Below are 72,089 nucleotides of genomic sequence, written 5' to 3'. Positions count from 1 at the left end.
TCTCCTATTGAACACACATGTAATTTTTTATTTAAAGCATCCTTATCATTGACCACAAACATGACAATCATGAAGAGTTAATCCCACTTCGTCGACCTCTAAACATCGGAGAAAAATTAAGCAGGCATAATAATTGATCTCAATTAATAAATCCTAACCAACTTACCAATTAAAACATAAAACTAGAAAGAAATTAAATTAAGAAACCCTAAAAATCCTAAAATTCTATAAAGAAGTTGGAGCTTCTCTCTCTAGGACCACATAAATTATAATAAAAACCTAAAATAAGACTACTTCTACTCTACTTGCTTGATCTCCCTTAAATTCTTGCTTCAAATGCTTTAGAAATGAATTGGATTGGACCAAAATTGGATCTGAAATTACGATCTACGTGTTAACTTAAGTAAGTCACATGTTGCGAGTCGTGCGTACGCACAAGCCATGCATAGGTACGAATTGGAGGAGATGCGTACGCACAACTGTCAGATTTTCAAAAACTCAATTTTTTCATTAATTTTCCATTTTTCCATGCTTTCTCTTTACTTCTTCAAGCTATTCTTGCCTTCTAACCCTTAAATCACTCAAACAAACATATCAAGACATCGAATGGACTAAAAGTGAATTAAATTTGACAATTTAAGGCATAAAAAGCATGTTTTTAATAATTAAGCATAATTATGAAAAAATTCACACAAACATGCAATTTTAATAAATAAAATGCAAGGTAAGTTAATAAAATCCACTCTTTTCAAGCAAAAAATACTCATAAAATATGAATTTATCAATTCTTCCATACTTAAACAATAGTATGTCCTCATGCTAAACATCAAGAAAGACAAGATCAAGGAATGACATACTTATTAAAAGTAAATTATCTATATATATTCTATTTATTTCTATCTATCTATCTACTTGTTTCTATTTATATCTACTTGATCAAAATAAATCTATTTTCAAGAGAACATATATACATAAAGGGCTCAAACAATATAGCAATGAATGCAATCCCATGATTCAATTTGGGTTCTAAAAAAAGAATATGACAATTTACAAAATAATAGATCACAATAGGTAGAAACATAGAATTGAGCAATCAAATTCCTCACCAAATATGTATACTCTCTAATCACTCAAATGTATACGATTGATTCACTCAATGTTCTTCTAATCTTGTTAATTTTTATCTTGTTGTACCTTTTAATTTATTTAATTGTTCTGTATTTTATTTTGTAATTATATTATTATTTTTTTTGTTTTACTTTATTAATAGTTATTGTACAATAGGATTTTATTAGTGTTTTTGTATGATTAGGTTGTTGAGTATTTTGTATTCATACTTTACTTTTATATTTTTTTTGGGTTGTGAATAATATTTTTATAATAATATTATATTTATTAATCAATTAATTTAGATTTATAAATTTATTTTTTTAGTAATGAAAAATATTATAAAAAAATATTATTATTAGTGGAAGTTGGATTACAAAATAATTCATTAACCTTTTCTAATAAAAAAAACTTTTTTTACATTTAAGATAAAAAAATTTATAGACAATGACTAAAAATTTTAAATTATTTGTCGAATAAAAAAGATAAAGTTAGACTCGCATACTTACAAACAGGTCCTTATCAATTAACAAATCATGATGATTTTTCACAAACTGCTTTTGGATATTCCGTTTGAAGATTTTATCCTAGTTGATCTGATGATTATGGCAATTGATTCAAGTATAGTATATCGAAAGATACTTCTTTTTTTATCTGTGTTGTTATATTATGAAACATGAGATTAAAAGTGGTGATAATTTTGTAGCTAACGTATTTTTAAATTGAAAAAAAAAGAGAAGCTACAAACTCATGTTAAACGTCATAATAGCACTCATATCAAGTTTGGAAAGCATGTGAAACACTTATGAAGCCATTCGAGAAAATTAGAAGAAATTATCGTATTCACTTTACGACAACAATTAATTATACTATATTTCTCTTGCAACAAGAATTGACCTTTCGTAGTAACGATGTATTAGATAGTTTCAGTTAATCAAAAGAATTCTTTGGAACTTCTAAATTTTTTTACACAACATAATAAAGAGATTGACCGTACTTTCAAAAACTCTGATAAAAATTTTAAACTAGTGGCGCTCTCAATTTAAAAGTACATTGTAAAAGCTACTGTAAGTGAAACAACAAAAGCTATTGTCTAGGATCTTGGGATGAAATGTTTGCTGTTTTGATTGATGAAACCCGCGATATTTCTATCCTTAAATAAATGACAAAGAAGGGCATGTTGGAGAGCATTTTCTTGGCCTTGTTTATGTTTATAACACTGGATTAAGTATCATTTCCGTCTCTAATGTCTTGGGTTAAAATCAAAATTGTCCTCGACTTTTTTTTATTAATATCATCTTCAACGTTAGAAATCGTTTTAAAATCATCCTTTTTACATTATATGACAATTTTGCCCCTCACCATCGCTCTCACGAACATCGCCGGCTACTCCATCCTCTCAGGCCTTTGGGGCCATTTTTCCAAAGCTACTCTCCCTCACACTCCACTGCTGCATCATCTTCTTCCTCCTTTCTTCCCTACCAATATCCCTCCTCTGACTCAACATCTCCGCCATCCTCCTCTCCCTCCACCAGCACCTTGGCATCGCCACCATGGCACGCACCTACCTCCTCTTCTCCCTCCACTTCTCCCTCCACCCAATTCGCATTTACCTTCGCGCACAGGGCATCACACACTCTCTCACACAAGCCTTTCTTGCTGGCACCCTCCTCCATCTACCCTTCAACTACATCCCCTTCACGCACCTCCGCCTTGGCATTGCCAGTGTCGTCACTTCCGCAACCGCCTCCAACCCTTCTATCCTTCTCTCCCTTGTCAGACGCATCTGGATCACCAGCCTCTACTGCCGCATGTGGTCCCCACAATGACTACCTCGCCGGTTCTAAAACCTTCCTCTGCCTCGCCGCTCTTAGCTACCTCCGCACCTTGAGTGGTGGTGGTACAAGATAATATTCTTCCTCTGTGAGATCCTCATAGATTATTTATCTAATACGTGTTTCTAGCATTTGGTTTGAGTTGTTGCAATTAGTGAGCGAGTGAGAGAGGAGGAAGATTATGGACTAGGATAGTGCTTTGTGCAGGGACGGTCAAGTGGGGAGAGAGAGAATCTTATAATTAATATTTTATGTGAAAAGGATAATTTTAAACGTTGAAAATAATATAATAAAGAAAAAATTAGAGACAATTTTGATTTTGATTCAAGATATTAGGGATGAAAAGTGTACTTAGCTCTTTCTAATACTAGTGGTTTATATCTATTAGCATTGTAGTCACTATTGAAATCAAGAGTCCCTTAGCAAGGATATAATGGGCAATTAACATGCAAAAAAATTTTAATAGCTTAAAAGTTTAATCTTAAAAAAAAAATCTTATGCTTTTTTATTATTGTTTTGCCCACCAACTTCGATTAGTTCTAGTCAATGTTACGAAAAATAAATTAAAATTACTTTACATTTCAACTTATTAACTATTTTGTGCTATATTATTAGAATTTTATGAAAATACAAAAATATGATTCGTGAAAGTCACACTATAAAATTATATTTAAATTAATTTTTGTGTTTTTTCTATAATTAATATTTTTGAATATGTTAAAGAAGATGAGAATAACTAAAATAAATAGCCGAAATATATAATGTATTGAAAATAATATTTAATGAATTATTAATGAATTATTTCAAGCATTACAAAAAAAAAACAATTATTAAAATATTATAAATGCTATAGTATGTCTACTGCAATCTTTAGTATGATGTGTGTTGGCCCTTGATACCTTCTGTCCTGGGAATTTAAAAAAAAAGGATATCCATTAAAATTGATAATATTAGGGCATACCTCTACTAAAATTGTTATTAAGTTTGAAGTGAAGTAAATTTTTCTCAAATTTACAATTTTTATCATCCTAGTTTTTTAAATTTAAAATATATTATATTAGTATTTAAAATTTAACTTTAGATATTATATTAGTCTTTAAATTTTTTTAGCATTGAATCAATGAACGAAGTGTTGAACTAGTTCTGACTTATTATTCTAGATGCATAGCTAAATGACGTCATTTTATTTTGGTGCTTAAATAAGGCCAAACAAAAAAATAAAGATGAGTTTATATGGTGTATGAATTATTTTATCTCACCTCATTCTTTAAAATAATCTGATTTTGTCTTATTTAAATATTAAAACAAACAAATATCATTTAGTCTCAAAGGCAAATTTAGAGAGACCAACATGAATCACAGTCCCCTAAAATTTCAAAACTTAAAATATATTTAATAATATCTAAGACCTTTAATAATATACCTTCTAGTTCAATAATTAAATAAAAATATTTTATACTTCAAAACATGAGTTTAAATCCCATTTTATGTATTTTAAATTTATTTTCATTCTTTTGTTCTTTTAATTTTCTTTTGTAAATTTTTTATCTATTATTATATAAAAATACTTTAGTTTTTATAATAATTTCTAATTGAATGTAATAAAAAAAAATATATACATAAAGTAAATTAGATTAAATTTTATTTTTTATGATATTAAAATTAAAATATATTAATTTTTTTTTATAATTTTTTTGTAATATTTTTATTTATTATTATATAACAATATTTTAGTTTTTATAATAATTCTTAATTAAATGTAATAAAAAATATATACATACAAACAAATTAGATTAAATTTTATTTTTTATGATATTAAAATTAAAATATATTAAATGAATTATTTATTAATATAAATATATCTTATATATTATATTTATTAATTTATTTAAATACATATATTAAAAGTATTAGAAAAACAAATTTATATTATTTATGTTATACCTTTTATAATAGAGATAAAAATTAGAATTTCATGAAAAACTTTCAATTTAAACAGCAAAGAAGTCCGTTCTGATTTGCAACGTGTCGCACACCCATTGGTGCAGATGACAAACACAGGGTGCTACCATATAAAACGACAGCTCCCGCTGCGTATTATTCCCAACACCCAAACAGAAAACAGTCACTCTCGAAAGACGAAACATAGCAGCTGCGAAGCTGAGATCGTAGAAGAAACAGAAAGAAGCCTCAGATGGCGAAAACGACGTCGTTACTCCTTTGCTCTCTTCTCCTCTTTGGAACCCTAGCTCTAATCCAGGTTTCATCTCCCTCGATTTTCTATTACTTTCCTTTTTTCTTCGGATTTCTATTACTTTATTGGATCGTGGAATTGCTGAGTAATTGAGCTTTATATTCTAGATCGAACTTCATTTCAATTTTCTATGTGAACAAAGAAGTCACTATTATAAAACTATTTTAATTGGAAAATCAGTCCAAAAATAAAACGAAATGATAGAAATTAGAATCAGAAATAGTTTACCTTGCAATTATTTAGCTCAGGATTCGATTTTTCAAATCAGTAAATTTAATTTTATGATCAATGTCTGGGTTACAGGCGAAGAAGGATTTGAAAGAAGTCACACACAAGGTTTACTTTGATGTTGAGATTGACGGAGAGCCTGCAGGTTTTTTATTTTTTATTTTTGTTTTTGTTTTTGTTATATATGAAATTCTAAGGTAGCTTAAGAAACGATTCTCTTATTTATTATGATTTGAATAAAAAAGTATGATCATAAATCTTGTATTGTAATCTTCTCTGTTCTTTTCCTTTGATGCTACGATTCAAAGTCAAATAGTCAAATTAGGTGCAAGATGAAATTATCTTTTTGTCTGTGAATAATATGTTTTGGATTTCTGCCTACCATAGTTTTTACAACTCAAATTGAGTAATGCTCTTCCGGCTTTCACAATCATCACTTCACATGTTCATATTAATCAAATATCAAACTAAGTGGTTAAAATAACAGGGAAATTGTTGGATGAATACGTTTGGCATTTTGTTGATGTAGTGAATGTGTGTCGAAGTGCATCTTGACTTATTTGACTAATTAATGTATACATCTATAGCAATAATCAGAATCCTCAATCTATATTTCAAGGGACTTTTTATATGTAGATTGCAGTCATATAAGAAGTGTAATTGATAGATGCGGTTTGTGTTTCCCTGACTTTGGGTATCAACGTTTGACATATTGATGCTTTGATCATTGACTTCCCAGGTCGAATTGTAATGGGCCTTTTCGGAAAGACAGTTCCTAAGACAGCAGGTTTGGTCATTGAATTCTTCATCTTTTAATTTCGGTGTTTATCATCTTTAAAGTTAGCTGAAACTATGTTTTGAAATTTTTTTATTTGCAGAAAACTTTCGAGCTCTTTGCACAGGTGCGCTGTTTTTGCTGCTGTTGTGCATAGTTATTTAATCTCAGAATCAGAGAACCCGCTCTTTGTAATTCTTCTTGCATTGATTTGAAGAAATGATTGAGTAAAAAATTTAATATTTATGTTTAAATATATTAGGTGAGAAGGGAACTGGAAAAAGTGGAAAGCCTCTTCATTTCAAAGGTAGCTCATTCCACAGGATCATACCTAGCTTTATGATCCAGGGAGGTGACTTTACACATGGGAATGGAATGGGTGGAGAATCAATTTATGGAGAGAAGTTTGCTGACGAGAACTTTAAGCTAAAGCACACTGGACCAGGTTAAATCCTTTATCCTTTTCTTCCCTTTTATTATTTTCATGCTTTTTGATGACCAAAATTCATATGTGAATGTATAATGCAGTTAACATGTTTTGTTACTATCCTTGTGAACAGGACTTTTATCAATGGCAAACGCTGGTCCTGATACCAATGGTTCACAGTTCTTCATTACTACTGTTACAACTAGCTGGTAATTAATATCTAGCATCTATATTAAGAACTTATTATAGATGAAAACAGATAACTACTGCTTGCGGTCTGTTTTCCCTTAATTTTTTTAGTACATGTTCAATGGCATGAAATCACAAATTTTTTTGTGCCATAAACTAATGCGAATGGATGCTTTCCACCAATGACTAGTACACTTGTTTGAGCTATGCTGGGCCCACCTTGTCAATCAATGATGGAAATCTACACTCAATCCATTCAAGTGGATTTTTCAATGATCGATTCCCTTCTATGGTTATTCTATGATACACTCCTGCGTCAAAAAATATAGGTCACTTTTCACCAAAAAAATAAAATAAAATAAAACACACACACACACACACACACACACACACACACACACGTATTAAGAAATCACCAACTTCAAGTATATTTGAAGTGCTTAGACTGAACTACCTTGTATTTTCTCACCTTAAATTAAAAGCTTAGTGCGCACTTATTAGGAGCAGTTTAACTATGAATATAGTATAAGGGGAAGAAAGTTATTAACATCCTTGAACCATTCAAATGACTTATGTTGCTGGACAAAATTTTGGATTAAGAAATGACTTATATCATTTGACAAAGGGAGTATGAATGAGTTTCTTGTTTGTTTCATTAGTAATGCATGCTTCATTGCCATAAGACTGTAAGAAACAATACTAAATAACACATTGATCTATTTGATAGGTTGGATGGAAAGCATGTTGTTTTCGGAAAGGTGCTTTCTGGAATGGATGTTGTATACAAGATTGAAGCTGAAGGAAAACAAAGTGGCACTCCCAAGAGCAAGGTCACAATTGCTGACAGTGGTGAACTACCTCTATAAACAGCACTTCCAACACTTCTCAGTTCCCAAACCAGTGTTTTTTTATGGTAGTGTTCCTGTTTTCGTTTGCATTGTATACTGGACTTGTTATCTTTCCTAAGCATGTACTTAATTGTTAACTGTATCTTTTGTTATATTCAGTAGGACCAATCCTTTAATGCGAAGTATGTTGAGGTAAAAAATTAAATTAGGACCGCATAAATTTATGCTTTTGTACTATCACTGAATGGTTTTTTCTTATTTTGGCATCATCAATGAAGGACAAAAGATGGGAATGAATACTATCACTCTTATTTTAATAATGTTAAGTGTTTTTTTATATAAATTCATATAAATATACAATGTAAAAAAATTATGTATGGTTATATGTGGAGTGACATTATAAAAAAAGAACTGTGATAATATCATTTTTCTGGAATGATAATAGATAAATATAATGAGGAAATCGGTGTTTGTTTCTGGTTGCTGAGTTTTAGATCCTGCAGTTGTTCTAACAGATATAAATTCAGCTCAAAATTACTTCCTTCTTTTCATGTAGTATTCGGTGATATTCATATTCAATGCTTGGTTTGATAATTTCCCTTGAATTTGCACTTCACCTGCCACATACTGTCCAAATTTCTGTGTTGTTGAGTGACTTTTAAATGGTCGCGACCATTTTCTCCATTGATCTTTCTATTGTTATTTTTTGTCTTAAACATCATAACAGGGTCAAAAAGCCAAAATCAAGTTAGAGATATTAGTAAAGGTTTGAGCTCTGTTTATTTATATTTTCCCAAATGGCGGGTGTTAAACCCATTGAATTCGAAGGATGCTTGTCAAATGAAATGAAGAATCTCTGCTGATGTTAATTAAAGGGTTGTAATCCATAACTTTGCTCTAATACTTCATCTAGAACTTGTCAACTTTATTTTAAGGCACTCCTAGTCCTAAAGGGGGCTTCTTTTTCTAAGAAAATCAAATAAAGATTTATTTAAGTCAAATAAAATCGAAGAGGGAGCTTCATTTGTAGTTAGTGTAGAAACACAAAAAACATGGTAGGACAAAACGTTTGTTTGCAAATGTGCATATATAAAATTTTAGGTAAAAATTCACATGTAGTTGTCCTTATGCGAAGTTGATAGTCGAAAATCATTAGATAACAATTTAGTCAAATCTATCAAATTATTTAACGGTTCTTAATTATCAGCTTCATATGAAAACAACTGTACTTAAGTCTTCACCTTAATTTTCCATCTCTGAATTCACTGTGTGAGGACATGGTTTATTTGTTTTGCCCCAGTTAAATTTTGGTGCTGCCAATTTCGTCCTTGTCACAATTAAACAAACTCAACCCATTCTCCTCTGTTCTCATGCCCCTAAATCCTCATTGCCATACACCTTTGCCGTCGTCTCCATGCCCCTCTCCTTGCCACCACCACCTCCCTATTTCCCAAGACCACTAGTCCCCAGTTCTGGCACTCATGTCATTTCACTCTCCTTCCTACATCGATTTTGCTTTGTTGGTCATGCCTCAATCCTAGGGTTTTAATTTCTATCGCTCCTTTTCTTTAATGTGTTTTATGCTGGTTCAGTACTGGCAAATGTATGGATTTAATCTATGCATTTCTATTATGGTGGATGGTTTTGTTTATCTCAATGATAGTTGGTGGTAGCAATTGTTGGTTTGAGTTGATGGTAGTAATTGCCTCAATGGAGGTTTTTTTTATTTTAAAAATTTAGATCTTCTAAAATAAAATTAAAAAAATATTGGTAACGTAATAACGAGAAAAATTAATCACTATTGAATATATAACTCCTATTCCACTATCTTAATTTAAAAGTAATTAATCCCTCACCTTACATTTTATGGACTCTCTCACTTTAGAGGAGTCTAATAATTTTTTTTAATACTAAAATCTTAAAAATTGTTTTTCAAAGCCGAATAAACAAATCAATCTAAACAGCAATAATTTAAATCAGATTATATACTTCAAATCAAATTGACTTTTCTTTCAAAACCTCAATTTGATAAAAGCTGCACACCAAACACCCCTACCTAAGTGCAATGAACTTTTGTGACCAAATAAAAAAAAAAAGAAAAACGATGACATTGCATTTGATCTTAATGCAACAACCATAGCACAACTGTTCTAGAAACATGAGCATTAAACATTATCTTTGCATATTAATATGTACAGCAGTGATAGCATCTGAGGTCATTAGCCTACTCTGGGAATGTAATTCTGGCTCAACTTAGAATTTTAGAGCTACATGTCCTGCTTCATCATATAACACTAAACATGCCAAGAATCTCTATGCCCTCACAAACTATGGGACACCTAATAATAATAATGTACATGTCAATGCACATCTATAATTTACTTAATTTTTGTTTGCCAGTGTACTTACCTAATATTGGTACAAAGTAAAAGTTGACGATAAGCCTCTGGTTAAAAGCTTTAAAGCTTATGCAACCATGCTGAAAATTAATTGCTATCGCTATCACTGTCAGTGTCCAGAAAGCTAAACTCTCTCCAACCATTAAGTTTAATCAACAAAGTTCCACGGTTCTCTTCACACCATTCCATTCTCTCGTTGTGTAAAAGGTTTACAACCTGCATTAAGCAAAATTGATGAGGAAAAACTACATAGAAAGAGTTCCTGTCCCCCCAAAGAGACAATTTCTTTTCTTTATTGATGAACATAACTTTAGGTGGGTTTGGAATCAATCAGCCTACTAGGGGTAGAACATGCCTCCAGGCACAGTGGTTTTTGTCCCTCCAAATAGACAAAATAATCATTTGTTTCAAGGTTAAATTGAAAATCATAACTTGGGTATACAAGTTTAAGGGCACATTTGTTTAAGGTTACTTTGATGAAAGTGAGGTTTTTATCTTAAAAAAAATTACATAAGCTAATCATTTCATCTTTTATTTAAAAAAATATAAAAGGCTTTTAGATTCTTAGTATAAGATGAGATGAATTGCTCCCATGAAAAATGATTTTGTTAAAAATTACTCCTCCGTCCAAATAAGCTTAAACAAACACACCCAAAATGTTTCTCACAAGCTGCAACTGAGATGGTAAATTTAATCCGACATGTACCACTTTCTTTAAGATTGGATAGAAAAAGATGGACAAACATACTGATTGTTTCAGCTTCGACTTTCCAACACCATGCGATCCACACCCCGTGATAACCCTTAGTGTTTGTACAGCTTAACAAATAATAATTGAAAAAAGCATCAGGTAAAGAAAACAAATGCAATGCAAATGCAAATATAATTCAATAGAACATGCCATTTTAGTCCTTGGAAAATGCTTACATGGAACGTATGATCCAAACAGAAGGTGAAGTTTCAGCATTCTCATTGCCGGTTTCACGTGCTGCCCATGCAAATCAATAGTTATAACATTCTCTATACCCTTGTTTCTGCACATCACTAACAATAGCTTAATACAAGCAAGAACACATATAGGGCTAATGTGAAAAAAGAGGTGCTTTATGAATTTGCTATTTACAGAAGTCCACCCACCTAGCTATAAATATGTCATGGCTTGCCTTAGTATCTGCTTTCTGAGCTATTTTAGTTTGTTCTTTACCCTGATGAGATGAAGAAACAGTTAGCATTGTATCATAAGGTGATTCATACTATAAGGTTCCATTTGGTAATTGTTTTAGGGCAGAAATACAGAGAACCGGTGATATAAACCTATTTGTAAACGGAGACAAATACAAAAACAAGCAAAATATCTCTATTTTAAGAAAAACTGTCTAACTTACTATCCACACAAAAATTGCGGACAGTAGGGATAAAGATAGATATATCTTTTCTAGCTTGTCTCTATCTCCTGTTTATGTATTTCTGTCATAAGACACTTAAACACAGCCGAAGATCCCTGAAAGATAGAGGTAGTCTATACATAAACCATAACACAATACAGCAATCCATGGTCTAAGCAAACCATAACACATTGAAGAAAAGATGCTTAAATAAGTTTTTGGTTCTATAAAATTTAAAAGGTCTCTAATTAGTTTGTTCTGATAAGAGTTGACGAGATAGGTTAAATGCTGACCTGACGAGCTAAAACGTTGACGGACACGACATGTCACATCAGCATTTAACCAGTCACCTCAATACTTGATGGAACAAACTAATGATAGAGACTAAAATAGAGCTTTTAAGTTTTATTGGACCAAAACCAAAAGAAAAGAAATAGAGTGGTTTCTTCAGTAGCCCTTCAATTTAAGCGATTTAAAGCCCCTCTTATGTCACCCAATTACATTTAGATATAGTCATCGTTAAAATCTTTTTGTAACAATTCTTTTCAAAAATCTCAAAAAGAAACAAGAAAAGGGTCCTAAATGCCAAACATCAAGCCTACTTGATTATTCTTATTCCCAAACAGTGGACATTTCATTTTGCCACTAATTCTTCGTAACAAGAGCCTAAAACTTTTAAAATCATAACTATTTCAACTAAATTCACAAACCCAAATTTGCCAATCTCAGCAAGAACACTCACCAGCCATAACACCATCACCATCACAGCCTAAACCCACAAACCCTAATTTCCCATTCATTGCACCTTCAATAAAGGCCTCACAACCAGAACACCACCTAAACAAATTAGGTGCTTGATATATTATACAATTTAATTAACAGATTGGTTAACATCCAAATTTCATTCATCATTGAATGTCAAGATATGACTAAACCCTTCAAAATAATTAGAATGTCACAAAGTTTAGTTTTTCCCTTCTGCTGATTCAATATATTGAGACTGTTACCTTGTGTAGAAGACCCGAAAAAGCAAAAAAAAATCTAGATCAGGGTTCTAGCTGCAATGGTAATTCAGTGGAGATTGAGAATTTAATGGTTAAGGTTCTTGAGTTTAGTTTTTTTAAAGAGATCGAAGAGAAACATTGTAAAAAATTTTGTCGTATTGATATATAATTGTTCAAATGCACAATTAGTTACCACATTTTAAGATGTAATTGGGTTAACATAAGAAGAGTTTCAAACCTCCTTAATTGAAAGGATCAGAGGGTACCCAGAAAGAACCAAAAATACAAGTAAATCATTATCATTCGCATATCGAGCAAGCATGTTACAACTTTAAGGGCATAAAACAGTGGAAAAAGAAATATACAAAGGAGGCAAGGAAGCATCAGCGCAAAACATTTGAATAAAACCATCCTAGCAAGGCGGGTCAATATTTAGGAGAGGGGTTAAGGGTGTTGGGAAAGAATATAACAACCTAGGTGATTTCAATTTTCATTTCCCGCTATCGTTTTCAGAATTTTAAAAAGAAAAAAATTGATAACAGTAGAAACAATAATCTTGTTTTTTACATGTGTTCTCAGTTTTTTCCTTAACAAAATACTGGAAACAGAAATGACTAAAAATGATAACAAAAACCAAACAAGTTCTAAACTTATTGAATATATATCGATTATTGACCAGAATTAGCAGCCAAGGTTTGAGCTATATCAACAAAGATATAGCCTAAGAGAAGATGAAAAGATAATTAATTATAAACAACCATCACATAAATTGCATGCAAAACTAGTGTTATTATCACAACAAAAATCATCATCTACCCAAGGGACAAACCTGGTCAGAAAGATATGCAGCATATGATCGATCTCCTTTGGCATATGCTGTTGAAGCCTGCAAAAAATGTCACACCACCTTTCATGTTCTCATCCTCAAATCTCAATAATAACAGGCTTTTGGAGATCAGAAATTTAAATACATCAAAGTAAGAGGCAGTCTGAAAACTTACTTTCTGAAAATAAGATTTCACGGAATCCCAATGCTGCTTTGCACCTTCTCTAAACACATGATATTCAGCCCCTTTAGCTATATAGCAGGAAAATTAAGTAAATGATTTATTATGATATGACAGCATAACTAAAATTATCAAATTTAGACATTCGTTTGAGAAAGATAATACACAAGACTAAACAAACAGGAAGATATAACTAAAAGCAAACTGAATGTTAGTGAGATCAATAGAACCACAAGATATAATAAAATGGAACCACAAGGCACAAACCACTGGATAGTATATAAGAAGAGGCAATAGATGTAAGCATAAGTATTTCAAATTAAGTACCAAAAGTAGGTTGCTGAGATTCTGAAACATGTGGAGAAACATCAAACTCCGGTCCCAAAGACTGCATTTTCTTTACTACATTTCTCCAATTCATGGTGCCTTTGTCATGTTCAGAGCTTTTGGGAATGTTAAATAACGACTCCAACACCTTTTGAGGAAGTTCTGACTTTGTAATTCCTGGGCTAATATGAGGATTAGCTTTAGAACTAGTGAGGGCGTCCGCATAATTCCTAAAACCAAGAAACAACTATGCTGGTGGAGTTAGGTTCCAAATACTACGATCCTTTTATTAAAGACAGTTGATATTCAAACAAACAGGCCATGCAAAATTAAAAACTTCTATATTAATGTCATTTCTATGAAATCAAAAGCACGTATATGTTTAAATTTATTATGGCATGTATATCTGGTCAGAACTCATTTTACTACAGAGCCAAGCTAGAGCCTACAGCTAATAGTATAGCACAGGTTCAAGATTGAATGTGACAGTTTAATTTAATTATACAAGGTGTTGAGCTTAATACCATTTGGCTCATGTAGCTTGAATGGAACAATGACTAAGATGATTCTAATTGATTCCCACATTACTGAGGATTTCAACATGACAATATCCATTGATTTCTATGGAGTCACTTCTTTGAAACTTAAAGGATGCAAATGTTTATGTAAAATGCAATCTAAATATTTGGCACCAAAACATTCATGTTTCATAGACAAAATTCAATTTGTAACTTCTAATTCCACCATCCATAACTCTGATTTTTCCCGCAGAGATTGGTAGGGATAACACAATGATGACCAAAACAGTTAGATTTATTACATCCGTGACTATTAGAACCTTTATCAAGCAGTTTTCTTTTGGGGGATCCCCGGGTTAGGGGGGGGGAGATGAGAATGCAAATAGACAAATCCATAAGTTGTCGATAATGGTGGACTATGACTTGGTAGAAAAACAAATACATCAATATAATTTACCTGTTAAAAGATCCCAGAGACCAAAAATTATCAGAAACTTCACTTTCTGATGAAAGAGATGTGCACTCTGATCTCCTATCTATCAACTGTGACAAAATTTGTTAATGAATGAATGAATACAATGTACCATAAGGTAGGATACACAGTGAACAAGTTAGAAAACGATATTCTTAAAGGTATAATTCCAGTAAATAAAGTCGTATATTGTCACTCACATTGTCCTTGTGGCCAACAAGGAACCTCATGTCATAAATATTGTCATTGTCATTGTCATTCCTCGGTTGCTCATTCATGGATGCAGTTAAATCAAGCAATACATCCAATGCCTAGAAAATCATTTAAACAGTAAGTAATATAAAAACAAACATAAAATTTTATTGATTATTATAGCACTCCAAAAATTAATAAATAGATGCAAAAGAAGTTACCGCAACTTCAGTGCTATCCATTTGAATTAAATGTGTTGATGAAAATAGAAGTATAATATGAACAGATACACCAAATAACTAATTGAAACTGAATATTTCTCGCTCAATCCAGCATCCAATGCAAGAATAAACAATAAAAAGGAGAGAATTAAAACAGAAATATCGCATCTATATGTTCATACGGATTCTCCTTTAATCTGAGATAATAAGCAGAGTCAAGATTTTAATATGAATAAGAAAAAAAGTAATTTAAAATTTGAGTTCCTCTACAACCCCCAATTTGGTGGAATATAACATAGGATGAAGAGTGGTTTCAGGGTTGATCAAACCCTTCTATACCTCTGATCCGTTGCTGCTTTAAGAACCAAAAACAAAAAACAGAAAAACAAAACAAGAGTTTGCCTCTAAACCCTGCCCATCCCCCTCAAAATGGAACTTGCAAGCATGATATAGATAAATAGGAGATATAATCCCTCAAAGAATCAGGGACAACCATCGTGGTCTAAATATGTGCACACTTACCATGAAAAAACAGCAAACGAGAATGATTTTAAATGAAGTCCAATTTCAGATTGTCATCGTACCTTTTCAATATCATATCCACATTGACCTGCAAGCCGGGAAAACGCTACAAGGTCAAGAGTTAAATATACAACAGCATAAACAATAATCAGCAACAAAAAGAGGTAACCCCAACAAAAAAACACCAACAACAAACAATGATAAAATAGATGAAAATTTAGATACAACCGTTAAAGTTACAATATTGAAACCAAAATTTATAACGTTTCACTGACAGAAGCAGCTACACAATCATGGAGCTACAAAGATAGCTATTAAATACTAAAAACAAAATCTTTTGGATCCATTTCGGAACATTCAACATCAACTACATATAGAGGAATGCATAAGATTTGATAATAGCAAAATAAGAAACGGAATGAGTTCCCCAAAATTGTTTATATGTTCCTCTCTCCACCATAACCCACTAACAAAAACAGACCAAACCAATGCATTTTTCTAGTATCTTAACAAACAAAGAAAAAGAAAATAAATAAGCTGAAAATAAAAAATCACAAATAAATAAAACAATGTACTCACAGAAAACATCCCTAACAACACCTAAGTTAAGGTCAGAATCATTTCCAAGCATTGAACAAAGGAACTGTTCTGCCTTGTCCTTATCAACAACACCGTTATTTTCAAACCCTTTGTTCTTATTCTTGTTCCTCCTCACATATTCCTTCCCTATAACCGTCGAAACCGTTCCAGTAGCAGCAATCACCTTCTTCTTCTGTCTACTATTTCCCTTGAAGCACCCCACATCTTCACCATAACCTACATCCACAAAACCTTCGGAGGAACCCGAAGTTGAACCCAAATCGGAAACACCGCCACCGCCACCGGAGGACGAAGACGAAGTTGATGAAGAGCACACCGAAGAAGGATCATACACCAAACCCTTCTTCCTTAAGATCTCCGAAGCCCTTTCGGGATCTTCCTCCATGGATGATAAATTGAAAGAGTTAACGAGATCGTCCAAAACGGTGATCTGGTTGCCCTCTGGTTGTTGTGGCTGTTCCTCTTCTTCGGATTGAAGAGGTTCCTTCTTCTTCTCGTCGAGCTTCTTCGGCGAAGATTTCTTCTTCCTCCTCCTCGTGTTCTTCATGGGAGAAAAACAGATCTGGTGAGAAGCGAAAGGAGGAAGAAGGTTTTAGAAGAAGCTGAAAGGATTCAGGAGGGAGCTGAGATTTTGATGAACAAACGGTTGATTGTTTTCAATGGAGACTTTTGTTGGTTCGGCTTTGAAGAGAGAGAATCTGAGCTTTGAAACCAAATACCAATAATTACTGGAAGAAAAATAAATAAATAATTGGCATGCATTAATGGGCTAAAAATTTTAGATATGGAAGTATAATAAATAATATATCTTAGCATTGTAATTTTTTGTGTTTTTTAAAATTGTGGGAGGTATACAAATCAAAAATTTTGAGATAAAAAATCGGACGGTCTTATCTATATTTTTTAAAAATTGGACGATCTTTGTACTCTCTAAATTAAATCATCTCACATTTTAAAAAAGTACCAAAATAAATTATAATTCAAAAAAATAACATTATTAATCTAATATTAAAAATAAAAATGTTGCATTAATTAATTAGTAGGGGGCTAATTGTGTTTAATATTAGGGGTTGTTTGAGTGCTATTTTCGAAAAATATTTTTTAAATGATATTTTTTAAAAGATTTTTTATAAAAGTAAAAGTAATTTTATGTTTGAATATCTCATGTAAAAATATCTTTTTATTTATTAATTATGTTTAGATAAAATAAAATAAAAATACTAATTTATTTATTTATTATGTGAAAAAAAAAATTTAAATAAAAAAGATCTTTTAAAAATAGATGTAAATTGTAGTTTCTTAAAAAAATTTTCTAATACTTTTATTTTTATTATTAAAAATTTGTCAAATATATTTTAAAATAAAAAAAATTTTTTTCATGAAAAAATATCTTTCCTTATTAATTTAATATCTATCGTTGTGATATAACCGTGTGTTTTTCTGATATCTTGAAGACATGAAAAAAATAAACATTGTGAACGATTTATAAAAGACAATGAAAAATCTTAATAATGTGAACAATGGTTTGGATATTTAACCCAATACATATAAAAAAACAAAAAATATTCTACAAATTACTTAAATCAAAAAGTCTATTCAATTATTTTAAAAAAAATAACCATTTCAAACCCTAATTTACTAAAACATTTCACTTCAACATCCTCTGCTTTTCCAACCGGTTGTCGCCCCATTTTTATCAATAATTATCCCACTCTACCGTTACTGATTTGCTTGCCACACGTCGTTTCTGGCGTTGTTCACCTATAGTGAAAATAACCATCCACTTAAAGATAAAAATAATCATCTGCATATCTAATGAATTGAATATCTAACATATTTTAATTGTATATAACTAACCAAATTTAATCAAAATAATCATTTACGTAATAATTAAAATAACAATCTGTATACCTACTAAAATGTTCATTCTAAACTGGCTATTAAAATAGTTTCACTGCACCACGACTATAGTTGATGAAGTGATAATGGAATTAAATTAAACTAATGAATAAATGGTATGTATATAGTAAGATCTAATAATCAATATCCAAAGTAGTTAAATAATTCTATTGTTGGAATTTATGGTGAAACATAATTTTGAAAGATTAGGGATGACGAAAGCAATACTATTGTGAAGCATAATGCTCAAATTACGAAAGAAACTAACATATTTAGATCCGAATAATAAGAAGAGCGTGGTGGTGTCATTGGTGAGAAGAAGGTTGAAGGAATGGAAGAAAGCAAAGTCGGTTCGAAAGAGAGGCGCGAAAACAGCGGCAGCAACGTTAGGCTGAGTGTCGGAGGGCGAGGCGCGTCGGCTGACCGACGGAGGTGAGGGTGGTGTCGGTTGGAGGATGCGGCAGTATCGATTTGGCCGGCGAAAAATTCAGTCGCAAGTTGAAGACCGGAAAAGATGACGGCAAGTTTTGGAGGTGTACTGGTTTAAATGCTAATCTTAATTTTTCAAATTTTAAAATTTGAAATTAAATAATTAATTAATAATCTAATTTTTAAGAGAAAGTACAGGGAGCCAATAGAATATTTTTACAATATATACAATGGAAGTTTAAAGAGTATTAGAGATATAATCATTAGTGTTACTTTTTCCATCAGTTGAAGATTTTGGGATGAGTGGTATCATGACATGGTATTAGAGCTCTAGATTCGAAAGGTCTTCATCGTACATATTGTACACTTAGACCATTAGCTCTCTAGCAGTACTCAATTTTTAATTATAAATTTACCTTTTTTTTAATTTATTGTACAGATTGTACACACAAAAAATTCTTAGAAATGCTATTATTATAAAAGAGGAAAACCTAAAAAGCCTTGGGGATAGTAAATATAAATACTAGTAATTTTTATTTTAAAAATGTTTGGTTTGTTTTATTTAATATTTATTAATTATTACGACAATTAATAAATCTTAAATAAGATAATTTTTTTATATTTTTTATCTTTTTAATATTACCCTTTTTATTTATTGATTTATAGACACTTTATACAAAGCACAAAATCAAATTCTCAACACACGGAAGAAAATAGTTAAAATAGCTTGTTAAAATTTAATTATTAGTCAAATTAATTTTCTAAGCTTTCACTCAATTAAACTAGGTTTTTAATTATTTATATTCCATTATTTTTCATTTAATTGTATTTATACTGGTTAAAAATTCTCATGAAATTATAAACTTGTTTGGATGATTTTTTTTAAATACTTTTTTAGGTATTTTTTAAATTAAAAAATAAAAGTAATTTAATGATTAAATATCTTATGAAAAAGTATTTTTTATCAATTAATTATATTTGAGTATAATAATATAAAAATATTTATTTATTTATTATATTAAAATATTTCTTTTAAAAAACATAAAAAAAAAATTTTCAATCTTTTTTATTTTTCTAATTTTTTATTTTATTTAAAAAATTTATCAAACACATTAAAATTTTTTGAAAAATATATTAAAAATGATTTTTTTCTTCTCTCTTAAAATTTATTTGGGTGAACTTTAAAAAAGATGTTTTGTTAAATATTTTTTTAATTTTTTTTAAAAAAAGTAATTTTATATTTAAAAATCGCATGTAAATTTTTTTTATTTATCAATTATATTTGGTATAATAATATAAAAGTATTTTTATTTATTTATTGTATAAAAAATATTTTTTAAAAAAAATATAAATTATAGTCTCTAAAAAAATTATTTTTTTAATATTTTTATTTTTACTATTAAAATTTATCGAATACACTAAAAATAAAAAATTATTAAAAAAAATCTTTTGTCAAAAACTTAACAATACTCCAATAAGCTCTTAATGATACACAACAAAGCACCAAGTATATTTTAAATCTTCTATCATGAGATTTTAAAAGGATAATTTACACAACTAAATAATTTAAAGTTTAATATTACTCAAATGCAACAAATAAAAAATGATTAAATTTAGGTCCTGTTTTTAATCTATAAAAACCGTTACAACTTGCTATTATGCATGGTGCCTTACCTAAAAAATTGAAGAAAAGCATAAATAGCTAATGTGAAAAGAGATTTATGTACAAAATTCATGCATGTATAAACCGCTATAGCAAGTTATTTAATGAAAAAATGAAAATATATCATAAACTCGGATGGACATGTAGTTTACGCACAAAACCTAATCCTCTACAAAGAAAATATATTCATAATTGCTCTATGAATACCAATAAACCAAGAATATGAAAAGTGATTCGTTTGTAAAAATTTATGTTCTATAAAAAGGGTTTGACCAGTAGATAATAAGGGTTTGATCATGACAAATTGAAACTTAGTTGGTAACTTTTTGGATGAGATTTTTTTAACCAAAATATAATAATATATAATACTTTAATTATGAAGAGAAGATAAACATTTAAAAAAATCTTTTGTAATTATATATATAGTGTAATTTTCAAAAATTTTCGTAATGACAATACTGGAGAGAATTTTAGAGAATTCTATCTTATTTGATTACCTTTTATGGTTTTTCAACTGAAATTTAAATTTTAAAGATAAAAATTCTTATTTTTAACAATTATTAAAACAACATTTTATAAAGAATGTATGATTATTTCTTTGTGCTTTGTACAATTTATAAAAAGTGTGAAATAAAACTTTAGATGATGTCATTAAGAATGTATGAGTGAAATGGTTGTATATTTTAGTCATGTTTGCATGAATTTGATATTAGACTCTTGGAAAATTTTAAAGTGTATTGGTATATTGGTATTTCAGGAATTTTTAACGGTTGATTTTAATTATAAAAAATATATATAATATATATAATTAATATTAACGATTAAAATTTACTAAAATATCGATATATCAGTATACTTAAAAGTTTTATAGATTTTGTTGTTATTAAAAATACAAGTGAGTTCAACTATTAAATTAAACAATTTGTTTATTTATATATACAAGTAAAACTATTAAATTAAAGAATTTGTTTATTTATATATATGGTGTAATTTTAAAAAATGTTGGTAATCACGATGCTGAAGAGAATTTTATAGAATTCTATCTTGTTTTATTACATTTTGTGGTTTCTGATTGAAATTTAAAAATGAACATTTTTATTTTCAACAATTATTAAAACGACATTTTATAAAGAATGTATGATTATTTCTTTGTGCTTTGTACATGTCATTAAAAATGTATGAGTGAAGTAGTTGTATATTTTAATCAGGTCTGTATGAACTTGATATTAGTCTTTGTTTTTTTTTTTTTTTTGTTATTAAAAATACAAGTACACCTACTAAATTAAAGAATTTGTTTATTTGTGTAGTTGAAAGAAACACTTCTCCAAAAGCAAAAACAGTAGAAAAAGAATTATATTTAGATATATTTATATAAATACTTTTTATTTAACTACAGAATAGTTTATTGTTTTGATACGATAAATATATAAATATTTTTTATATATAAAACTATAACTATGGGCCGGGCATGGAGAAAAAAAAAACTTTATACAAATCACTTTTCATATTCTTGTTTTATTGGTACCGTCATTAGTATTTAACTAATATTTTTATTTGTAATAACACTATAAAAATATAATTTTTTTAAATTACGATCCACTTTATTCTAATAGTATAGATTATGTATGACACAAAAATTTTATAGAATCAAACTATTTTTACAAAAAAAATTGTAAATTGATAAATATCTCCGACTAAAAAGATTAAAGTCTCTGTAGATAAAAAATTAAATAATAAAATTTGTAGTTATTATTTTTATATGAAAAAGTCTAATTTTTTATTAATAATTAATTTTAATATTCATTATCTAAAATTTAAAACAATTTAACACGTATACTTTTATATTTAATTAGGTGTTAAGTCTGTTGCACAAATTAATATAAATAATTAATTTTTATACTTGCTATTTAAAAAATAATATTTTTTTTCTCGGTGTATATAAAAATATAATTAGATATTAGCATAAAAAATCATATTGATAGTTATAAAATTAACTCAAAATTAAATTTTTTTAAACAATTGAATCTTGATTCTAACTTTTAATTATAACATTAGTATTCTCTCCAAATTATATGTAATAAATATTTGAAAGAAGAGAAATAAAAATATAGATTAGAAAGATAAGCGGTCAAAAATTTAAAACTAAATAAAAAACTAAAAAATATGTATATAATAATATTATTTTTTATTTTAATTATATTATTTTGTTATTTTTGTTTTCTGTAAATAAAAAAATAGAGAACGAGAGAAAATAGAGAGAAAGATACAGATGAAAAATGAGAGTGAGAGTTTGTTAATTTAAAAAAAAATATATTTTAATTGTAACAAAAAATATTGGATGACATATTTTAGTTTGTCAAATTACTAATATAAAATATAAAATATATATAGAGTGAAAATGGTAGAGAGAAATAGAAAAATGGACAGAGGTAGATGAGAGAATTTAGGAAGGGGGTTTATTAATTTTAGAAAAAATATTTTCTCTCAATTTTAATAAGAGAGTGTCATATGACATATTTAGTTATTAAATTAGATAGTAATATATGATATATAATACATAATATAAGTATATTTTAATTTTAATTTTAATTTTAATATAATTAAAGAATGTCATATTGCACATTTTAATTGTCAAATTTGTAATTAGTCATTAATAATGATATATAAAAGAAATAGAATAGTTGAAAGAACTAGAGAGATAAAGAAAAGAAGAGGAAAGAAGGAATAATTCTTTAATTTTAGAAGAAAATATTTGATTTCAATTATAATGAAAAAGTAATATATGATACATTTTAATTATAAAATTAATAAAAAAATTTCTTAATTTAACAAAAAATAAAATTTTAATTATAATAAAAAAATAACATATGATATATTTTAATTATAAAATTAATAATATAATACAACCATTAATGTTTATAAAATTGCTATACATAATAGAAGATTATGTTTTGTACGTAAAATTTTATAAATTTTATAAATTGCTATACATTAATGTTTATAAATTTTATAGAACCATTAATGTTTTTGCATGTATTTGTTTTGTACATAAAATTTTGTTGACAACTATGAAATATGGATATTTTGTTGAGTTATTATATTTGTGTGTTGGATATATTTTAGATATGATATTGATTAATACATTTATTTGATATATGTGTTTAATTGTGTCTTAATAAGAAATAAAAAAATATTTTTGGATACATTTAAACACACCTAAATACCATAACGTATTAATATATCTAGTCTTATTTTTAACATATATTTTTAAAATAAATTTAAATATAGTATATATATTATTTATTAAAATAAAAAATATTTTAAATACGTTATATAATTAAAATAAGACATTAAAAATAATTAAAAAATAATTTATATTTTAATATTAATAAAATATTAAAATATTATTATGATTATTTAAAAAATACTTTATATTTTATACGTATACATATCTTTATGTCTTATAAAATTTTAAAATTTATGTACAGATATTTGTCATATTGTGTTCGATATCTATGTCAATATTGTGCATCATAAATTAACAAAAACGATTTATGCTTTTCTTCATTTTTCAGATAAATTGCGATCCAGAATAGTGGTTTACATACAATTTTTAAAAATTTTAAAGATTGTAGCAGTTTTTATAGATTAAAAGCATATTCAAGGGTAACCATTTTTGCATTTGTTGTATTTATATAATATTAAATTCTAAATTATTTAATTGCGTAAATTATCTTTTTAAAACCCTTCACAAATTTGCAATACACGCTTAACATAAATTAAAATCCTCACAAAATTAAATTGTTTAAATTTCTGTGAGTAGTATTTTAAAACCCCCACACTTAAATCAGAATTTAAATGAAAGAGGGAAAACAAAACCAATGCAATGGAAAAAGGAACAAAATAAATGGTTAGATCCTTTATAGAGCGAGAATAATGGTGAAAAATATGAGAATAAGAATAGTAAAAAAACAAATAAAAATAAAACATTTTTTATTTATTGTAAACAAAATTTTCAAGAACTGTAAACACAATTTTTTTAATAGGATTTTGACATTAATATTGTATAAAATAAAATATTTTTCAGATAAGAATTAAAGTCTTATTATTGTTCAATCTATTTTTTTATTTTTAAAATAGATAATTTTTTATTTATAAAAATAAACTCAGTAAATTAAAACAGCAGTGTTAGAAAAATTTGAATATGCAATATTTTCTTTTGAACTTTTTTGTTATTTCATATAAATTAATATTATATATTAAATATATTTATTCAACTCAAAATTAATCTTGTATATTTTCTTTTGACTTTTGAGTTTTGACCCATTAATATTATATAATTTACTTTTGGTAACTAATCTCGTATAATTTTGAGATATCTGTGAAAATGATTAATTACCAAAAATAAATTATCGATAAGTTATTCATTTTTAGATTATTTTATGAGTAAAATTTTTTTTTTTCAAATTTCACTTGTTAGTTAAACTAAATTTTAAATTTTCATTTAATTTAATTAATCTTCTATTTTTTCAATATCAATCATATTTGTTTTTAGAGTATTTTTAATGTTAATTATAATTATAATTTTATTTTAAATTTTATAAAATAATATATAAATATTTATGAGACCCTATCTCATAAATAATATTTTTATTTGTTCTTAAAATAATTAAAATATTTATGAGAGTAATGTTTGATTAGATTGTCTGTATAAGATTGTGTTTAAAAAGAAAAGAGAGAAAAAAAGAAGAGCAGAAATTCTTTAATAACTTTGTTTTATTTTATTTTTTTCAAATGTTCAACTCGTACACACAACTTAAAAAATTAGAAAAAACAATTTGCACAAAAAAAATAGTTAAAAATTCATTAAATCACAATAATTGTCACTTTTAAGCAAAAAAAATTAACTCAAACAACAAATAAATTTGTATAACTAATAAATTTAGAATAATTTTAAATTTGGAGACGACACAAATCTAAGGATCACTTTAAATATTAATTTTATAAATTAATTAAAAAATTTAGAAAACTAACTACATTACGAATCAATTCAAATTAATTTTTTATATTTTTAATTCTAAAATTCAAAAAATTAAAAGAGATGGACTTGTTTTTTTTTAATAATAAATTTTTTATTTTAAAATTAGTTAACTTTAATTGATTATAACCCTAATTGGTTTTCTAACAGAACCGATTAATTAATCGTAGAATTTCTTAACTAATATATAAATGATTAACTTAACGGATATAAAAATTCCATTGTTTCTATGGAATTTTCATGGCCACGAATTCCAAAAGGCTATTAATAATGTGGGACCAATTTGGAGACATTGGTGGGTGGTGCTGCCTTAGTGTATGGTGATCATTTTGATTCTTGTCTTTTGTATGTCTCTTGTTCCTCTTTATTATTGGCTGAGGAAAGAGACCGCATAACTAACCTGAGCAAAAAATAAAGGATTTATCCATCTTTTATTTTAAGAGCACATTTGTTACCGTAAAATTAAGAAGGTTAAATTTAATAGTATTTATATAATTTTTTGGAGTATCTAAAAATATTTTAAAAAATTTTAAAATATTCTAAAAAGTTTTGGAATATTTTAAAAAATTTTAAAAGATTTTAAAAAGTCATAAAATATTCTATAAAAATCTTAATGTATATAGAAGTATGAAAAGTAGTATAAAATAATCTAGAAGTATTTAGAAAGTTGTGGTAGAATAAATATTTATAATGAAGATTCTAGATGATTAATCTAGATTGTTGATTAGATTTAATCCTAACCATCTATTAAAGAAGTGGATGGCTATAAATAGGAGGTGAGAATTAGAATTTAAGTGTGTGAGACATTTGTAACAAATACTTAAATAATAAAGTGTTATTTCCATCAAAACTTCATTTCTCTTGTGTTCTCTTCTGTTCTTAGTTTTCTTGCTAAGTATTGAGGATTAGGCTGACTTGATCTTAACTCAAGAGGTTAAGTAAGTTTGAGTGACAGTACGGTAGCGTTGGAGTATGTCTAAGGCTATGACAATTTGGCATCAGAGCAAGGTTCGAGAGAGAACACAAGTGGTTTATGGGTATGACTTCTAGTGTAACCATGGACCATGTTGAGTATCAAAGAGGAAGTGATGCTACTCCTTCTCAACGGGGAGGCAAAAAAATCTGTTCTTCAAGTGAGCCTAAAGGTAAGTTAAGGACTATAACTTCTTAGAAGAGAGAGTTTCTATGTTGGAAAATGTCCTATCCTTTATGGATGAGCACTTCCAAAGGATAGAACATGACAAGGAGACCCTCGAGACTCACGTGTTAGGAGAACTAGATGCTTTCAAAGAAAGCATGCTCCAAATCGAAGAGAAGCTTGAGAATTCCTTGAAGTTATTTGAGGAAGTTCGAGTTTGGTTCGAGAAGGCAAAATCTCGACCTACCATTATAAGGGAGACGACAAAAATTGATCTTGCAAAGTCAAAGGAGTTCAAGGGTGTGAGGGACGCTCGAGAGGTGGACAACTTCCTATGACATATAGAGAGGTACTTTGAAGGCCAAGGGATGGTCGAAGAAGTAATAAAGATACATACTGCAGCTCTCTACCTTTTTGATAATGTTGCTTTATAGTGGAGGAGAAAATGCGCAGATATAGAAAATGGTACTTGCAATATAGTCACATGGGAAGATTTCAAAAGAGAATTGAAAAGACAATTCTTCTCTGAAAATGTGGTTTATGAAGCAAGGAAGAAGTTGAGGGAGTTGAAACACAAGAGTATGATTAACGACTATGTAAGGGAGTTCACTACTCTTACGCTTCAAATCCCCAACTTAGCATCAAAGAATGCATTGTTCTTCTTCATTAATGGACTCTAACCTTGGACAAAGCAAGAACTACAAAGAAGAAATGTTAAGGATGTCGATGAAGCTATCGTGGTGGCCGAATCACTCACTAGGTATCATAGGAGAGACTCTAAACACAAGTCTTCCTCCAAGCCTAGTTCTACTAAAGGTGAAAGAGATAAGGGGAAGAGTTTCTCAACCAAAAAGGAGGAAAAATACTCTTCAAAGAAAGAGTACGAAAAAAAGAAGGCTTTCGTACCCAAAGGCGGATGCTTCGTGTGCAAAGAACTACACAAAATGAAGGACTTTCCTAAGATAGGGACTATGGCATCTATCGCTGAGGAACGAGAGGTTCAATCTCAAGTAACCGAGTGTGTTGGATGTATCCAACTCATGAATGTTATGAAGGGTAAAGAGACAAGCACCGCAGAAATGAAATACTTGATGTATATCAAAGCCTTTTATCAATGAAAATCCATTATGAATACGATCGACACTAGTGCTACACACAACTTCATTACACTTGACGAAGTAAAGAGGCTTGGGTTGAAAATCACCGAAAAGAATGGCTGATTCAAACTTGTGAATACCAAAGGTGAACCCCTTAAGGAAGTAGCAAAAGGGGTTGAGATGACTCTTAGTTTTTATAAGGGTCTTGTAGATTTCTCAGTAGCACCAATGAACGATTTCAAAATAGTTATCGGGCTCGATTTGCAAAGGAAGGCAAATATAATACCTATGCCATACTATAACATAGTATGTGTCATGGAGAAGAGGTCTCCATGCATAGTCCTTACAGTCTCTAAAATTGGAGGACTACCGATGCTTTCTACTATGCAACTCAAGAAAGGGTTCAAAAAGGGGGAGATGATATCTTTAGCTCTACTACAAGAGGAGTCAACATCCGAAGGAGAAGTTGTTTCCCCTAAAATTAAGGAAGTCCTTAAAAAAATAAGGATGTGATGTCTCCCGAATTGCCAAAACAACTACTACCTAGGAGGAAGGTGGACCACAAGATTGAATTAGAGTTAGGAGCGAAATCGCTTGTCTCAGCACCATACAGGATGGCAGCCATTTTCATGGTCGAAGATGATATTTTGCATACCATCAAGGAAGGGTTGTATCATGATCCATTAGCCAAAAAATTGGTGGAATTAGCTAGAGAAGGTAAGACCAAATGATTTTGGCTAAAAGATGACCTTCTCTACACCAAAGAAAGAAGACTATACGTCCCTAAATGAAAAAATTTAAGGATAAAGCTAGTGAAAGAATGCCACGACACCAAATGAGTTGGTCATCAAGGCTACAAAGGACCTTGGCATTTATTGAATCTTCCTATTATTTGCCTCAAATGAGGGATGAAATAGAGAGTTATGTGAAGACTTGTCTTGTGTGCCAACAAGATAAGATTGAAAACATGACACCAAGTGGATTGTTGGAACTTCTGCCACTGCCAAAGCGACCATGAAAAAGTGTCTTTAGATTTCATCTCTGCCTTACCAAATTTCGAGGGGTTTGAATCTATTCTTGTGATAGTAGATCGATTTTCAAAGTATACTACCTTTATACCTGTCCCTACTGACTACACTGTAGAGAAAGCAGCACTACTATTTTTCAAGAATGTAGTAAAGTACTGGGGATTGCCTAAGAATATCATTAGTGATCGGGATCTACTATTCATAGGATGACTATGGACAGAGTTATTCAAACTCTTTAGGTCGGAGCTTCATTTCTCAACAAGCTTCCATTCTCAAACCAATGGTCAGATTAAGAGAGTGAATGCCTTATTCGAGTGTTACTTGAGGCATTTCGTAAGCGCTAATCAGAAGGATTGGACAAAATTCCTAGACATTGCTCAGTTCTCATACAATTTACAAAGGAGTGAGTCCACAGAAAAGAGTCCATTCGAGATTGTAACTGAACAACAGCTGCTTATACCCCACTCTCTTTCTTCTTCTTACTCAGAGAAGAGCCTTGAATCTTATCATATGATCAAGTCATGAGAAAAACAAGTATATGTCACTCGTTCTTACCTCGACAAAGCTGCAAAGAGGATAAAAAAATGAGCATATAAGAAGAGGAGGCATGCAAGCTATCAAGTGGGAGATAAGCTACGTAATGATTAGATTTCTTCCACAACAATCCAAAGCCTTTCGCAAGGTTCATAAGGGCTTATTTCGCAAATACGAAATGTCATTTAAGATCATTGGACGTGTTGGGGAGGTTGCTTACAAAGTACAACTCCCTCCCTCTATGAAGATCTACTCGGTCTTCCATGTGAATATGCTTAAATCATATCATGAAGACCAAGATGAACCGAGTAGATGTGACTCGTGTCGAGCTCCGCCTGTGGTGATTAGATCCTTTGATAAAGAAATCGAAGAGATCTTAGCTAATCACATCATGCGACGAAAAGGAATGCCATCAAGTATCAAATACTTGATTAAGTGGAAAGAACTCACGATAACCAAAGCTAACTGGGAAGCTCGTGAAGATCTGTGATAATTTCAAAAACACCTAGAGCGCTATCATTAACAGAACGCACGAGGACATCTGCGCATTAGGTGGAGGAAAATGTCACGGTAAATTTGAGAAGGTTAGATTTAACGGTATTTGTATAATTTGCTGGAGTATTTGAGAACACTCTAAATGGTTCCAAAACGTTTTAAAATGTTCTAAAAGGTCTCAGAATACCTTAGAAAGTTCTAGAAAATTCTAGAAGGTCATAGAGTATTCTATAAGAGTCTTGATGTATATAAAAGTATGAAAAGTAATATGGAATAATTTAGAACCATTTAGAAAGTTGTGGTAGAATAGATATTTGCAATGAAGGTTCTAGATAATTAATCTGGACCGTTGATTATATTTAATCCTAATCATTTATTAAGGAGGTGGATGACTATAAATAGGTGAGAGTTAGAGTTTGAGTATATGAGTTATTTGTAACAAACACTTGAGTAATAAAGTGTTATTTCTACCAAAATTTCCTTTCTCATGTGTTCTCTTGTGTTTTTAACTTTCTTGCTAAGTACTGAGGGTTAGACTGACTTGGTCTTAATTCAAAAGTTTGAGTAAGTCCGAGTGCCAACACGGTAGAGTCGAAGTGTGTCCAAGGCCGTGATAACATGCTAATTACAGATTAATTTTTTATTAAAAATATAAAAATATAAAAATATAAAATTTTAATATATTTATATTTTTTATTAAATAAAAAATTTAAAATCTTTTACTACTAATAAATTTATCATATACTCTTAAAATACATATTAGCTAAATTAAAAAAAAAAAACAATAATAAAGATGCTCAAAATAAAAGATAATTCCGTTTAGATAAACTACACTTATAGTTTAAAAATAAATTAGATTGGATTAAATTTATTGATTTTTTAAGTTAATCTAACATAATTCAAGTTATACCATTGCACCAAATACAAATATTATATTAGTATCCTTTTTATTAATATTAGTCACTCGCGGGGGAATTAGGAATGAGCGAAACCTCAATAAAAATAAGAATATAATTCATTTTTTTTAAATTAAGAAATTTAGTTTGGATGATTTTTTTCTTTTTTAATGTGTAAAAGTATATCTATTAACTAAACTCAAAGAATTGTCAAAGATTCAAATGCGTGCGTGTAAACTCTTAAAAGTAAGGTAGAAACTCACCTGCAGTCGACAGTCGACTGCAGGTGAAGTTGCTTTTGGATCGTTGACACGTGTTATTGTATGGTTTAAAAAAAATCGATTTATTTTATATAAATGGTTTATTTAAAAAAACCAGTTTGAATAGATCAAATAACTATTTTTAAAATAATTTAAATTCTTTCTGCGTGTTATTCCTAAATTCCTAACAGATGAATTTGATATGTTCTTTTTCTTCATTCATATTGACCAATTTTTCTTTAAATTTATCTGAAATTTTTTTATTTAATTTTTGTTAAATATATGTATACAAATTGTTTGAAAAAGTAAAATTTAGTATTCTGAAAAAAACAATATTCACAGTTTTTTTTATAAGAATGGCATAAATGATATCATCTGTCCTTTTTTTTGTGTCTCTGTTTCTATTTTCTTGATGAGTTTTGTTTTGTTTCCATAACTTACATTCTCAGTTGCTTTTAAATTAAGCTGTAAACAGATTTTAAATTAAGCTGTAAAAATATGTTCAATTGCAAATTTATCGTTAAATTAAATTTTATGGTAATCAATCAATTAACTTTTATTTTACTAATAAACTATTTTCATGCAAATTATTGTTGATTTTTCAATATTATTCTATAAATAAATTATTTTTTTAAGATAATAAGACTATAATTTACTTGTCTAGAAATTATGATTTCACTGTCATGCACGTTTTTGTGTTTTTACTTATCAACTAGAATTTATTTTTTAATAAAATTAGAATTTATTTTTAATAAAACAAAAGTATCTAATCAAAATATTAATATTGAACATAATATTATTAATTTTGTCTACAACAAAAATTTTTAATAAATTTTTTCAAAATAAAATTGATTCAAAAATAGAGAAAAAAAAAGAACAACTAATGAAAATATTTATTTTGACATTGCCATCAAGAATAGGATAGCCATAGAAAAAATTCAACCAAATAAAAAGGACCTAACTCATACAATTAAACTACCATCATATCATCACAATAAACTATAACATCACCAACTAAAGAGACATATAACAAATATGAAAGAAATCATGCCAAAATTTCAACAATGCTCATGCTATCAACTTGTCTACGTTATACCATAATTACATTATTGTCTTCCATCACATGAAATTGTCATGAATTATCTTGGCATTTATGATCCTGAACATCAAAATGGTGTGATGACATAAATATGTATGTATTTATTAAATAATTTTCATCATTCACAGAGGAATGAATAAAAACATAAATTAAGAAATACATTTGAAATAATAAATTTGATTAAGAAATATAAATAAAAGGAACATACCTAATTGAAAGTTTCATATTAGTTTTGAAAAAGGGATTGAAAGAGAACAAATTTTACGTGCGAAACGAAGAAGAAGGGAACAAAAGTAACTGTTTGGTCTAATTCAAACCGATTTTTTTAAATAAACTATTTATATAAAATAAACCGATTTTTTTTAAACCATATAGTTGAAATCGACTGCACGTGAGTTTCCACCTAAAAGTAATTATGAAATAACTACTGTCAAAACTAAAAAGTCAAACTTTTCTTATCCGTTCTTTAATCATTCAGTTATAATATTTTTTGTATTTATTGTGTAATATATATAATGCAACTGGAGTGGAGTGGATCTGAAATCCTCCAAAAGCTTAGTGGCTGCATCAAAGTCCCAAGATCTCTCCTGGGTTGGTATTATTGTATTAAATAATCTTATTTCTTGTCATCCACAGGACCTATATTATACATGCTACGTGGTTGATGAATTTTTTGCCTTCTAGAATATGCTCCGTTCTACTTCTATGGATAAACTTCCAAAAGTATAACACGTTTAAAAATCTTTCACTATCTGATCTTTAAGTTAGTTTTAGATTAGATGTGAATAGAAATGAACGGAGCATTGGATAAGTTATATGCTACTTGAGCACCAGTTAATTTACACTCTTACCGTTATAAGTAAAGTTTAAGATATTTACTATATAGACTAACCTTATATTTATTGTTATTCCACATATTCAGTAAATAAAAAAAGTGAATTAATACTTATTGATACACCATATATATATATATATAAAATCAGAAGAAAATTAAAAGACGAGTGGGAACCAATTTGGGATCAGCTGAGCATTTTCCTTAACATCAAGATAATAACTCCCAATACACATTCCAATGATTCCATAACTACGAACGGAAGTTACACAGTTGCCTCATTCAATAAAAAACTCATTCGTCATTCGTTTTGCATGAACATCCTTGATTAGCTATACATTCACGTAAAGATATTGAGAAGCTAAGGCAAAGCAGAAACTATGCATAGTATCTACAAACAAGTTACGTCTTTCTTAATGGAGAATCTGATCCAACCTTTGACACCAAAGAACATGATTTCTATTTTCCTCACGCAACTCAAAATACTAAACAAAAAATTACTTATAGTTAACATAACCATTAAAAATATAACTAAAATCTCAGAGAATAAGAAACATAGCTAACCTAGCAGATTGCATGACAAATCCTTTGCCACTAGTTGGTTATTATTGTACAATCTACAAATCGACATTCCCTTAACAAATATCTTGTGTGCCAATAAGTTATAGCTCAAATAGTATAGTCTCCCCATACTCATCTAAGAGATTGCGGATTCGAGTTCCCCTATCTTCAATAAAAAATAAAATAAAAAGATATCTTGTGCTGGTAAAAATTGAAGGGACTTGGGTTTTCCCACACTTCAAATTCTTTAGAAGTTCTTATGAAGTAGATTATCCCACAAAAAAAAAAAGTGATTCTTGGCATCAATGCATAATTTAGTTTTTCAAAATCATACTGCGAAAGGCTTGCCCTCTTTAGTTACACGTCTTCAAACACTAGTTTCAGTTTTTTGAACTTGTGGCAGCTCTTCGATACATTGACTTAACAATTAATTGAGTTGGAAATTACATACTAGCCGTCGTAGCAGTGTTTAAGAAGTCAATTCACACACTATTCCCTATCCTAAATATCAATTGCAGTTGCAAAAATATCAAATCCAAAGTATTGTGGAAAGGATAAGGAGCTGCATTGAATATTTCTTTGCTAGAATGTTCAATAATTTATATGCACATATTTAATAACAGGCATTAGAAGATTGGCAAATGCCAAAATTATGTCATACAATCATTCAAACCATAGAGTGCATTAAGGCTTGTCTCAAAGAAGTCTAACAAGAGGGAGACAAAGGGAGGTTACGTAGATTATTTACCATCTGATAATTATCTCAGAGAAGGTTCACGTAGATGATTCAACAGCAAAGATTATCAATCTGAACGGATTCCACCCATGAAAGTCCTTGGATCAGGACAATTTCCACTGAACTGAGCTTGCGAAAAATCAAAACCTGGGTTCTGCAAAAGGCACGACAATAATCATGAGGGTCTGAGGTAGCAATCATCCCACTAAATCCTAAACAATGTTATGGACATACCGGATTAATGATTATCATAAATTTATAAGCTGTCTAACACAATTTCATTATCCATTTCCTTTTATCTTGGGTATGAATTTGGCCATAGATGGACAAACTCATAAAACATATTGTAATTCAATATATAATAGACCTTTTATTTTCTTTTTGAAATCAAGCCAACAGGCTGAACAATATGTATCCTTTTAATAATATAAATGCAAAGTTCCAGATACCAAGAACCTCGGAAATCATATCAATAATGCACAACAAAATCTTAATTAGTTCATGTATGAATTATCAGCCAAATTCAGAATATGTATCCTTCAAAAAGTCTTAAGAGGACATATTAACAGCTCAATGCAAGATAACCTTTAAATAAAGGTTTTAGTTTGTGAGAACAAGATAAATCAGATTGCTACCTCAACTTGCCATATAGCATCAGTGTGGAAAATAATCAAATACATCCCAAAAAGTAGAAAGTCTTAAGAGGTAAGAAATTTCTATCATATTGTCAACTGTGTCTACCAAGTTCTTGCTCTTAAAGGCACAACTCTGTCACATCTTATTCTACAACTCGCTAAAAGAAAGTTTGGAAGTCATCAGGTAGGTAACCAATCAAATTCCAGCACATGAAAAGAAGGAAGCTAACCTCTTCTTGAAATCTCTGCAGCATGAGACGCTTCTGTTCAAGATCGGTGGCGTAAGGGTCTAACTGACCCTGGCCAAGAATGGGGGAAGCCCATGTCTGCCCTTTATCTCTCTTCTGAAGTGTTATGTGCATTATGCCATCCTCTACACACCGAATCCCAAAAAACATCATCAAAGAATAAACATCTCAGTTTCTTATATATGCAATTTCATTTCCTCAATTCTAAGCCCAAGTTAACATTGTTGGGAAAAGTAGGAAAAGCTAACCAATTTTTGAACCCTCCAAAACAGGATTAAGAAAATCAATAAAGGAAATCAATAAATCAATTTTAACCAAAAAAAGAAAGCAGTAATAACAACAGTAGAGGAAAGTTTAAACCTTTACCTAGTGTCCAAAATGAAGAATCTGTCTTCACCGGGCAGGTAAGATCGTGCTACAAAATGATCAATGGCAAAGATAAAAAATAGTGTGTGATGAATATAGAATAATAAAAGGATGAAAAAAGGGTGGGGAACTTTTGGATTACATTGAGATATGGTGGATTGCCTTTGATGCCAACTTCAACATGCTTGGATTGAATCTTGCAGTAGAATTGCTTAGAATGAACATTGGGAGGTAAACTGATGTAAATATTAACCTCTTCTAGCGTTTGATCCCACTCAAACACCTTTTGACCTAAATTGAAAAATGAGTTCGATTCATGCTAATTTAAAGAATACACAAGAAACAAATTGGTAAAAAGGGAGATGAAAGTTACCATCGTGGACGAAGTTGTGACGCTTCTCGGGGGCTAATTTCTCCGCCATCTTTTCCAAGGTTTCCAGGCACACACCTTATTATTCTTCTTTTTGTTTGATCTGTGTGACAAAATCCCAACTCAAATTTCAGTGCAACTGAAAAATAAAACCAATTAAGAAAAGGTGTGTTTGCTTCTGCTTTTCCCGAAAGAAAAACCAGCCTCACATATTTAAACAGAGTAGCTAAAATCCATTTTCATTTCTTTCTCAACTATATATAAAGATAAAAGTAGTAAAAGTACTTTCCTGATACTCCAATCACACATTATACATAAACAATTTAACATATACATAAACAATTTAACATGGCATATCAACATTTTTTACCCATATACAACCAATTAAACCACTCAGTCAAAAGTCAAAACAACCAAAGAAATCATAATAATAATGAGGGAAGTATGAACATAATAGCAAATGAAATGAGCTCGAAAAGTGCCTTCTGCATAACCTCAACCATGAAAGAAAAGATGAACATGGATTATCTATCTAACCCAGCAGCAACACAAAACAAAATAGAAATGAGATGCAAGGAAAAGAAGCATAACCAAAATTCAAGAAGTGATAATCAAGTAAGTGTTCAGATCACAATTGGACGATTGGGAATTAGGAATTTTACGAACCGAACCCTAATTTGATAGAGAAATTCAGAATTTTCTAGTAAAAAAGAAGAAGAGGGATTTGGAAACTGAGCAGAATGACAATGCAGCATCATACTCTTACGCGAATTCTGGCGAATATCAGCATTGAGTGGGAATCCCCTCCCAACCAAGTATTGGATGATTTGATTTGACGCAAGGTTTTGAAACTCGGGCCGGTCATAAAACCCAGACCGCCCATCGAACTATTCTGTCTTACCATTAATTCAGATCAATCGACTCAATCAGAATTCAACCGGTTCAATTCTCACGTATGATGTATCTCATGTAAATAAAAAGCAAGCCGTAAGATTGAATAATTTGATCATAATTTAGAACAGCAACAACTCAAAAACACAGCAACAGCAAGGCAGAAAAATACAAACACCAACATGAATAACTCAAAAACAGAGAATGCAGCAGATTAAAGAAGCCAAAACCAACAAGAAATGGTTACTTGGGAAGTTTGGATACGAACCAGAAACCGAAGGGAGGCAGGGAGGCGACGACGTGAGGAGGCCAAGACGGGAAGCAGGATAGAGGGCGGAAGGGACGGCGGCGGAAGCGTCGGCTCGGATCAGACCGAAAGGAGCGCGAGAGGGCAGAGATAGAGATGAGAGGGGAGGAGAGGAGAAAGGGTTCACGGTTGGTGCGGCTGGGTAAAGGATTCTTTTTGTACCCAATGACCTCGTTTTGAGGTCCAACCGGTTTTTCATTTTGGAAAGCTTTCAAACACCGCCGGTTCTCGGGATGGGCTGGTTCTCCGGTATACAAAATTTTGCAACGGTTCTTTAACAAAGTCAGCAAGTCAGGGGTTAAGCAAATGGTCGAACCAGAGTGAGATCGGTTCAAGTTTTCCAGTTGGTCCAGTCTGGTAAACATTAATTTGAGCTTTTTTTTTCTATTAGATACATCAAACAACCTCCAATCCTATCCTAGTTATCACAAATTCGTCCACACTATGTAGTATGTACTCACATATATTTATGGGTTTTATCCACTTGGCTATTGCTAGGATTTAAATTTGAGTGCAATATATAAAAAAATACCATATGTTGCCACTCAACTAAATTTTAGTTTTTTTTTAAATGAATTAGATCATTTCTAATTTTGGATGTTACATTATAAATTCACACACACAATACACTCACATATCTAATGTTTTTGAAAGTTTTTATTTACTACTTGACATTGCCAAAATTTAATATACTATCTCAATTAGACCTCTACTCCCCCTCAACCAAAACCTTAGTTGCTAATTTGAGTTGACCTCAGATGAGGCAGAAGGTGAAGTGAGTAGTGACGCCCCAAATGCACCAATGCAGTTGTGGTTTTCTTTTTGGACTGGCAGTAATGTTTGTGTGTTGTATTTGCATTGGGCGAACTGGAACATTTTCTTGTTTTCACTTTTTGTCGTCATTCTAGCTACACTTGTGTGTTTTTTCTTCTTGGGTCAATAGTTATGTAGTTTTTTGGGTTCTTTACTTGTACGTTTTTGGGACTTGGATTCTCTCCCATATTCAAAAACAAACAGGTGAAAAGACATCGGTTTGCTGTGAAAATAGATAAGGATACGGTTATTGAAGTAGAGATTAATGTTATTTTTCGAGGCATGGAAATAGTTTGGGAGAAGGAGATCAAAAAGCTTATTGTTAAATCTAATTCCAAAAGTGCTATTGAGATGATTAATACATATTATTAGATGGACTCCTTAGCCATAGCTGGAGAATCAAACTGAGATATGTCTACTGAAAATCAATCAAGTAGCTGATGGACTAGCCAACCTCATTTTATACTCAAGTCAATATGAAGCCTATTATAAACAATCCCCGGCCAAATTGTCTTGCTGGTTTTAGCTAATTGTAATAGAACGTATTTTTCTAGAGCTTGCTAATTTTTTTCTTTTTCGGCCTTAGGGCCTCCTTTGTAAAAAAAAAAAAAGGTTAAAAAAGTATATTTCAACTATTAAAAAAAATCTTGACAAACGAAAACTATGAAAAAAATTATAGAATTAACTAACATATGATTTTAGAAAAGGACACAATAAATTTATCACTGCTAGAATTCTAGAAAGTTTTAAATATTTTCATTTAATAAATATAAAATAAGTGCATTAAGAACTTAAATTTTTTATATTTTTAATGAAATTTTTTTTTGTTTTATAATCCTAACATGTGCCTTAAGAATACATAATAGATAAACCTAAAATTATACAGGGTACTTTTATTAGAAAAAGTTCAATAATATCATTTGATTTACGTAGTCGACTTCACTTAGTAAGACAAGACTTTTTTGTTATTGTTGTATTTTTTATTTGAAAAACTCTTAGGAGACAATAATTTTTAATATTTTTTGTTATTATTTGATTAGTATAAATACCAAATTATTTTTAATAAATAAATTTTACTAATCCATATGTGTAAACTTCAAAAAATATAGATGCAAACCATATTAATTCATGTGTGCAAACTCGTAAATATTGTGCTAACTCTAATAAATATAAATACAAATTATATACTTTTTGTATGTATAATCTCTGTAAATATAAATATAAATTATTATTGATTAAAAATAATAATATTTATTGACGATATAACATTCCTCATCTCATTATTATATAAAAAAGTATATTTCCATTATATTATGCGATGTTTAAACTCAAATAAATCTAATCAAAACTCAAATTGAAAACCAAATCTATATATTGTTTGAAAGAGTGGAAGGAGCTTCCAAGCTTTATGAGTTTGGGAGAGACTACTTTCTCAAAGATCACGTATCAAGCCGCGAGAGCAATTTATAAAAACATTCTGATACTTAACTTAGTTGAGTGTCTCTAGATTTTTGTGTGTGATTGTACTTACTCTTGTTTTGAGATGCCTCTCTCTTTTATAGAGCTTTTTAGCTGGTTACTCATGTGGTGACATTAATCGCATGAATTGGTGCCGTAATTTGGTTTGTTATGTTAATGTGTAACATAACGTTTTTGTTTCTACTAACCTTCATAAATCCTTTAATTGGAAGAAATTTGAGGTATTGCCTTTACTAGGATGTGATGTTCTTTATTTCAGGTGGAATCTAAGGTTGCTCGATCTTTTTCCCTTTTTTCTCATGACTTGTTTGTTGGGATGATGGTGTTTTTAATGGAGTTTTTGACGAAATCATCTTAAAATTTTATATAAAAAAAAAACTAAGTAACTAATAGCAAAACAAATCTGCATCATAACAGCAATAACAATCAACAATGAACAAAGTTCATAATCAGCAAAATTTTTGCAAATTCATATTCATAAACTAATTCAAAAAATAATTCAATCACTGCCATATTTATTTTTAATCAGTTCATAAATCAATTAACAATAAAATTTACAGCAATAATACTAATGAATCAACCTGAATTTTTTTTTAAAGTTAGAAATGTGACTCGAACCTACAACCTCTAAATGAGTATAGAGAGATTATATGTCATTTGAGTTATAATTAATTGACAAATTTAAATTTTTTTTTTAATATCGTGAGAGAATATAAAATCATTCTCTTTTTATTCATAAATGCACAAATTAATGATAAAATTATATAAATATTTGTGTATAAATACAGACTTTTTTAAAAAGAAGAATATTGTATGCATTAATTTTAATATATATATATATATATATATTAATATTAAAAGTGATGAATGAAAATAAAAAAGTTGTCTTTATATAAATAAAAATATATGATAAAAATCTACAGAAAAAATGCTGCAAGGATTTTTTTTTAATATTTCGAAAAGGGTAATCGTAAATCCCTTTAAAATATCGAGTATGGACTAAAAATATAAAAAACAAAATTGGATATTATATAAAAAATATATACATATCATGTCATGTATGCCTATATAAGAACACCTTATTGAGTTGCTTGGGAATTGGGCAATGTTAGTGAAGTTAGTTATTTGGTGAAGCACGTTAATATATAATAATATTATTTAAACTTTTTGCAACGGGCATGGGGCACAACCTGCCGGCTTAGTTTGGAACTCAACACGCCTTGATGCCTCCACCTATTTCCAATATCCAAGTGAATATGGTCAAAATATATACCATGATTTAGAAGGGGAAAAGGGCCATAATCTTCTAACAGAAATTATGATATTTGTTACATAAAATGAGGTACTAATGTGATTTAATTAATTTATTAATTTAAGAGTTAATATCATGGTCTTTTTTTAATTTTATTACAGTAGTTAGTATTGCAATTGTAGTAGACAAATTGTAGTGCAACGTAAATAATAAAATGGCTATATGATATATCATAATAAACTACAATAGACCCAAATTAAAATTGTAGAATAGATTAAAACGAATTTGGATCCTCTTAATTTTAGATTTTTCCATAAAATAAATGATAATAAATTATACTTTATTCTCTAAAATAAATTTAAAATTTAAAAAATTCAAATCCGATTAAAACACACACCACAATGAATATATTACACATTACAACTGACGCAATAGTTAGTCTAACCTGTTTGAATTATTGGTTCATAAATTTAAATGTTGTTTTGTACCTATAGTAATCTGTTAAAACATAAAACATAAAATTATTGACTCATTAAATTTATAATATTAAAAAATTTTAAAAGTTAAAACTAAATTCTAACTACTATATTGTTGGAATTCAACCAAGACGAAACACAAGCACATGTTATTATATTAGGGTAAAGGATGAAATTCGTCTTCAAAAGATTATTTTTTTAAATTTGTTCTTAAAATTTTTTTAATTAAATTTATCCTTTAAAATTTTAAATTAATCATATTAATCTTTCTATTTTTATTTTATTGACGGTGCAAAAATTTGTTAATATGACACATTAAGTGATACTACAACATACATAGGAGTCTTAATTAACTATTAACATGATAAATTTATGGAATTAGATCAAATCAAAACCTAATTAAAGGGAGAACTTAAAACATTGAAAATTTTTAATTTGGGGTTAATTTGATCCCATTTCATAAATTTATCATGTTAACTGCCAATTATGACTACTAGGTGTGTGTTATGGTGTCACTTAACAAATTTTGACGTCATTAGCAACGGAAGTGACAAAATAACTAAAATGACTAATTTAAAATCTTTAAAAGATGAATTTGATTAAAAAAAATCTTTTAAAGATTAATTTAGAGAATAAATATTCTGTCGAAAACTAATTTGACCATCTCCTCTATTATATTATTTAGTTAAATGGTTTCTCAATCATAAAAGTAGTTATTTGTAGCGGTCCTTGAAGAACTCAATAAAATAACACTGTGTCACACTCATGTCTCTTATCTTGTTAACAACCAGCATCTGAATTCTAATCTCACTTGAACCACAAGCATTATTACAATTTCAATTTCACAAACACCAATTGCCAGCCCAGAAACACTCCTCAAAAGAATAGCAATAGGGACACACCCAACTTGATAATCCTTATTGTTAGGACAGTTAGAGAAAGTCCACATTATTATTATTATTATTATTCTGACCCCATTCACATTATTCATTCATTGCTATAAAATGGTTGAGTTTGTATTGAAAATACACCACACTACCCTCTTCCAAATTATCCCAATCACAAAATATGGCAAATGATGGTGATGCTAATAGAAATGTTGCAATCATATTTGGGGTCACTGGGCTTGTTGGGAGGGAACTAGCTAGGAGATTGCTTCTAGAACCTTCTTCTTCTAATTGGAAGGTCTATGGCATAGCTAGAAACATTGTTCTTGATGAGTCACTTCCAAATTATCCCTCTTACCATTTCATTTCTTGCAATTTGTTGAACCCTTTGGAGACTCAAAAGAAGCTTTCATGTCTTCATGATGTGACTCATGTGTTTTGGGTCACATGGGCAAGTCAATTCCCATTAGAGACACAAGAGAGTTGTGAGATCAACAAGGTAATGATGTCAAATGCTTTGAGTTCTTTGTTCCCAAATGCAAAGAATCTAAAGCATGTTTCACTCCAAACAGGGACAAAGCACTATATTTCACTTCAGGGTCCATTTGATAATACTAATAATAATAAGAAGTTCTATTATTACCATGAAGAGTTTCCAAGAATTTGTAAATGTTTTAACTTTTATTACACACTTGAGGATCTTCTTATGGAGAAATTGAATGGTACTAAGGTATCTTGGTCTGTTCATAGGCCTGGTTTATTGTTGGGGAGTTCTATTAGGTCATTTTACAATTTCATGGGTAGTTTATGTGTTTATGGTGCAATTTGTAAGCATTTGAATCTCCCTTTTGTGTTTGGTGGGACCAAGAAATGTTGGGAGGAGAATTACATTGATGGGTCAGATGCTAGGCTTGTAGCTGATCAACACATTTGGGCAGCAACAAAATGTGAAGGCTTTTTCACAAATGGAGGAGAAGCTTTTAATTCAATTAATGGGTTTAGTTTCACTTGGAAAGAGATGTGGCCAATTATTGGTAAGAAGCTTGGTGTTTATGTTCCACAAGAGATGTTTGTTGAGAACTTCTTGTTTTCTAGGGCTATGGCTGAGAAGCAACATGTTTGGGAGGAGATTGTGATGGAAAATGGGTTGGTCCAAACAAGTATTGATAATTTGGCTAATTGGGAATTTCTTGATGCTTTGTTTAGGTTCCCTTTGAAGCTTTTGGGGAGTAGAGATAAAGTTGATAGGCTTGGTTTTGGTGCTAGGTATAAGACATTGAATTCAATATTGTATTGGATCGATTGCATGAGAGACGAGAAGCTTATTCCCTAGGAATTAGTATAAGTGTTTATGGAGTAATTAAGTGGATTATGCTTATGTTATTATGAGTAATTAGTGAAATGTTATTTTTTTAATGATAAAAATTCACATACAGTTTCTTTTATATAAAATCGATTATTAAATATTTTAATATATTTGACTAAATTATAATTTAATAATTTTCAATTTTTGACATAAAAACAATTGCATGCGAATTATCACTTTTGTTAATATTATGATTCTAAGAGAAAATTGCAAATAATCCTCTAATACAGTAGTTAATGCGTAAAAATAATTATTCCTTTCATTAATGTAGTTTTATTTGCCAATTAATTTTTTGTAGTAGAGTAACTTTAAAAGATAGGGAAAGTATGAAGAACCAATGGAATATTTATACAATATGTACAATGAAGGTTTATAGAGTATTAGAAATATAATTATTAGTATTACCTTTTTTCATCGGTCAAAGCTTTTGGGATGAATGATATCATGACATGGTATTAGAGCGTTAGATTTAAAAGGTCAAGAGTTCGATTTTTGGTGAACCCTCCCTAGCGGATCTAAAAGATGAGTTGGTACAAAATCTTTTTTAAATCATTTGATATCATATGGTGTGGAACATGTAAGCAAAAGTTTAATGGAATTATTTGCATTTTTTGTTTCTAGATACAATTCACATTGATACTTTCTAAATACTTTAGCTTTGACTTCAAAATTGGATATCTCTTTTGTGAAGATGGAGACAATCACGTAGCACAACAAAATAGGTTTCCATTTTTTATTATTAATTAATAATAAGTGGCAGGGTGTTCTATCTTCTATGCATGTGATGGTTGAGTTTGACCACCACAATTCAATAATATATATACACCTTCTTTTGCACAACAATGTTCCCTGGCTGTGTGATTTTTCTATGGAGATAACCCTCCTCTTTATTTTTGGTGATATCCTACTAGCATAATTAAAAGATAAATAAATGAATACTATAGAAGCACTTGAATCACAAGGTGCATTAGACTAATGAGATATACATACAAGTAGTATTTTATTTATTTTTATTTAGCCATTCTATTATTATAAGGCCCATGGCCAATTAAACCAACACGGCAGAAGATTTCCCACCAGCACTATCTCAACAATAATATAGGCAATCTACACCAAATCAATGAGACTTAATATCTACAAATTCAATATATAGTTTTGTGAGCTTACTAGTCCACTTAATTAAGAAGACAGGTATTTGTTTCTTAATTAAGAAGAAGGATATAATATTATTTCTTAAATAAACAATTAATAGTGTGTATATATATATTGACAAGTGCTCAAATTAAATTAAATTGGTTTAGTAGTTAGTTCATTAGTCTACTTAAATATGTATCGGGAATTTAAATTTCATATTGTGCATGCAGCAACCTATTAACTAGCGACAAGCCTTTAAATGGAATTCGGCATGGATTAATTAAACAAAAAAAAAACTAACTTATTTTTTTAATTTTTTAATTTTTCATCTTTTTAATGTGTTTTTTAATAATTTGTATATTTGAAATTTTACTCTCAAGACTAGTTTCAAGTAGTGTTGTTTGTAGAGGGTAGAGCATACCTAGCACCTCATTATTCTCAGCATACCATCCAATTTACAACTCATTCAAAGTCAAACTTTGATTAGCTTCGATTAGGAATGAAGGCATGATCTGTATTCTTTCTACCCTCATTGAACCTCTTCACTTTTTTTTTGGTGGATAGATTGGACAACTCAATCTTAGATTACACAATACACCCACTCACACACACTAAAGGTTCTATCACTACCCAGCTGTAGCTGGAATTCGAACCTGTGAACCTCTTCACTTCAAGTTAGGAGAATGATTCCCTACAATATCCTATCTTTAGCCCACACCGGAGCTTCTTCTCACGAGTTGTTATGGGCCTCCATTTATTGGGCTTCTTCTTCTGACACTTCTTCCTCACTAATTGGGTTAGCAGCAATCTCTGCCTCTCCCATTGGGTTTCGGGATTATTGGACAAGGTGAAGAACGGTAAACTTTAAGGGGCTAAAATTGGGTAAAATTTGAATGATCAAATTGGGTCCTTATATCAAGATCAAAAAAAAAAAAAATCCTTTCTTTATATGTCAAATTTAAGGATTTGGATCCTCTAAAGTTTGAATTTCACTTTAGAGAGTAAAGTGTGATCTCTCATCATTGATTTCATAGGTAGGACCAAGAATAAATATGAAAGAGAAATTATTCAAACGTAAAAAATCACACTTTACTCTCTAAAGTGAAATTCAAACTTTAGAGGATTCAAATCGATTCAAATCCCAAATTTAAAATATAAAAGTTGTTGGTTTAAGAACCCATGATACTCATGGTAGTATGTGTGAGTGTGTTGTATGTGTGTGTGAAATGGGTGTCCGGGTTCAAATTCCAGCTGAGGATGGTTGTTGGTTTAAGAACCCATGATACCCATGGTAGTGTGTGTGAGTGTGTTGTATGTGTGTGTGAAACATGGGTGTAATGCTTAGGATTGGGGGCTGTTCAATCCACTTGATCAATTTATTATTTTTAACTAACATTTTTTTTATTAGCTCAATTTTTTTAATCTAATAATTCAACATTATAATTTTAGTCCACACTTTTAAATATTAAATATTACTGTTAACTGTGAGTAGGAGTATTTATGGATCAGATCGTATCCACAAATTTACGATAAATATCTGCATCCAATCCGAAAATTGCGGATACGATCCGATTCGCAGTCTGATCGAATCGGATAGGATCCTATCCGCACTTTTTACGGATCGAATCACAAATATCAATTCTACATTCGCGTATCCACAGATTTGTACAATAATAATTAAGAAAAGTAAATATATATATGGCATTATATTTACTTGTATGTTTTAGTTAGTAGTTATTATTTATATATTATTTTATTTTATTTTTGTTATTTAAAAAATTAATTATAAATATTTTAGAAATAAATAAATTTAAAAGTGTGAAAGAAATATTTTTATTAAATTTCTTTTACATAAAAATATGATTAAAAAGAGAATGTTCAATTATGCGGATATACTCATATCCGATCCGATACGATCCGCAAATGTGCGGATAGAATCTGACACTAAAAAACGCGGATATCATATCCGATTCAATCCAATTAAAATTGTGCAGATCGAATAAGATTTTCGGTCATATTCGATTTGCGTACACCCCTAACTACGAGTCAAAAATAATAAATTATATTAGTATTTTAATATATTTCTAAACTTTTCTTACAAACTAAGAAATTAATAGATAGTAGATACTTGATAACAAAGAAAAATCAAATTAACCGTATATTAAAAACCAAAATAGACTTGTTAAGAATTATTTATTTATGATGAAATTAATTGATTAAGGGAACAAGCAACTCTCGCCTTTATGATACGGATACATCATACATGGGACCTTCCTTTTTCGATACTTAATCAGTTCATTAAGCAACCCAAACTTAACAAAAAAAAAAAAGAGAGAATACATGTGAGATTATTCATTTTTAGCATATAATTTATATAAAAATATTATATGCATTCAAAAATTAATTATCAAATTAATTATTATATATTTATGTAATTGTAAAAGGGAGATATATATAACATGGATAATCAGATATTTAATAAAAGATTCCTTTATGAGTAAAATTAAATTGAATGTATACGATATATTTTTAAATAAATAAATATAACAAAACCAGCGAGTGAAAAATGAAAAATCCGTCAAAGTTCAGTCATTACTCATATCAAATTCAAAAGTCAAAACATTATCGATAAGCAAATCTAGAAATATCTTCTCCCTTTTTTACCCTATATTTTTGGGATAAACACAAACACATCTAAGTTGATCTCCTAATCAATGCTGTTTAATTAACAAAAGAACAAATCGCTACGTCAAACAAGCAAAGCAAAGTACAAAAAGTCAAAAAGTCTCGAATGGATAAAGTTAGGGGCAAAATTGTCTTTTCACGAATACCGAAATCCAGTTTAGCAAAACCATTAGCTACCGAGGCAGAGGCGGAAAGAGAAAACTGTGAAACTGTCACTGTCACACTCACTCTCATATTGCTGCATAAATTCTCTCATATCAATTATTTTTCTCATGCAAAAGATTTTCCGGGAAAAACATAAATTTTCTTATTATGGGAAAGTGCTCCTTTCAGGATTCCCTCAAAACTTTGGAAGCTGATATTCAGTATGCTAATACACTGTAAGTCTCTTTCTCTCAATTATTCAAATCTCCGTTTTTGTGTGATCCTAGTACTAAATTCAAATCTTGTTTGAATGATAATTTAGCTTTATACGGTGCTTCGTAATAATGCCGTGGTGATTGAGTCACATACTTTTTGTCTAGAATTGAATGTTCGGTTCGCTCTTAAATAAAAATAAAAATTCTGCAGTTATCTGCTAGCCTACCATGTGTTTGATACATTACCTTTGTTGAAAATTCGGATAACATTCTTCAGTATGCAATATTTTCCTGAAAACTTTTTTGGGGTCTTCCTGCTACCATTCATGTTCTTTTTTAGCAGAGTTCTAGATTTATTTTTCATGTGCTTTTTGTTCTTTTTTTCTTGTTTGAATTCAGGGCATTAAGTAATCCAAGGGATAAAGATGGAGGATGCTATCAGATGAGACTATCATACAGTCCAGCAGCCCCCATTTTTCTGTTTCTTGTTCAGTGGGCAGATTTTCGCCTTGCTGCTGCTCTTGGTCTCCTCAGAATCCTAATTTACGTGGTATACATTTATCATTTAATTTCTATGCATTTACTGTATAAAATAATTTTATTCTTTCAATCAATAATAGAAATTCATTAAATTTAGGGTTATAATATATAGGACAGGGTGTATACTTCATCTTAATCTTATATGCGGCTTTAAACCCTTCAATTCAAACTTTAATGGCATTCTAAACCTCTCAATTTGACTCTACTTAACCTTATTCGACTCACAAAAACAAATTTATTTTTCACTCAGATACAATATTTAGTGTTTTCACATTTCATAATATATTGTTAGTAAATTGAATTACTAGTTTAGTGTGCTAAGTACTTATACAAAATAGAGGAATCTGGATTCAAATCTCTACTTGTTCATCATATGTATATTTCCTTTTATGAACATGTACATTATATATTAAGAGTGAAGATTGGGTGAATAGGGTCGGGTTGCTAATTCGCTATGACTGGGTGGAAGCAGGTTGGATACCCACATGTGCGATCACAATCCCTAATAAAAGCTTCTTTCATCCAAAATAATACTTGCTATTATAATTATCTTCGATGTGTAAAAATATTTTAATTAAATCATGTATTTTCTACATTAGTGAAATATAATGCCACACAGCCAGAATAATAGCATAATTCATATACATTTATGCAGAACTGTGGAAGTGGGAAGAATACCATGTCAATATATGAAAGGAAAGCAAGTATTAGGCAATTTTACTGTAAGTAACTTGTGATAAATATTAGTGTGCTCGTTTATGATCTCGAAAATCAGAATATACTACATAGTACATACATATTTGCTGATTTTTTCTATTTGGATGTTCAAACAGCTGTGATATTCCCTGCTTTATTGCAACTCCAGAAAGGGATCACGGATTTGGAGGAAAGAAAACAGAAGGAAATGTATTTGCTTAGGTACCAAAGTAAAAGTGATTTTGAAGAGAAAGGAGGAGAATATGAAATTGACAATGAAAGAGAAGAGGAATGTGGTGTTTGCTTGGAGGTGAAAGGGAAAGTTGTGCTGCCTAATTGCTGCCACACTATGTGTTTGAATTGCTACAGATCTTGGTAAAAAATTATTTTCTTGGTCTTCTATTGTTCATTGAATCTTCCTCAATATTGTTAGATTTCCTATAATAAATAAAGTCGAGAATTTTAACCGAACTAAGATTATCTCACCCAAATTATTTAACTTGAGCTTAATAATTATGTTTATATCTGAATTGTTAAAGTCACATTTGCTTGTTGGGGTTTAAATTTATCTATTTTTCTATGTTGTGTATATATTCTCCATTCAACTTAAAAAAAGAAAGAAATCAGAATAATCATTACCTTTACAAGCACTTCATAGCATCTTTGATATGAATGATAAAAATATTTTTTGTGGCAAAATCTGGTAGGACTAGTCCTTTTTGCGGACCCTGAATTCCTTATGACCTTATCTATCTTTATTTCAAAGACATTGTAACTGTCGATTTAGAAAATAATAAATGAAAAGTCAAGATAGTGATCTCTCAATACAATAAAGTCATGAATGTTATCTAATTGCTTCTTTATGAAAAGCATAATACCATTGAGTCATTGACAAGAATGTTTGCTTTATTACTGCTTTCAGGTGCGTGAGGTCTGAGTCTTGCCCCTTCTGTAGGGATAGCCTAAAGAGAATGGACTCTGGTGACCTTTGGATTTACACAGACAAGAGTGACATTGTTGATCTTGGCACAATTTACAGAGAGAATTCCAAGATGCTATTTCTGTATATAGAGAAGTTGCCCCTTGTAATTCCTGACCCAAGACATGTATCCTATGATCCATTCCTAAGGTGAGAGGGCTGGCTAAAGAATTTTGGAAAAATGTGAATGTAACCTGAAATTTGTAGTTGTACATGTGTTTTAGTCTTTTAGACCATAATTTATTTAATTGTATATAATTTTGATGGCTTGTTGCTATGTATTACCAATTTACCATATTCTGTTGTGCCAACTAAAGCTCTCAGTTGCTTGGGATAGGTTTGGTTTAAAATACAACTTTTATAGAAAGAAAAGAAAAAGAATTTTGCTTCAAAATTTTCAATACATTTTAGATATTTGCTATAATAATAGTAACAAAAACTTGAGAGTTGTGAAAATTTTAGGTATAGAGAACAGAAGTGGGAAGATTTAAGGGAAAGGTTTTGTCTGTTGTATCAATTAGTTGATGTCATCCTAAAATTTTATTTGTAGACTATTGAACCTAAAGTTTTATTAGAAGTGTTCCAAAAATACCAATTAAGGTATTTAATGAAAAATTGATTTTAATATATTTATTAAAAATGTAATATTTTTTATTAATAATAAATTTAACTAATATTCAAAGTAGTTGGCAAATTAAATTTGGGTTATTTAATAAAAGTAATTGTATATTGATGATAATTAGAATTAAAAATTTTGTATCATATTTTAGCATTTTTTTATCGCTCTTATTTTTAAAGTTAATGTATACGTTATAGGGTTTAGTTAAATATGTGTCCTAAAGATACATGATAAAATTACAAATTAAGAAAGTCTTTATAAAAAATGACGTAAAAATTAAATTTTATAAAATATTTAAAATTTTCTATTACTATCAATTTTTAATTTGTGCCTTTAGAAAACAGGTTAGCTAAATTCTAAATTATATATAAATATAAATATTATATATTTAAAATTTTAAATACTTTGATTTCTCAATAAAAATGGTAATTAATTTAAAGGCGGATGCTACCGTGCTAAAGTACCGTGCTGAAGTAAGATTCTTTCAGCACGTATTTAAAGTGACTTGGCATAAAGGGAAGTAGGACGCGTGTGTTGATTGTATTGCACGCATAGACACAACCTGAGGCACTACAGTATTGACAGGAAGGTATTATTCTGGGAGGGTGTAATTACTTCAGCGTAATCAGTAGCTAATGTTGATTAATTATTTGGGTTTGGACTTTTTTGTTGAACAGGAGAATTTTTGGTTGCTATCGTGAGTTGGGGTTTACTGTACTGACCACATGTTATTGGTTCAATAAGTTCAGTATCTTGTTTATATTAAAATGAAGTTGGAGACAGTTAAAGATTAAAATTAGGCCTATCAAGGAATGGATATGCTGGTGTTTTTATTTTTTTTCCTTTTTGTTGTCATGCATCAGATAAAATATGATATAGACAATGCATAAAAAGAGAAAATGGGAAAGCGACAGTAATAAGAATGAGAAGGAAATGAAAAAAAATTACATGTGCTCTTATAAAAGTTGTGGTAATTAAAATTAGTGAGTGTATTAATTTCTTAATTTAAAAAACAAGTGTTTTTGTTAAATTGTGTATGGAAAAAAGGTCATTTTATTTTTAATTCAGTAATGTTAGAATAGGACATTAAATGTTTGGTTAAAAATGTTTTGTCAAAGTAAAAAAAAAAAAACTTGTTTGGATGAATTTTTATAAAATATTTTTTTTTTCAAATGATATCTTTTAAAAAATTTTAGAGAAAAACCCAAAATAGCTCCTGACAATTACCTCGAAAGACAACGAGGTCCTTGACAAAAAAAAAACTCAAATCAGCCCCTGACAATTATCTCGTAAGGACAATGAGACCTCTGTGCCAAAAAAGACAACGAGGTCCTTGACAAAGAAAACTCAAACCGTTCCCTGACAATTATCTCGCAAGGACAACGAGGCCCCTATGCAAAAAAAAATCAATGTTGTTTTTTTGGGCACAGGGGCTAATCAATCCCAAAAAAATATCAGGGATCGGGTTGGGTGTTTTTTTTTCTTGGGGGCCTCGTTGTCCTTTCAAGATGATTGTCAGGGGTCGGATGGGGTATTCACTCAAAATTTTACTAACTTGTGCCCTATTAAGCATACTATAAAAGAAAATATTTTAACAAAATTATTATAAAAATTAATTTTTTTTATGTTTTCAATGCAATAAATACATCAAAAGTATTAAAAAAATTTATTATTATATTTTTAAAATGTGTCTTTAAAGCACAAGTTAGTTAAATCTTTTTTTTAAATATTTTATTAAAAAATAAGGCAATTTTATATTTAGTTATCTCATGTAAAATTATTTTTTTATCTATCAATTATGTTTAAGTACAGCAATATAAAATTATTTATTATATTAAAAATATTTTTGTTTAAGTGAAAAAATAAAAAATATATAAATTGTAATTTCTAAATTTCTTTTTAATATTTTTATTTTTATTATTAAAATTTTTCGTAATAGTGAAGAAGAGAGGGAGACACATTACTGTTCCTATCCTGATCCAACACTAAGGCACAAGTCTAAATAAAAGACCCAATCCAAATATTAGGCCTTCACTCAACACCGACCTCCTCACAAGAAGTCGGACCCAACACAGACTTGTCCTAAGGAAGTCGGGATCGAAGATTAGCTGGCAGATAATCCTTATTCAAATAAGTAACTGCCCCTAAAATCTCTCAACTCACTTCCAGGGGTCATATCTCAACTTCCTTAAGATAAAGGGACGGTTATCCATATAAAAATGTGGAACTACTCCAACAATGGTTATTGGTTCACCACTATAAATACACTGACACCCTCATGTATCTCTAAGTTCCAATACTCTCTAAACTTGCCAAAACTCTTTGCTAACTTAGGCATCGGAGTATCCTTGCAGGTACCACCCTCCATTCGTTCACACACACAAGTCGGACGATAGCTCCCAGACGCGAACCTAGTTGGAGATCCTCTCTTCCAGACGTTTGGGCCAACCTTATCAGTCCAGCCTATTAATCTCCGATTATCCATCGTAACAATGACCAAGAGACAAAAAGTGAAAAACGAACGAGAAATTTAAATTAAAAAAGAATTTATGATATTATCACAATTTAAGATTTAGAATTTAAAATTTATCATTACAGATTAGAATTTATTGTTTAATATTGAGGGTTTATGTTAAGGTTTAGGGTATAATTATATAAATAAAATAAAATATAAATTTTTAATTTAAAATTTAAAATTAAATTTACTTAGTTTGTGAAAATATTTAACTCACACGGAGCAATAAGTTTAAAAATATGGTATTTAAGAAAAAATTCTTCCCCCAATATTTTTAAGGGTTCAATGGTTTTGAATATAATTTTATAAAAAATAAAAAATTCAAAAATTTTTGAAAAATACAGTGAATACACTTTTTTTTTGAGTGGTCTTCCTTAAAATATAATTGTTTTTTGAAGTAATCTTAAATCAATGAAATTATTGTAAATTTTAAATTTTTTATTTAATCAATTGTTTGCTTTATATATAATCAATTGTTTGCTTTAATCAATTGTTGCTTTAAAGAATAAGTGACTAGTGTTATTTTTAAATTAATAATTTCAAATTAAAAAAATTACACAAACATAATGGTATTAATCTTAAAATTAAAAATTTTAAATAAAAAAATTTACGTAGTAGCAATTTATTTTTTCCTGTCATGATCATCATCATTATTATTACTATTTCGGTAAGATAAAGGGGCAGAGCCCGAAGCCCTTTTTATTGTTGTTATTATTTTGAAATGGAACAGCAAAAATTTTAGCCCATAACCACAACCCAGCTCATTCCAACCATGGTATACCAAAACTTCACTTCAGAACAATAAAACCCAACTAACTGATTAGAAGATTATGTGCTGATCAACTGCCTCTAATTAGCCTCGACAATTTCTGTCCCTTCTGCAATTGTCACACAACTTGTCGGGGTCAATGGGAACCAAAACTACACTCGTATCCTCTTGGAGCATCCACGACATTTCTTCAGGTGAGAAAAAAGTTTTACTTCCTCACAGTAGCATGACCCTAATTTAAAATGTTATTAATACGGGAATAAGCTTATCTTCTTAGCACTAAAAAGTTGGGTTGAGCTTGACCAAAGCACGGGTGAGTCTGAGTCATATGGTTAATTACATGCACAAAATTAAATGATATGAAAGATGTGTCATCCATTTATCCATAACGTGTACACAATGACCTTGGATGGATAGGAAGGTGACATTTTAATGCTGTCACTTCTGTCAACCCCACTTGGCAAGATTCCATCCCATTCATGATATTTTGGTGTGCCACTCAAGATAGGTTCATCTGCTTCTGAACCTTCATTTTTCAATGCTCATTTCCTTGTTTTCTTGTTTCAATTGACAATTGACTAGGTAGCAATTAGCATCCTAATTATCTCAATGTTTTAAATTATAAATATTAATATTTATGGTAAATGGGGAAAATGTTTTTGTACATCAAATGTAGACAAAATGGTTAGACATTTTTTTTGTTTATTCTTTGTTTTAATTTTGTTCTTAAAAATTAAAGTTAAAAAAATCTTAACTAAAGAATTTGCTTAGCTTCGAATTTGAGTGTCCATATAACAAATTCGGAATTAGCAATTCATTTAAGTTTTATGATAAAATGGGTATGTGGAATCATTCTAACAATTTAATATATTAATCAAATCAGGAAATTAAAATTAAAGAAGAAAAAACAATTTCTATGTACATTGCTTTGCCCACCAACTTGAATATGCATATAATCTGCATGAGAATGAGGATCATTATTCTCTTGATGAGCATGATCATGAGCATAAGCATACCCTCCATGGCTTTAGATATCAAGGCCTAAATCTTCCTCATCAATGGAGATTCTCAGCAATTTAAGCTTGTTCAAGGCATAGAATATGGGCCACATTGTTGCACTAACCGTACAAAGATTACAAAAATATCAATAATTTGGGCTCCAATCAATCCAAATCCACCTCCAAGTATTAGACCACAAGGTCTTACCACTCCTGTGGCACCTGAATTGTAGGCTTGGATGATTGGATCACAAATTTTTCTTTGGCAAACAACCCTGTAAACAAGAAGCCCCATGTGCCACACCTACCATGCAATTGGGCTACCTCTAATGGGTGGTCATAGTTCATTTTTAATGCCAAGATGTTTAGCCCAATTAAGATCGAGCCGAGACGAACCCACAAATAATGGCAGCCCATGTCTCCACAACTGAGCAGCCAGAGGTAATGGCTACAAACCCACCAAGCAAACCATTGCATACATCCATTACATCCCAGTGGCCGATTAATAATCGTCGGCCGAACAAGGTGACGGTGCTAGCCGTCGATCCGGCCAATGTGGTGTCAAATCAGCCGACGCGTGGGCCTTCTATGATGGATCCCCAAAAGCCCGCAATGGCACCAACCAAATGGACCACTCTCACTCCCAACAAAGTCAATGGCTCATGAGTCCAAGAACAGCTCACTTGACCTTGGACTTGGCCAACCACTGGATGACCAAACCCAATGGGCCACACCTGGGTACACAAACCCACCAAGAAAGAATGAGAAAACAAGATATGCATTAAATTGGCTGAGGCATGTGGTTCAGTGGCATAAGTATTTGCCTCAATCTAAAGCCACACAAGTTCGAATCCTAGCAGTGGCTATGTTAGTGTGTGTGAGTGGATGTGTGAGTGTGTAACTTAGAATTGGAAATTTTTCAATCTATAATCACATGTGCCATTTGGAATGTTGGCTAGAGCAAACAAATTAGTTCCAATGAAAGGATTGGAATTTTCATATGCAAATGCAAATCCAAAAAGGTAGAATGAGATGCTACCAACCACAATATCAACCATATTGGTTAGCATTATGTTCATAGCATTCCTGGCACGTAAGGATCCAGCACATATCATTACAAAGCCAATTTGCATTAAAAGGAAAGGTGGGCAGAGAAAGTAGGTAGATTGTGTTGATAGAATATGTGACACTTTGTTCCCACGAAACCTCCATGAAATTGTGTATTATTGAAAGATGATGAGTGAATGTGTGCATGTGAACTTTGAAATAAGAACTAATTAATCATAACACGCGTGTGATATAGGAATAAGATTTAACTTATGGAGAGGTCCTGAAAGAATATAAGGAATAGGTTGGATAATGAGTATTACGAATCAACGAGGACGTTTGAACAAAATATTGAAGAACGTCTATCAGAAATTGATAAAGAGTATTGGAGGTGGTTTTTTGAATATTGCAATAAACTTGATACAAAGATAACTTATTTTAAATTTGTCAAAAACGGATACCATTTATGTTACATTGATATAGACAAATTTAGTGTGTAACCACTCTTAATTTTTATAGCATAATAAGAGAAGTACAGAAAAAACACTATGAATCGATCAAAATAACTATACACTTATATTAGCAGCTCGAAAAGCTTGGTGAAGCGAAAAAAAGAAGAGGTCATTTATGTTTGATTTCACCTTGAACTGTATTTTTTATTACATTTTCTTTTTTAGGATAGAATATGGTGATGGTATAAACTATACTGTTACCATCGGAACTACAAGGGAGAAAAGATAGGAGAGAAGAGTTATGGAACTTAGTGCACAAATGAAGTAATGGCTCTTATATACATGAAAAAGTTTGAGCCATTGGTGTAAGTATTACGTTGAGATCCTTATGTTGTTTTTCGTTGGTTTTAATTATAAAATTGTGTTGAATATGCTTTAGTTCGTAATTGTTTGTGTTTGTTTATTTATGCTTATAGGAAAAAATTGTGGAGATTGAGCAGCCTGATAAATTCTCTAGAATGTTGTCTAAAAATGATTCGATTCTTCAAGCTCTCGAAAAAGAACGCTCGAATAGAGTGCGTGACATGAGTTTCGTACCGAGTTCGCATTTGTTGGGGGATGGAACTCAAATAGAAAAGACCTAAATGGTGTTGTTTGAATTACAGGCAGAGGTGACAACCAAAAAATTAAGAAATTGAAAAAAAAGGTAGTGGAGAATGAAGTAACAACAGAAAAGATAAAGAGACAAGCAATAGAGAGTGTTCTAAGTTATCTAATTCAACGATAAGGTAGAAAACTACCACCAGACATTACTGTACAGATGAATTTCTTGGAGGGACAAAACAGAAGATAGATATTAAGAGTTGATGTTATTTTATTTGAAGTGCACATTTTTTTAATTTGACTATGCAGCTTTATTAATTAGAGATATAATTTATTGATATTAATATAAATATATTAGTTTGGATAAGAATTATATTTCATAAGTTTTCATCCTCAATTTAAATTTTTAGTCAAAAATTAATAAAAATTTTAATATTAAAAATAACTACCAACAAACAGAAAAAAATATACCTAAAATATCTAAAGAAAAATAAATTAATATATTTTAATTTAAAAATTAGCAGCAATAAATAGTGACGGTTTGTAACCGAAAAAATAGACTAAAAAAATTGCACGATTTTTTGAATAGCTGTAGTTCATAATCACTGAAAATAAAAATTAAAAAAATTAGCACTACCTAATAACGGCGGTCTGTGTTTGTCATAAAACAATATTGTTATCCTGTTTAGACATATTGCGGCAGTTTAAAACCGCTTTTATATAATCTGACGCAAAATATCTTAATAGCGGTGATTATACTCAAGGACGGATTTATGTATAAGGCAGTGGGGGCAACTGCCCCCAGTCAAATTTCAAAAAATAAAGAGTACTTCTTAGTGAAATGTCAAGATTGCCCCCATTATATAATTATTTTTGCCCCCAGCCCAAAGCTCCAGCCCCAAATCCCTAAACTGTTCCCAGTCCCCAGCCCAACTTCTTCTCTCTTTCTCTCCAAATCCCTAACTTTTTCAGCCTCTTCCTTCCAACCTCCAAGCCCCAGAATTACTGCCGCCAGACCAGACCACTACTCTGCATTTCTGCCACTCCGTGGCTCCGCCAGACCGCCAGTGTGGGCTATGTGGCAGTGTCACTAGCTCCCTATCACTCCGCGTTTCTGCTCCTCGCGACTCCGCCGTCTCCGCGACTCTTTGTATCGCTGCGATTCTCCCGCGTGGCTCCGTCTCTGTTGGTTTCTCCTTGCATCACCGCCACGCCGCGCCTAGTGGTCAGGGACGGATTTATGTATAAGGCAGTGGGGGCAACTGCCCCCAGTCAAATTTCAAAAAATAAAGAGTACTTCTTAGTGAAATGTCAAGATTGTCCCTATTATATAATTATTTTTGCCCCCAGCCCAAAGCTCCAGCACCAAATCCCTAAACTGTTCCCAGCCCAAAGCCCCAGCCCCAAATTCCTAAACTGTTCCCAGCCCCCAGCCCAACTTCTTCTCTCTTTCTCTCCAAATCCCTAACTTTTTCAGCCTCTGCCTTCCAACCTCCAAGCCCCAGAATTACTGCCGCCAGACCAGACCACTACTCCGCGTTTCTGCCGCTCCGTGGCTCTGCCAGACCGCCAGTGTGGGCTATGTGGCAGTGTCACTAGCTCCCTGTCACTTCGCGTTTCTGCTCCTCGCGACTCCGCCGTCTCCACGACTCTTTGTATCGCCGTGATTCTCCCGCGTGGCTCCGTCTCTGTTGGTTTCTCCTTGCATCGCCGCCACGCCGCGCCTAGTGGTTCTCACTTCTCAGGTTCTACCTTCTTTTGCGCCACTGCTTATGATTTATGTGGATCTGCTGCTGCGTTTCTCTTATGCATTCCTTCCTTTGGCACTCAGCAATTCGGCATCTGAATCTGCGGTTCTGCCTTCTTCTTCAATGAACATCAATTTCTTCTGGGCTTCTAGAGTTTTGGTTGACTGGTTCTTCTTTTTTATTCTACAATCTTCTTCTCTGTTGCCGCTGGCGCCACACTGCTACTGGGTGTCTGGGTCATCCTCCTGAAGTTTAGTTTGCCTCTTGGTACATGATTGGGAACCCAAATCAACCTTTCAACTTATCAAGAGTGGTAAACAGCAAACAATTCTCAAGTCTACCCTGTAACCAATTAATTATAGCATATGTATATTATAAATAAATAAGCTTTTGGGGTGGTGAATGGCTGAATGGGAATTTAGAATAAAGGAATGGTTTGTGACTGAATAAGAATTAATAGTTAAGAATCAATAGGTCATAGGTCAGGTGGTATTGTGTATTTGTGTTGGTTTTCATATACTTAATTCACTTAGTTGCTTCATTCATTTTTTCGCTAATTTGTTTCATTGTTTGATAAATGAAAATTTCATATAGTTAGTTTAGAAATTGTGAATTTGTGATTGAATTTGTTCTGATGTAATTGATATTTTAGTTTCATTAATTTGTTTGTTAATTATTTTTATGTATTGAGTTATTTTGAATTAGAAATTTGGGATATTATTAGTTGCTAGCTTGCTGTTGTTGTTAATGGATCAATTTTTTATTTATATTTTTATGCTGAACTTCTCAATTTGGGAAGAATTGTAAATTAATTTTATTAATGAATTAATTTAGGTTTATAATTTTAATCTATTAGTGATGGAGAAATATTTCAAAAGAACTTCATCATTGGAGATTGGATCCCACAACAATTCATCGAGCTCTTCTAACAAGAGGAGATTTTTAGAATTTGAAGTAAAGAGTCTCATAGCAGATCCAGGACAACGACCAAAGATTTCAAGTTATCATCCGAATGACAGAGACAAAGTCAGATGCGCGTATTTGCAAAGAGGTCCTTGTCAACCAAGGACTCATGATTTTTCACAAACTGCTTGTGGGTCTTCTTTTCGAAGATTCAATCCTAGTTGGTTTGATGATTATGGCAATTGGTTAGAGTATAGTATATCAAAAGATGCCATTTTTTATCTTTGTTGTTATCTTATGAAACCTGAGAATGAAGGTGGCGATGCTTTTGTAACCAATTGCTTTTCAAATTGGAAAAAAGGAGAGATTACAAACTCATGTTGGGATTCATGATAGTGCTCATAATCAAACTTGGAGAAAATGTGAAGCACTTATGAAGCCAAAACAACACATTAGTGCTGGTATTGAAAAACAATCTGAGCAGGCTAAAAAGAATTATCAAATTCACTTGACAGCCACAATTGATTGTATTAGATTTCTTTTGCGACAAGGATTGGCCTTTCGTGGTAATGATGAGACAGATGATTCTATTAATCAAAGAAATTTTTTGGAACTTCTAAACTTTCTTGCACAACATAATGAAGAGATTGATCGTGCTTTTAAAAATGCTCATGGGAATCTTAAACTAAGAGCTCCCTCAATTCAAAAAGATATTGTAAGAGCGGCTGCAAGTGAAACGACAAAAGCTATTGTAAATGATCTTGGGGATGAATTGTTTGCTGTTTTGGTTGATGAAGCTTGCGATATTTCTATTAAGGAGCAAATGTCTGTTTGTTTAAGGTATGTGAATAAAGAAGGGCAAGTTAGGGAGCATTTTCTTGGTCTTGTTCATGTTTCTAATACTAATGCTTTATCTCTAAAATTATCATTGGAGTCATTATTAGAAACATATAATTTAAGTTTATCAAGAGTACGTGGCCAAGGATATGATGGTGCAAGTAATATGCAAGGAGAATTTAATGGTTTGCAAACTTTGATATTGAAAGAAAATTCTTATGTTTTCTATGTACATTGCTTTGCCCACCAACTTCAGTTAGCTCTTGTAACGGTTGCAAAAAACAAGTTGAAATTGCTTTGCTTTTTAATTTGTTAACTAATTTGTGCAATGTTGTTGGAGCTTCGTGTAAACGAAGAGATATGCTTCATGATAGTCAAATGACTAAGACAATTGAAGCATTACAAAGTGGAAAATTTTCTAGTGGACGTGGGTTGAATCAAGAAATAGCTTTGAAAAGAGCTGGAGATACTAGATGGGGTTCACACTATGGAACTATACTTCGATTAATTTCTTTGTTTCCTTCCGTGGTCAATGTTCTTGAATATGTTGAGGAAGATGAAAATAATTTAGAACAAAGAGTTTAAGCATGTCATTTATTGAATGTCATTCAATCCTTTGAATTCATTTTCAACTTGCACTTGATGAAACATATCTTGGGAGTTACTAATGAATTATCTCAAGCATTACAAAGGAATGATCAAGACATTGTAAATGCTATGACATTGGTTAAAGTGTCTAAGCAACGATTGCAAACTATAAGAGATGATGGTTGGTCTCTTTTACTTGATGAAGTCTCATTGTTTTGTGACAAGCATAATATTACCGTTCCAAAAATGGATGATATATTTGTGTCACAAGGAAGATCAAGACGCAAAGTTCAAAAGATCTCAAATTTGCATCATTTTCAAGTTGAAATATTCTATCAAGTAGTTGATAGACAACTTTAAGAACTCAACAATCGTTTTACAGAGGTGAATACTGATTTGCTTCTTTGTATAGCTTGTCTGAATCCAAGACATTCATTTCTTGCATTTGATAAGGAGAAGTTGATCCAGTTAGCTCAATTCTATCCATTAGAGTTTTCTTCTACTCAACTTTTGGCACTTGATAATCAACATGAGAATTTCATATTAGATGTGCATTCTGATGATCAATTCTCAAACTTAAATGGGATTGGTGCTCTTTCTCAGAAATTGGTTGAGACTCAAAAAAGTATTGTTTATCCATTAGTGTTTCTTCTTTTGAAGTTAGCTTTAGTTTTGCCTGTAGCAACTGCATCAGTTGAAAGAACTTTTTCTGCTATGAACATTATAAAGAGTCGGCTTCGCAACCGTATGGGAGATAAATTTTTAAATAATTGTTTAGTAACTTATATAGAAAGAGAGACATTTGATTGTATTGACAATGAAAAGATTATTCAATCTTTTCAAAATATGAAACCTAGAAGAATGGAATTTTAAATTATTTACTATTGTAAATTATTTTATTGTCTTAATTTGTTAGTTAAATAATTTGAGGAGTAATCATATTTTATAATACTATAATATAATTATAAAATTATTATTATATTTATACTATATATATTTTGCCCCTCACTGATAAAATTTTCTGGATCCATCACTGATTATACCAGTAATTTCTAGAAACTACCGCAATAACTAACTCCGTGCGCTATATATTAAGATTTTACTCTGTTCATATATTAAAATGATTTGGATATGAAACTATTTATATATTTATCAATCATGTTACGTGTACACCAAAATCAACAATCGATATAAAATATATATTGAAATATAAATACATATTAAAAATAAATTAAACTACAAATGTATTTATATACAAATACATTAGTGACTGATTTTGGTATACAAATAATATTTTTGTATATTTATTCTTAATTATTTAGATTAACTTTTTTACTTTAGACCCGCCAACTTTTTTTTCATTTTATTACTTATTTTTTTAGCATATTATCATTTAATTTTCGACACAACATCAGCACATAACCCGCTAGAGAAATAATAATATCACAATAGTAAAATAATATGCCCAGATTATCATTCAGGAAGATCTTATTGAAATTAAAATCCCAAATATAGTGGAATTGTTACATCTTATTTATGAAATATAAGATCCTCATCAACAAAACTTTCTTTTTAATATATATGGTTGAATATATTGTAAAGATCAGACTCCTGATTTTGGTGGTGCGCAAATGCAACCGCAATGTCCACCAAGGCATCCAGGTACGCAAGGCCTTGGTGGAGAAGGTGGGACACTGTGACAAATCAAATGCTTGCAATCTCTATCGTTCCCACATTTCTGAGCCATACCTGACAAATCATTTTATCGTTAATATATAGGAAAAGTTTAGGGACCAGCAGTTTTGTTGAATTTTGGCCAGTATGTAACCAACAGAAGAAGGTGAGCCATTTTACACCATCAAATCATTATTGATGGCTAGTTGATGGCTAACAATCACAAAAATCACACCAATCTCACAGTATTCCTAATTTATATAAAATTAGAAAATAAAATAATAATTTAATCTCCGACCTAAGACAAAGACACATTTTATTTTAAAAGATTTAGTAGTTAATTTTTATATATTTTTTGAAAATATATAAATGTATATAACTATATAAATTGTTTTTATTTGTATGAATATCGAGTAAAAAAATGTTAAAATTGTGTAATAATTTTTTTTTATAAACCAAAAAAAAGTCAAACAAGTCAACCTATTTAATTAGTGTTTTTTTATTTTTTATTTTTTATTTTTTTATTTATAATTTGACTCGCCGTTTTGTTCAAACTCGGTTTGCCTGCTATAGAAGTCAGAAGATATTTCACTTTACCGGGTAAGTTAGCTGGCTTAAGTTTTGAAACGAGCTCGGAGCATTAAATATTAGTAATATTTGTAAAAGTTTTAATCAGTAGAGGTTACAAATTATTAAAAAGGAAAAAAAAAAAAGAATTACAAAAGTTTGGGTTCTAAAAGCCTAAAACACAACAGACTCCCTCCTAATATTCCAATATTTTTATTTAAAAAAAATTACATTATTTTTTATTTTAAACATGACACTTATTACCTTTTGAGATCAATTTAAGCAAAGAATTCATCAAATAACGGTACCATATGCAATCCGTAAATTAACTTTGTATGTATATATATATATATATATATATATATATATATATATATATATATATATATATATATATATATATATATATATATATATATATATATATATATATATATATATATATAAGTTTCTAAAAATTTTTTTATTGAATATTTTTTCGCAACAAATTTTTTGTCACATTTCTAAAAAATTTTCTATTGAATATTTTTTCTCAACAAATTTTTTGTGAAATCAATCTCTAAACTTTTATTTTATTAGACAAGATAGTTTTCATACCAGGCTATTAGTACAAGGACGGATATGAGAATTTAAAAAATTCTTAATGTACTGTTATGTATTTATTAAATAATAATAATGATTAATTTGTTTAATATTTTTTATCAAAATTAATATATTTAACAAACTAAAATATTTTACATTGATTTAATTGATGTTTAAAATTTGTTCAGAAATAAATTGTCTGACTGAAAATTTTTTTACAATGATTTAGGATATTACTCCATATATTATAAATGATACTTATTTTCAAATGGAAGAACTAATAGAAAAATACTAAAAAAGATACTGACATTGATATGATATGGAATATGATAAGGAATATGACACATTAATTTCAATTTTTATAAGACATAAAACACGACTTATATATAAATTATAATAATATTATTGATATTAAAATATAAATTATTTTTTAATTATTTTTAAATTTATCTTAAAAATATATGTTAATAATAAAATTAAATATACTGATTTATAATAATATTTAAATGTGTTTAAATATATTTAATAATTTTTTTATTTTTTATTAAAATATGATTTGACTAAAAAAATACATGTATTAAACAAGTATTAAATGAATATCATATTTAAAATATATGTACTTCGTAGGTAAGAACCAAAGAACGAAAAGTGAAAAAATAAAAAGATTGCTAGCCCTAACAAACTATTAATTCATAGCAATTTTCGAAACAATATGTATAATATTTTAAATTTTAATTTCAAGCATAAATTAGAGAGACAAACGGAAACACTATATTGAAGAAAAGAAAAATAGAGGATGGAAAATACCAGATTGAGATGCTAGGAGAAATAAGAAAAGCAAGCAAGGAAGCACCATCGAAGCTTTTGTCATTTTGAAAGTCTTTTTGAGAAATTTTTGTTTTAATTTAATTGCCTATATGGTATGGTAGAAATTAGAATATAAAACTTGATTGTATATTTATAAGGAAAACTGCATTGATTTTCATTGCAGCAAATGATGCTATGTCAAAGGGCATAATCAATTTTTTTGTCATTTTGAAAGTCTTTTTGAGAAATTTTTGTTTTAATTTAATTGCCTATATGGTATGGTAGAAATTAGAATATAAAACTTGATTGTATATTTATAAGGAAAACTGCATTGATTTTCATTGCAGCAAATGATGCTATGTCAAAGGGCATAATCAATTTTTTTTTTCACGTGTTACCCAAATTACCGTATTTAAAAAAAAAGAATAATTTACTAATTAGATTTTTTATATGAGACATTTAGCCTTATTTAAATAGATATTACATGCAACTAACTTTTATGGAAAGAATCAAACATGAGATACACTTAGCTTTATTTAGACAGATATATTTGAAAAAAAAATTGAAATGTTGTTTTATAGAAATATTTGATAACAAACAAAATTTAGCTAAAATTAGCCAGAATTTATTTTATTTAGCATTTATGAATTGCTGCAATAATTAATAAATATTAAATAAAATAAGTTTTGACTTTTTTTTATCTTCCTAATATTATTTGAGAGAATATCTAGTTTATTCTTTAAAATTTTAAGCATTTATTAAAATAGTCTATAACACACAAAAAAATTATCAAATGATCTCTAAATTTATTAATTTAATTTTTTAAATTTAATTATCATTAATACAGTACTAATATAAAATTTTACAATAGCATCTCAGACAATAAAATGACTTAATTAAAATTTTAATATGATCAAATATGTTCTAAATTAATTAATTCACTCATATATATTCTTTGCGAGTTCTTTTTGGTTTATAAAATTTAAACATAATTCATGACCACACTTAATATAAAATTGGTAATTATATGTATAAAAAAATTTCAAAATGACTAACGAAAAAGTACTATTAATAATACGAGAGAATTAGTAAAAAGATAATTGGAGAGTTTTTAAATTTCAAATCAAAAAATTAAATTAATCATTTTACCAGCTCAAATTATTTAATTGACATATCATTCCATGAAAATTAATGTGTTACCACTTATCATACTTAAAAAAAATAATTTAATAATTAACTTTTTTTTTAAAAGAGATGTCAGTCTTTCCAATATAAAACTTGAGACCTCTGTATTGAAATTCCTTATTCAAATACAAATTATATTAAGATACATTAATTTGTTGATATATATGATAAGTTTGGAAAATTCTAAAATTAAATTAGTGATGATTAAATATTATTAATATAATTAATTATAAAATTATTAATTTAATTTTAATTCATATAAGTTAATTAATAATTTTGTTTTGCATATTTTGTTACTGGCCAAAAAAATAACAAGCCCAAGATGTTGGAAATAAATCAGCATTGGTTATAAAAATGATGAATGTTGTGGCTAATTTGTTCTTATTCTTGTTGGGCAAAATTTGATTATTATTAGCCCAAATCAACTTTGATGGAGAGATTCACTGGCTTGGTCCATATTAAAAAAAATTGAGAAAGAGAGAACCATGCATGTTTTCACGGATGTCATATTCATCTTTTGATGGATTTCAAATTATGTTTTAATGCACTTAATGCAAACATTAGAAATAGGAAAGATAAAGTGAAAAAGTGATTTGATTATCTTAAGTGTTCTACACGCTTCTAGGCTTGGGTTTCGAAACAATTAATTCATTTAATTCACTTTCTTAGTTTCACTAAAAGCATTTCTAAGTCTTCTCTCTTCTCTCTCATCTTTCTTCTTGCTTTCGGTCACTTCACAGCAACTATGGAAAAAATTTTAAACTACCATCTGAAAGAAGAGAAAGCTAGAAGAAAACTAAAGACCATTGTAATGATGACAAGAAAAAAAATAAAAAGTATGTTGTGGCTGAGATCTTCACCAAAAAAGGGTAAGATTTGGTAAAGTAATCTCAAGCTCTTCATACCAAAAATGGAAGAAGATGATCTCGGTCAGAGGAAGAAGATCCTTGGAGGTATGGCTTGTCTCTGCTTTTGATCAACCACCACAGGAGGTAGCTACAGTAGCTACGTGATGGAGGATGCTGAAGTTAGAGCAGAAGAAACTGTCATCATCAAGAGTGCATCAAGGGCTAGAAATCTTTCTTGAAGTGCAAGTCAAGATGGAATGCTCAGATTGATGAGGTTTGGTATAAAAGGAAGATACAGAAGTAATTGCATGTTGGGTTTTACATTCGGTTATCTCTCCTTTCTCTCTGGCCGAACTGATTTTGCATGAAGAAGAAGAATTTAGCTTGGTTCAACAGTTTCAACCGTGGAGGCTTCCCCCTATATAAATAAGGGAGAACAGCCAGGACTTGAAGCAAGGAGAAAAGAGTGAAAGCATAGAGTTCTCATAGCTACCCAAACTAATAGAAGTTCTTCTCCTTCAATGTTCTTCATTTTGTATTTTTCTGTCTTGAGTCTCATAGAAAAAGGCAAACAGTGAGATTTGTAAGAAAAAAGCCATAGAGCGAAAAAAGGTAGAATGCACAAAATTAAAAGAAAAAGCCATAGATGTCCTTAGAGGTCCTTTGTACATCTGTGTTGTGTTTCATGATTCTGTAAGAATTCCCTTGTAAGTTGGGTTAGCACTTAGCAGTTGAAAGTTTGGTGGGATACCAAGTTAAGTTTAGTTTTAGGAATAGATTCTGGATTTGTCCTAGATAGGAAGGGTAGTTCCTAGGGAGAATTGGTGTTTGTAATCATAGATGATTATATTGAAATTCCATCATTCTTGTGATGGAGACTGGATGTAGGCTGCATTGCACTTAGCAACTGAATTAGGATATATCTTGGTGTAATTTTCTCTCTCTTCTACTCCATTTATGATTCTGCTGCATAGGAGACAAAATTGAAAAATATCTCCTGGCTGGTCACGAGACAAAACGAAAAAGTCTCTTGGCTAGGCACGAGACAAAAATAAAAATATATCCTCAAGTGTTCTGAATGACAGCAAGAGTTACTAAGCGAAAAATGGGCTAAGATTTAACCCCTCTTTCTCTTAGCCACTGATAAACCATCAATATATATATATATCAATAATAATTATTAAAGAAAATATTAATTTAATTATTGAAAAATAAAATTATTAATTACTGAATTTTTTTGTTATTGCTTTTAATTTAAATTAGTTCTAAGTACTATAGATAGGAATTAATCTATATATCATATAAAATACACAAACACTTAAGATTAATAATAGTTCAATTTTACGTCTTTTATTTTTTTATTGTTAAACTTCTTTTCCTGTTTTACTTTGTTCTTTGAGTTCCTGCACAAAATTCATTTTCCTTTCAATCATTATCATCATATTATATTATTATTCTAATAAAGCGGATAGATTATTGGTGGGAGATATGTTATAATGATATACTAGTGTATTTTTTATTTATATTTAAAACATTACACAAATACCAAATAATAGTATAAAATAAAGAAACACATAATAATAATAATAATAATAATAATAATAATAATAATAATAATAATAATAATAATAATATTGATTGTATTTTCAATGTCTTATATGTATTATACAAATTTATCCTAATTATAATAATTTAGCTAATATATATGTTCTATTCAATGATTCTTTTATTTTATTTTCTTTTATTATTTATAGTCATAATGAGAAGTTATTCTATTTGCGATTTTGTATAAAATATTTAAAATAGTTAATATTATTAAAAGTATTTCTTTTTCTCTTAATAATTATATGATCCCAAAACACCCATGCACATGTAGAGAAAAAATAAAGAGCATCAAAATAAAATAATACCTAATATCTTAGAAAACAAAATCTCAAAATACCTACAAAAGATAAACTAATAATAAGATTTTTAACAAAAAAAATAGAACATATTATTTTATTATCAAACTTTAATTTAAAATTTTGTTTAAAAGATTAATATATTTATCTCTTTAGGTAAGTCTATGCATTTAATTATAATACTTTTTAAATTAAGAAAGAAATGATTAATTAATGATATAATAATTTAATTTTTTAATTTAATAACAAATAATTATGTTTGATTGTATTATAATTTATATGATTTATCTTTACTGCAATTAATAATAAATTAGAATATTATGTTTCTCCTAATAACATAATCATATACATTATTCTTACCATTAATTGATTTAAAACATTATTACATCATGCATTTTAATTTGAATATTATATAAATATTTTCCTTCTCATTTATCATGTATTAATATACACGTTTCTTCCATAAAATCACACCAATATATCAAAAAACAAAATCTAAAAGTAACTACCTTAGCTTAAGCAAATTAATTATGAAATTTTCAACGATAAAAAGATTTGAAATATTATTTATTCTCAAAATTCAATTTTAAAATGACGTTTAATAGACTAATATATTTATCCCTTAATTAGAGTCTATGCATTTAATTATATTTCTTTTATAATTAGAAAATAAATTATTAATTAATAATATAATAATTTGATTCTCTAATTTAAGAACAAATAGTTTTGTAAGATTATAGTATAATTTGTATAATTTATTTTTGACTTTTGATATAATTAATAATAAATTAAAATATTATCTTTTTCCTAATAATATAATCATATAAATTACTATCATTAATTGATTTAAAACATCAATACACAAATTTTAATTTTCATAATATATAAATATTATCTCTTATAATCATATATTAATATCTAGGTTCTTTTCATAAGTGTAATACTTTTAAAATTAGGAAAGAAATTGAGAAAATTCAATGAGATTGTATGCTTCACTTCAAAGATTTTTTGAATGTAGAAAGTTAAGTATGGAAGGGATGAAATTTGAACTTAGCCTGTAAAACTCTTTGGATGCAATTGCTCAATAAAAAATCGAGCTTCTCATATGAAAGCTAATTTTATCCACATTCCATTGGATTTGTCATAATATATGAGTAAATCCAACCATTCATCAATAAAATGGAGTTTACTGCATCTTCATTGAACTCTTACATCTATATAATTAGAATCTATATCAGTGAATACAATTGGAGGTGGTATTTAATGGATGTGGTGCATTGTAAACGATTGCGGCAAAGGACAATTTCGCTGTAACGTTGGATGAAAAGAATAAGTTTGAGTAAGAACAACCATCAAATTATTAAAAAAAATAATAATAGAATGGTTACATCAATCATAAAAAATTATAACTTGTACCTTTAAAAGATCAATTTCGATGAAAAACGAAAAATACATTCTTATTTTACGAAATAGTAAAAAAAACAAATTATAAGATTAATACAAATATTTTTTTTCTTAAATTTAGATTCATGAACTATAAAAAAATACTGTATATAACCTTTAGTAGCTTGAAATTAATTATAGAAATTAATTATTAGAATAAATATCAAAATTATATATAATTATGTGACACACGTGCATGAGTATGAATTTCAACAAATCTATTAACAACTTTGATCTTATTTATTTATGGTTAATTATTATGATTGGTTAAAATATAATTAGAATACGTGCATGAGTATGAATTCAACAAATCTATTAACAATTTTGATCTTATTTATTTATGGCTAATTATAATGATTGATTAAAAATATAATTAGAATACGTGCATGAGTCTGAATTTCAACAAATCTATTAACAATTTTGATCTTATTTATTTATGGTTAATTATAATGATTGTTTAATAAATACTGATTTTTATATAATTATAAAAAAAATATTTTTTTAAATAAATTGAAAAGATAAAGGTATGTATATTAGCACTAAAATACGCTCCATCAGCATTTTTTACGTCAAAATTTGAGTGTCCATATAACAAATTCGGAATTAGCAATTCATTTAAGTTTTATGATAAAATTGGTATGTGGAATCATTCTAACAATTTAATATATTAATCAAATCAGGAAATTAAAATTAAAGAAAAAAAATTTTCAATCTCCAAATCCATACTTAATGCCAAATGTGACATATTGTGATTGTATTCTTAGATAAGGTTTTACACAACTATCACCCCCAAACAAAAACTATAGGGGCAATTCCTAAAACTAGTAGAATCATAAAATCAAAATTTGATTGGTCATCTTGAATATGCATATAATCTGCATGAGAACGAGGATCATTATTCTCTTGATGAGCATGAGCATGACCATGAGCATAAGGATAACCTCCATGTCTGGAGATATCAAGGCCTAAAACTTCCTCACCAATGGAGATTCTCAGCATTTTAAGCTTGTTCAAGGCATAGAACAAGGGCCACATTGTTGCACTAACCCATACAAAGATTACAAAAAATTAACAATTTGGGCTCCAATCAATCCAAATCCACCTCCAAGTATTAGACCATAAGGTCTTACCACTCCTGTGGCACCGGAATTGTAGGCTTGGATCACAAATTTTTCTTTGGCAAACAACCCTGTAAACAAGAAGCCCCAAGTGCAATCAGGCTGCCTCTAATGGGTGGTCATAGTTCATTTTTAATGCCAAGATGTTTAGCCCAATTAAGATCGAGCCGAGACGAACCCACAAATAATGGCAGCCCATGTCTCCACAACTGAGCACCCAGAGGTAATGGCTACAAACCCACCAAGCAAACCATTGCATACATCCATTACATCCCAGTGGCCGATTAATAATCGTCGGCCGAACAAGGTGACGGTGCTAGCCGTCGATCCGGCCAATGTGGTGTCAAATCAGCCGACGCGTGGGCCTTCTATGATGGATCCCCAAAAGCCCGCAATGGCACCAACCAAATGGACCACTCTCACTCCCAACAAAGTCAATGGCTCATGAGCCCAAGAACAGCTCACTTGACCCTGGACTTGGCTAACCACTTGATGACCAAACCCAATGGGCCACTCCTGGGTACACAAACCCACTACGAAGGAATGAGAAACCAAGATATGCACTAAATTGGGTTTTCTCAGCTAGCTATAGACCCACTTATGATCCCTGGCACATCTATAGCAAAAGACCATTGGTAATGGAAGAAATTATAAACCAAGTTGGGTTGGTATAACGGTTAATTCATTAGTCTGTTTAAATAAGTGTTTGGGATTAAAATTTTTTTTTGTTTATACAGCAATCCATTGACCAAAATAAACTCTTAAATGAAGTTCCGATCCAAGATGCATTAATCTTTAGCTGGTCAGATTGGAAATACCGTGGACAACCCCCAAAAAGAAAAGAAACTATAATCATATGTACCATTTGGAATGTTGGCTAGAGCAAACAAATTAGTTCCAATGAAAGGATTGGAATTTCCATATGCAAATGCAAATCCAAAAAGGTAGAATGAGATGCTACGAACCACAGCATCAACCATATTGGTTAGCATTATGTTCATGGCATTTTTGGCACGTACGGATCCAGCACATATCATTGCAAAGCCAATTTGGATTACAAAGACAGGGTAGGCAGAGAAGAGTAGGTAGATTGTGTTGATAGAATGTGTGACATTTTGTTCCCACGAAGCCTCCATGAAATTGTGTATTGTTGAAAGATGATGAGTGAATGTGTGCATGTGAACTTTTGAAATAAGAACTAATTAAGGAAATCGTAACACGTGTGTGATATAGGAATAAGATTTACCTTGAACAAAATATCGAGAAATGTCCGTCGGAAATTGATGGAGTATTAGAGATGATTTTTTGAGTATCGCAACAAACTTAACACATATGTAACCTATTTTAAATTTGTAAAAAAAAAGATCCTATTTATATTACATTGATA

The 72,089-nt window shown here is 29.9% G+C and overlaps 6 protein-coding genes and 2 pseudogenes across 14 annotated transcripts; 4 read left to right on the top strand and 4 right to left on the bottom strand.

Annotated features, from left to right (window-relative positions):
- Window positions 1–5,031: 5,031 nt before the first annotated feature.
- LOC112792240 (peptidyl-prolyl cis-trans isomerase CYP19-4) lies at window positions 5,032–7,983 on the top strand. Its single transcript, XM_025835408.3, has 7 exons — window positions 5,032–5,202; window positions 5,500–5,569; window positions 6,164–6,211; window positions 6,303–6,326; window positions 6,462–6,644; window positions 6,760–6,835; window positions 7,543–7,983. Exons 1-7 carry the CDS (start codon window positions 5,137–5,139, stop codon window positions 7,679–7,681), a joined length of 606 nt encoding a protein of 201 aa, XP_025691193.1. The 5' UTR covers window positions 5,032–5,136; the 3' UTR covers window positions 7,682–7,983.
- Window positions 7,984–9,811: 1,828 nt separating this feature from the next.
- On the bottom strand, window positions 9,812–17,081 carry LOC112792217 (SMR domain-containing protein At5g58720). Of its 4 annotated transcripts, none has more exons than XR_003197374.2 (11): window positions 16,290–17,081; window positions 15,773–15,798; window positions 14,976–15,086; window positions 14,761–14,846; window positions 13,786–14,015; window positions 13,453–13,529; window positions 13,281–13,337; window positions 11,200–11,267; window positions 10,990–11,106; window positions 10,811–10,881; window positions 9,812–10,278 (listed from the first exon to the last, which is right to left on the bottom strand). XR_003197374.2 is itself a non-coding variant. In XM_025835374.2 (11 exons), the coding sequence occupies exons 1-11, from the start codon at window positions 16,855–16,857 to the stop codon at window positions 10,150–10,152; spliced, it is 1,530 nt and encodes a 509-aa protein (XP_025691159.1). In that variant the 5' UTR covers window positions 16,858–17,081; the 3' UTR covers window positions 9,812–10,149. The 4 variants fall into 4 exon arrangements, 2 of the variants coding, with proteins under 2 accessions (XP_025691159.1, XP_025691168.1); XM_025835374.2 differs by having other exon boundaries at window positions 10,990–11,096; XR_003197376.3 differs by lacking the exon at window positions 10,811–10,881.
- A 16,741-nt stretch (window positions 17,082–33,822) lies between these two features.
- On the bottom strand, window positions 33,823–37,273 carry LOC112792190 (uncharacterized). Of its 6 annotated transcripts, none has more exons than XM_025835337.3 (6): window positions 36,395–37,273; window positions 35,638–35,737; window positions 35,407–35,555; window positions 35,265–35,313; window positions 34,881–35,023; window positions 33,823–34,169 (listed from the first exon to the last, which is right to left on the bottom strand). In XM_025835337.3, exons 2-6 carry the CDS (start codon window positions 35,684–35,686, stop codon window positions 34,083–34,085), a joined length of 477 nt encoding a protein of 158 aa, XP_025691122.1. In that variant the 5' UTR covers window positions 35,687–35,737; window positions 36,395–37,273; the 3' UTR covers window positions 33,823–34,082. The 6 variants fall into 6 exon arrangements, with proteins under 6 accessions (XP_025691122.1, XP_025691140.1, XP_025691150.1 ...); XM_025835355.3 differs by having other exon boundaries at window positions 36,794–37,005; XM_025835365.3 differs by having other exon boundaries at window positions 36,401–36,957.
- A 4,486-nt stretch (window positions 37,274–41,759) lies between these two features.
- LOC112792182 (3-oxo-Delta(4,5)-steroid 5-beta-reductase-like) lies at window positions 41,760–43,164 on the top strand. Its single transcript, XM_025835318.3, has one exon. The coding sequence runs from the start codon at window positions 41,921–41,923 to the stop codon at window positions 43,070–43,072; it is 1,152 nt and encodes a 383-aa protein (XP_025691103.1). The 5' UTR covers window positions 41,760–41,920; the 3' UTR covers window positions 43,073–43,164.
- A 3,904-nt stretch (window positions 43,165–47,068) lies between these two features.
- LOC112792173 (E3 ubiquitin-protein ligase AIRP2) lies at window positions 47,069–49,793 on the top strand. The gene is made up of 5 exons (XM_025835306.2): window positions 47,069–47,304; window positions 47,683–47,833; window positions 48,479–48,545; window positions 48,657–48,894; window positions 49,442–49,793. Exons 1-5 carry the CDS (start codon window positions 47,237–47,239, stop codon window positions 49,650–49,652), a joined length of 735 nt encoding a protein of 244 aa, XP_025691091.1. The 5' UTR covers window positions 47,069–47,236; the 3' UTR covers window positions 49,653–49,793.
- A 3,678-nt stretch (window positions 49,794–53,471) lies between these two features.
- LOC112793707 (ammonium transporter 1 member 3-like) lies at window positions 53,472–55,910 on the bottom strand (annotated as a pseudogene).
- Window positions 55,911–59,585: 3,675 nt separating this feature from the next.
- Window positions 59,586–60,574, top strand: LOC112793552 (uncharacterized). The gene is made up of 2 exons (XM_025836236.1): window positions 59,586–60,150; window positions 60,246–60,574. The coding sequence occupies exons 1-2, from the start codon at window positions 59,586–59,588 to the stop codon at window positions 60,572–60,574; spliced, it is 894 nt and encodes a 297-aa protein (XP_025692021.1).
- Window positions 60,575–70,367: 9,793 nt separating this feature from the next.
- Window positions 70,368–71,838, bottom strand: LOC112793394 (ammonium transporter 1 member 3-like; annotated as a pseudogene).
- Between the last annotated feature and the right edge of the window lie 251 nt (window positions 71,839–72,089).

The sequence above is a fragment of the Arachis hypogaea genome, chromosome 1, assembly GCF_003086295.3.
Source record: "Arachis hypogaea cultivar Tifrunner chromosome 1, arahy.Tifrunner.gnm2.J5K5, whole genome shotgun sequence".
NCBI classification, from domain to species: Eukaryota; Viridiplantae; Streptophyta; class Magnoliopsida; order Fabales; family Fabaceae; genus Arachis; species Arachis hypogaea.
Note: the sequence above shows the minus strand (reverse complement) of the source record. Positions and strands in the feature narration are given on the sequence as shown.

What these genes read in the sequence shown, in the direction of transcription:
- LOC112792240 (XM_025835408.3), top strand. Translation starts at nt 5,137, where the DNA reads ATGGCGAAAACGACGTCGTTACTCCTTTGCTCTCTTCTCCTCTTTGGA. An exon ending in CTTTCGAGCTCTTTGCACAG is followed by an intron (nt 6,327 to 6,461) that starts GTGCGCTGTTTT and finishes TAAATATATTAG; the next exon opens with GTGAGAAGGGAACTGGAAAA. An exon ending in ACTACTGTTACAACTAGCTG is followed by an intron (nt 6,836 to 7,542) that starts GTAATTAATATC and finishes TCTATTTGATAG; the next exon opens with GTTGGATGGAAAGCATGTTG.
- LOC112792217 (XM_025835374.2), bottom strand. Translation starts at nt 16,857, where the DNA reads ATGAAGAACACGAGGAGGAGGAAGAAGAAATCTTCGCCGAAGAAGCTC. An exon ending in TGAAATCTTATTTTCAGAAA is followed by an intron (nt 13,338 to 13,452) that starts GTAAGTTTTCAG and finishes CATTTTTTGCAG; the next exon opens with GCTTCAACAGCATATGCCAA. An exon ending in CATGACATATTTATAGCTAG is followed by an intron (nt 11,097 to 11,199) that starts GTGGGTGGACTT and finishes AGTGATGTGCAG; the next exon opens with AAACAAGGGTATAGAGAATG.
- LOC112792190 (XM_025835337.3), bottom strand. Translation starts at nt 35,686, where the DNA reads ATGGCGGAGAAATTAGCCCCCGAGAAGCGTCACAACTTCGTCCACGAT. An exon ending in GCAATCCACCATATCTCAAT is followed by an intron (nt 35,314 to 35,406) that starts GTAATCCAAAAG and finishes ATCATTTTGTAG; the next exon opens with CACGATCTTACCTGCCCGGT. An exon ending in TTCTTCATTTTGGACACTAG is followed by an intron (nt 35,024 to 35,264) that starts GTAAAGGTTTAA and finishes TTCGGTGTGTAG; the next exon opens with AGGATGGCATAATGCACATA.
- LOC112792182 (XM_025835318.3), top strand. Translation starts at nt 41,921, where the DNA reads ATGGCAAATGATGGTGATGCTAATAGAAATGTTGCAATCATATTTGGG.
- LOC112792173 (XM_025835306.2), top strand. Translation starts at nt 47,237, where the DNA reads ATGGGAAAGTGCTCCTTTCAGGATTCCCTCAAAACTTTGGAAGCTGAT. An exon ending in TCAGAATCCTAATTTACGTG is followed by an intron (nt 47,834 to 48,478) that starts GTATACATTTAT and finishes ACATTTATGCAG; the next exon opens with AACTGTGGAAGTGGGAAGAA. An exon ending in TTGAATTGCTACAGATCTTG is followed by an intron (nt 48,895 to 49,441) that starts GTAAAAAATTAT and finishes TACTGCTTTCAG; the next exon opens with GTGCGTGAGGTCTGAGTCTT.
- LOC112793552 (XM_025836236.1), top strand. Translation starts at nt 59,586, where the DNA reads ATGAAGCCAAAACAACACATTAGTGCTGGTATTGAAAAACAATCTGAG. An exon ending in CCAAGGATATGATGGTGCAA is followed by an intron (nt 60,151 to 60,245) that starts GTAATATGCAAG and finishes CACCAACTTCAG; the next exon opens with TTAGCTCTTGTAACGGTTGC.